This window comes from Phalangium opilio, unplaced genomic scaffold (assembly GCF_054372755.1).
Source record: "Phalangium opilio isolate 3A_F unplaced genomic scaffold, DU_Popi_V2 ptg000043l_1, whole genome shotgun sequence".
NCBI classification, from domain to species: Eukaryota; Metazoa; Arthropoda; class Arachnida; order Opiliones; family Phalangiidae; genus Phalangium; species Phalangium opilio.
This window is the reverse complement of record NW_028324167.1, coordinates 563754-635842: the sequence shown is the minus strand read 5'-3', so window position 1 is coordinate 635842 and position 72089 is coordinate 563754. Positions and strand designations below refer to the sequence as shown.

The 72089-nt window shown below is 38.8% G+C and overlaps 2 protein-coding genes and 2 long non-coding RNA genes across 5 annotated transcripts; 3 read left to right on the top strand and 1 right to left on the bottom strand.

The window, feature by feature from the left end:
• The first annotated feature begins 33374 nt into the window (after positions 1-33374).
• LOC149677261 (uncharacterized) lies at positions 33375-34148 on the top strand. 2 transcript variants are annotated; one of them, XR_016366405.1, is made up of 4 exons: positions 33375-33555; positions 33641-33779; positions 33846-33913; positions 33985-34148. It is a non-coding gene; the product is annotated as an uncharacterized LOC149677261 (long non-coding RNA). The 2 variants fall into 2 exon arrangements; XR_016366404.1 differs by having other exon boundaries at positions 33381-33560.
• Positions 34149-37530: 3382 nt separating this feature from the next.
• On the top strand, positions 37531-38298 carry LOC149677260 (uncharacterized). The gene is made up of 2 exons (XR_016366403.1): positions 37531-37989; positions 38046-38298. It is a non-coding gene; the product is annotated as an uncharacterized LOC149677260 (long non-coding RNA).
• Positions 38299-43778: 5480 nt separating this feature from the next.
• On the top strand, positions 43779-45018 carry LOC149677259 (uncharacterized protein F54H12.2-like). The gene is made up of 2 exons (XM_089837257.1): positions 43779-44236; positions 44304-45018. Exons 1-2 carry the CDS (start codon positions 43779-43781, stop codon positions 45016-45018), a joined length of 1173 nt encoding a protein of 390 aa, XP_089693383.1.
• Positions 45019-45358: 340 nt separating this feature from the next.
• On the bottom strand, positions 45359-48869 carry LOC149677258 (uncharacterized). The gene is made up of 13 exons (XM_089837256.1): positions 48816-48869; positions 48618-48759; positions 48332-48563; positions 48189-48275; positions 47906-48131; positions 47466-47601; positions 47280-47411; positions 46873-47201; positions 46698-46816; positions 46352-46641; positions 46123-46290; positions 45897-46063; positions 45359-45472 (listed from the first exon to the last, which is right to left on the bottom strand). Exons 1-13 carry the CDS (start codon positions 48867-48869, stop codon positions 45359-45361), a joined length of 2196 nt encoding a protein of 731 aa, XP_089693382.1.
• Between the last annotated feature and the right edge of the window lie 23220 nt (positions 48870-72089).

The window sequence follows — 72089 nt, the reverse complement described above, 5'->3', positions numbered from 1 at the left end:
AATGGTAAGCGAAATCTGTGATTAAAGTTTACAATAGACATGAGCAAAAACAGCTTTATTCATATCAACTCGATTACCGGATATCTAAATTTGACTAAAATTAACAAAATATTCTATTCATGGTTAAAAATCTTGATTGAAGCAGCAAGCCATCCAATCCTTATTTACCTTCTTTTGAAAAAAATAATAGGTTGATACCTCTTTCAGTAGATTATTCATTGACGTTGAGTTTAAAAAAAATTAGTTCCACCATTGGTTAATTTTCAATATTGACCAATCGATAATCACAAATTTTAATAACTAAATTATTAAAACCGGTTCAAAACCATATTAGTTTTGAAACGATTAAATTATAATTTTAAACATATATACTAGTTAATTCCTCGTAGTCTTAGGTAATTCGTTTATTTCCTTAGTGAAATTAATGCTGAATATTATATACACAAAGTAAATAATAAATTAACTTCTAAAAGTTAAATGTAAAGTGTGTGCATTATTTCCCAATTAATAAAAGATATCCACCAATTTTCATTCAAATTAATTACTAATTTGTGGATAATGGATAGAAAATGTCGAGCTCTAATTGCGATATAGCTAAAATCAATCCCACAGGCTATTTATAATACAATATAACCTTTGCCCTATGTTTACTGTTTTGAATTTTATTTGTAAAATTTAAAACATAAAATAGTATTACAATTTTTTTAATTAAATAATTTTTAATAAATTTCAATAAAATAAATTCTGGTTAAATACATAACACTACTTTTTATTAATTTTCTAAAATTATAAGAGCTAAATATCAAAGACACATATTTAATTGCTCTCATTTCGACACAACTGCAACCGTATAGATTTATTCATTTAATAACATTTCTCATTTCTAATTATTTAAATTCAAAGGGCTGTATTAACTTTTAAAGGTGAAAACCCAGCTGACTGAGAAGTAAACAAATACCAGGCTGCTAGGCTGTCTCTTACACAACAGTTGGCCATTCTCGCTTATGAGAAATGAATCCTTGTCATATGCATCTCTGGACTTTAGGAGCTCCAGGACTCCCAACTGAATCAGGGTGGGAAATAGGGATTTTTTTAAAACTAGACATTGGGCCAGCGACCCCCTGCCCAGGAATAAATGAACTGGTCCATGACCATTGACCAGGGCGCGGCGTCTGCTAAACTAAAGAAGTGGGTAATTAAAATAGTTGAGATAATGTCTGGACCCTGGTTACCCTAGAATTTCCTTAGTGGTCCTGTGGACCACTGCTCACCCTCCGATTTAATTTTTAAACTGGTCATTTTCCCTGTGCCACCGCCTTATTTGCAACGCTGAACTGAAGATTTATTTTGACCGGACCATAGCCTACTCGATCACGCGCAACACGTCGCAAGCTGCTTGCGCTATAGCGCGAGTCAGGGTGGGAAATAAGGATTTTTTTAAACTGGACATTAGGCCAGAGACCCTCCTGACTTGGAATAAATAAACTGGTCCGTGACCATTGGCCAGAGCACGTCGTCTGCTAAGCTAAGGAAGTGGATAATTAAAATATTAGAATTTTAATGTGTGGACTCTGGTTACCCTTGAATTTTTTAGTAGTCTCGTGGACCACTGACCCCCCTCCGATTTAATTTTTAGAACTGTACCAGGCAATTTTTAAACTCGCCATTTGCCCTGTGTTACCGCCTTATTTCCCACGCTGGCGCGAGTTGCTTTTCGTTGTCGAGTGCGTAATGGAGCGGGCTATGCCTGGAGTCCCAACCCCCGTTACTTACTACCAAAATACCCACTAGCATAGCCCACTCGATCACGCTCTCTTTTCCCCGGCTACATATTTTGAAGAGGGCACTTTTTAGGCGTATTTATTAACAATCTTGGATCACCTTTGTGGACTTTTAGGGTAGCCCTTATAAACTGAGTCGGCATTGCCCTGACTATATTGTGTTTAAGGTTTATAAGCTTAATATCAAACAGACGTTAGTTAATGCTACAAAAAAGTTCGAAATTGATAATTTCGGATCGTCTTTGAGAAGTTTTAAGGATATCCGAATTTCATATTGGGCTTATGAAAAGTTTGAGCTAAAGGTTAAACAGACATAAATCAGCGTTTTAAAAAATTGTGTAAAACTGTCAATTTGGTCCTATTTGTGGAATTTTTAGGGGAGCGCCTCGCGTTTCAATAAAGGGTTGTAAAAAATTGCATTATGTTAATTACAATAAGAATACAAACTTTCAATGAGTTATGTTTTTATTTTTTGGAGTATCATTATAAATAAATGACTGATTGAGCTAAAGTTACGGTCCCCTTTTTATATGTTTCTGCTTAGTGTAGATTTTGAAAATGTAAAACAGTTTCTTAACAATCTTAATTAAAATGAAGACTGAAGGAGCAGATATTAATCAAAAATGTCTTGATTGAAATATATTTATGTGCGACCTGCGGCACTGAATGGTCTCTAACCATTGTTTCAAACTAGAGAGAGAAATAGTGAGCAGCATTAATCATGTCCTGAGCTATGAGAATGAACAGTATGACTGTTGACTGAAGTACACTAGACATTACATCATTTTGCATAACCACGAGTAAAAATCTAACTGTCCCTACTTAATTTTCCGCCATTGTTTTAAAACGTATCCACTGCGAAGCATGCAGGGCACAAATGAGGGAACCTTTTAAAACTCAATGTCATACACGTACTCTCCCAAAAGTAATTAATGTAATGATAAAATGTTTTGGGGGAATGGAATTGTGCCCGAAAACCCGAGATAAGTAAATTTTTGAAATTGATTACCTGTAAAATAAGTTATTTCAACGGAAAACGGTAATGGAACGTTGTTTTTTCTTAAGCATGCATTTAAGTTTCAATTAAAAAGAAAAATTAATATCTGATCCTTCAGACAAGTGATATCCTCAGTCTTATCGATACTTTTTAGGTCTTGATTCTAATCAAGACATTTTTGATTAATATCTGTTCCTTCAGTCTTCATTTTAATTAAGAATGTTAAGAAACTGTTTTACATTTTCAAAATCTGCACTAAGCAGAAACAAATATAAAGGGGACCATAACTTTAGCTCAATCAGACATCTTATCGATACTTTTTAGGACTTGATTCTAATCAAGACATTTTTGATTAATTTTTTAAATTGGACTTAGGGCGTTTTTGTCGTGATTCACGCCGTTAGAGGGATATTAAGCAAGAAAAACATGGCGTTTGAGCTCTTGTAGGTGCTTAGCCCGGGTGCTTGTAGATACTTGTGGGTGCTTGTGGGTGCTTGTGGGTACTTGTGGGTACTTGTAGGTGCTTGTGGGTGCTTTTGGGTGCTTGTGGGTGCTTTTGGGTGCTTGTGGGTACTTGTAGGTGCTTGTGGGTACTTGTAGGTGCTTGTGGGTACTTGTAGGTGCTTGTGGGTACTTGTGGGTTCTTGTTGGTACTAGTAGGTACGTGTGGGTGCTTGTAGGTACTTGTAGGTACTTGTGGGTGCTTGTAAGTACTTGTGGGTGCTTGTAAGTACTTGTGGGTGCTTGTAAGTACTTGTGGGTGCTTGTAGGTACTTGTGGGTGCTTGTAGGTACTTGTGGGTACTTGTGGGTGCTTGCCCCGGGTACTTGTTTGTGCTTGCCCCGGGTACTTGTGGGTGTTTGTAGGTACTTGTGGGTGCTTATAGGTACTTGTGGGTGCTTGCCCCGGGTACTTGTGGGTGTTTGTAGGTACTTGTGGGTGCTTATAGGTACTTGTGGGTGCTTGCCCCGGGTACTTGTGGGTGTTTGTAGGTACTTCTGGGTGCTTATAGGTTCTTGTGGGTGCTTATAGGTACTTGTGGGTGCTTGTAGGTACTTGTGGGTGCTTGTAGGTACTTGTAGGTGCTTGCCCCGGGTACTTGTGGGTGTTTGTGGGTACTTGTGTGTATTTGTAGGTACTTGTAGGTACTTGTAGGTGCTTGTGGGTACTTGTGGGTTCTTGTGGGTGCTTGTGGGTACTTGTGGGTACTTGTGGGTGCTTGTAGGTGCTTGTGGGTACTTGTGGGTACTTGTGGGTGCTTGTAGGTGCTTGTGGGTGTTTGAAGGTACATGTGGGTATTTGTAGGTACTTGTGGGTACTTGTGGGTGCTTGTAGGTACTTATGGGTACTTGTATGTACTTGTGGGTACTATGGGTTCTTGTGGGTACTATGGGTTCTTGTGGGTACTTATGGGTACTTGTGGGTACTTGTAGGTACTTGTTGGTACTAGTAGGTACTTGTGGGTGCTTGTAGGTACTTGTGGGTGCTTGTAGGTACTTGTGGGTGCTTGTAGGTACTTGTGGGTGCTTGCCCTGGGTACTTGTGGGTGTTTTTAGGTACTTGTGGGTGCTTGTAGGTACTTGTGGGTGCTTGTAGGTACTTGTGGGTGCTTTCCCTGGGTACTTGTGGGTGCTTGTAGGTACTTGTGGGTGCTTTCCCTGGGTACTTGTGGGTGCTTGTAGGTACTTGTGGGTGCTTTCCCTGGGTACTTGTGGGTGCTTTCCCCGGGTTTTTGTGGGTGTTTGTAGGTACTTGTGGGTGCTTGTAGGTACTTGTGGGTGTTTGTGGGTACTTGTGGGTGTTTGTGGGTACTTGTGGGTGCTTGTAGGTACTTGTGGGTACTTGTAGGTGCCTTTGGGTACTTGTAGGTACTTCTGGGTACTTGTAGGTACTTCTGGGTACTTGTAGGTACTTCTGGGTACTTGTAGGTACCTTTGGGTACTTGTAGGTACTTCTGGGTACTTGTAGGTACTTCTGGGTACTTGTAGGTACTTCTGGGTACTTGTAGGTACTTCTGGGTACTTGTAGGTACTTGTTGGTACTAGTAGGTACTTGTGGGTGCTTGTAGGTACTTGTGGGTGCTTGTAGGTACTTGTGGGTGCTTGTAGGTACTTGTGGGTGCTTGTAGGTACTTGTGGGTGCTTCTAGGTACCTGTGGGTGCTTGCCCTGGGTACTTGTGGGTGTTTTTAGGTACTTGTGGGTGCTTGTAGGTACTTGTGGGTGCTTGTAGGTACTTGTGGGTGCTTTCCCTGGGTACTTGTGGGTGCTTGTAGGTACTTGTGGGTGCTTTCCCTGGGTACTTGTGGGTGCTTTCCCCGGGTTTTTGTGGGTGTTTGTAGGTACTTGTGGGTGCTTGTAGGTACTTGTGGGTGTTTGTGGGTACTTGTGGGTGTTTGTGGGTACTTGTGGGTGCTTGTAGGTACTTGTGGGTACTTGTAGGTACCTTTGGGTACTTGTAGGTACTTCTGGGTACTTGTAGGTACTTCTGGGTACTTGTAGGTACTTCTGGGTACTTGTAGGTACCTTTGGGTACTTGTAGGTACCTTTGGGTACTTGTAGGTACTTCTGGGTAATTGTAGGTACTTCTGGGTACTTGTAGGTACTTCTGGGTACTTGTAGGTACTTCTGGGTACTTGTAGGTACTTCTGGGTACTTGTAGGTACTTCTGGGTACTTGTAGGTACTTCTGGGTACTTGTAGGTACCTTTGGGTACTTGTAGGTACTTCTGGGTACTTGTAGGTACTTCTGGGTACTTGTAGGTACTTCTGGGTACTTGTAGGTACTTCTGGGTACTTGTAGGTACTTGCGGGTGCTGGAAGGTACTTGCGGGTACTTGTGGGTGCTTGTAGGTACTTTTGGGTACTTAAGGGTACTTGCGGGTACTTGTGGGTGCTTGTAGGTACTTGTGGGTACTTAAGGGTACTTTTGGGTACTTGTGGGTACTTGTAGGTGCTTGTGGGTACTTGTAGGTGCTTTTGGGTGCTTGTAGGTACTTGTGGGTGCTTGTAGGTACTTGTGGGTGCTTGTAGTTACTTGTGGGTGCTTGCCCCGGGTTCTTGTATGTACTTGCCCCGGGTTCTTGTATGTACTTGCCCCGGGTGCTCCTGGATGCTTGCCCCGGGTGCTTGTAGGTACTTGCCCCGGGTGGTTGTATGTACTTGCTCCGGGTGCTTGTTGGCACTTGCTCCGGGTGCTTGTATGTACTTGCTCCGGGTGCTTGTTGGCACTTGCTCCGGGTGCTTGTAGGTACTTGCTCCGGGTGCTTGTAGGTACTTGCTCCGGGTGCTTGTAGGTCCTTGCTCCGGGTGCTTGTAGGTACTTGCTCCGGGTTCTTGTAGGTACTTGCTCCGGGTGCTTGTAGGCACTTGCCCCGGGTACTTGTAGGTGCTTGTGAGTGCTTGTAGGTACATGCTCCGGGTGCTTGTAGGTACTTGCTCCGGGTGCTTGTAGGTACTTGCTCCGGGTGCTTGTAGGTACTTGCTCCGGGTACTTGTAGGTACTTGCTCCGGGTGCTTGTAGGTACTTGCTCCGGGTACTTGTAGGTACTTGCCCCGGGTACTTTTAGGTGCTTGTGAGTGCTTGTAGGTACTTGCCCCGGGTGCTTGTAGGTACTTTGCCTCCTCCATAGGATTAACATTACATGAAATTTTGGAAGCTCTTAACTCTGGTTATATTAGAGATACGGGGATATCCTTTGATTATGTAATAGCCCTATTTTCCCCTTCCCTCCTTCGTTAACATTTGCTCCATAGGATACTCCATATACGGGAAAAACCTTGAAAACTCAAGGAAGTATATGGGGAAAAGCCTGGAAATCTCATGGAAATTTGTTTTCCAAAAGTTGTATGAACCTTGTTATTTAACATATGTTATAAACTCATGGTTTTAGTTATATAAAGTTTTACCAAGAAGCGATATCTAGTTCACTAGGTTAAGATGCCTAAGTAATCGCGCGCCATAGTCCCAGTCCCCCTTTCAAAATGCAAGGGAGGGGGACGTAAAAGGAGGCCGGGCTATTTCGCGTCTCCTCAGTCGGAAAATACGTTGTTTTCGTCATTCGCGTCGCGTTTACGTGAGTTTTCTGGCCCGTGACCAAATAAGCATTTTTTAAACTGGACATTAGGCCAGCGGATTTCCTGACTTGGAATAAAAAAAACTGGTCCGTAACGTCGTCTGCTAAACTAAAGAAGTGGATAATTAAAATATTAGAATTTTAATGTGTGGAGTCTGGTTACCCTTGAACTTTCTTAGTAGTCTCGTGGACCACTGACCCCCCCCCTCCGATTTAATTTTTGAACTGGTCATTTGCCTTGTGTCACCGCCTTATTTCCCACGCTGGTGCGAGTTGTTTGCGTTGTCGAGTGCGTGATGGAGTCGGCTATGCCTGGAGTCCCAACCTTGAAGGAGAGAGGATTGGAGTGGAAACCCCCATACCTATAGCGTTGCCTGTGTACCCCCACCTACGGCACCATAGTCCTCCCAGCATCCTCAGCGGTTAGGTAGGGTCGTACTGGACGAAATTGTAAAAAGCGCTCCCTCTATCTTCAAAATAGAAGCTAGTTCTCATACAAATAAAATGGCGCTACGCGGCAGCACTTACCAATCACCTACCAAAGGGTAGGGGCGTGAGCGAAGTACATTGGGAGAGATACTTTGCCGCAGGTCGCCCATCATCATTTCCAATCCATCTCTACTCCCTTATCCCTGTCCCAACCCACGCGACTTCCAACCACTAGCATAGCCCACTCGATCACGCTCTCTTTTCCCCGGCTACATATTTTGAAGATGGCACTTTTTAGGCGTATTAACAATCTTGGATCATCTTTGTGAACTTTAGGGTAGCCCTGCCTATATTTTGTTTAAGGTTTTAAGCTTAATATCAAACAGACGTTAGTTTATGCTACAAAAAAGTTTGAAATTGACAATCTCGGATCGTCTTTGTGAAGTTTTAAGGATATCCGAATTTCATATTGGGCTTATGACAATTTTGAGCTAAATGTTAAACGGACATAAATCAGCATTTTTATAAATTTTGTAAAATTGTCAATTTGGTCCTATTTCTGGAATTTTTAGGGGAGCACCTCGCGTTTCAATAAATGATTGTAAAAATTGTATTATTTTAATTACAATAGGAATACAAAATTTTATTGATTTACGTTTTTTTAAGTATCATTATAAATAAATGTCTGATTGAGCTAAAGTTATGGTCCCCTTTATATTTGTTTCTGCTTAGTGCAGATTTTGAAAATGTAAAACAGTTTCTTAACATTCTTAATTAAAATGAAGACTGAAGGAACAGATATTAATCAAAAATGTCTTGATTAGAATCAAGACCTAAAAAGTATCGATAAGACTGAGGTTATCACTTGTCTGAAGGATCAGATATTAATTTTTCTTTTTAATTGAAACTTAAATGCATGCTTAAGAAAAAACAACGTTCCATTACCGTTTTCCGTTGAAATAAATTATTTTACTGGTAATCAATTTCAAAAATTTACTTATCTCGGCTTTTCGACCACAATTCCATTCCCCGAAAACATTTTATCATTACATTAATTACTTTTGGGAGATAACGTGTCAAAATAACCTATAAACAATAAAAAACTGTAATAGCGGTCTGTTTAGCCATGACAACAACCTTTTAAAAGTAACAAGGACTATATAACCCTTTCGAGACTAACAGGACCCGAGCAAACTATAGCTTAACCTGCTACTAGCACGACCAGGGAGAATTGATGTAAACTGGAGTTGAAATTTCATCATGTGCGACCAGCGGCCCTGAAATTCCCATAGTCCCAGTGTGTGTAGAACATAGTTTTTTCGCTGTTATCTGCCAAAATCAATCTTTCTAGGTAGTGCCGCCTCCTCACTTGAATTTTTCATGATATATTAAGGTTTGAACGAACAAAATTCTAGATAACTATTTTCACTACCATGTCCCTCTGCTAACTTGAAGCAAACTTTCCTCTCTTTTTGCAGCTCATTACCGGTGCCATTCCCTTGAATTTCTGTTCGTTATAACTACTATCATGAGTTTATTTATTTCAAGCCAAAATATAAATAATGGATTCTTTTTCCATTTGTGCTACTTAGAATTTATAAATGTATATAACGTTGTGCCGTGCCATGTCAAATAGTCTCTAACCATTTTTAGAAACTAGAGAGAGAAATTGAGCAGTAACACTGATCATGCCCTGAACTATGAGAAAGAACAATACGACGGTTGACTAAAGTACACTTGATATTACATCATTTTTCAAAACCGCGAGTAAAAATCTTACTGTCCCTATTGAATTTGGGGCCATCGGGTTTAGAATAATTAAAATGTTCCACTGCGAAGCGTGCCGGTCACGAATGGGGATGTAACGTCTTTAGGAACCTTTTAAAACGCAAAACCATACACGTACTCTCCCAAAACTAATTAATGCAATGATAAAATGTTTTCGGGGAATGGAATTGTGGTCGAAAAGCCGAGATAAGTAAATTTTTGAAATTGATTACCAGTAAAATAATTTATTTCAACGGAAAACGGTAATGGAACGTTGTTTTTTCTTAAGCATGCATTTAAGTTTCAATTAAAAAGAAAAATTAATATCTGATCCTTCAGAAAAGTGATAACCTCAGTCTTATCGATACTTTTTAGGTCTTGATTCTAATCAAGACATTTTTGATTAATATATATGAGTGTTGGTGGTCGCGCCAAACATCAAAAGTGGCGTGAAAGATATGCCGCCAGTAGTTCGAAATGAAAGAAAGCCCTGCTGGACAGGCACTCCCTCAACTACTTAATTTTTATTGCGGGCAAGGGTTCCCTTCGCCCTTGACAATTGGTGCTGTAAATTGTCATCGTTGGCTGACCTTTTCGCGGCATGGCTCTAAGGATGCAATTAAGGATTCTCGGAATTGGTGCGCGGTACTCCTATCTTTTAAAAAACTAAAAAGCCGTGGAGCTAACAACGGTATCATAAAGATGGGATGGACAAAGTGACGCTGCTCTAACGTTCACCAATGGAAATGGATACAAACCACGTGTTTTCGGACTTTCTCGATTTGGATTGGCTCCAGCCTTTAACCCCCAAAAGAAAGATATGGTAAAAACCACGGTGTTACACAGAAGAAGAGAGATCTCTTTTTGACCCGAAGGTAACAAGACCTTAACCTTTCCCGACCGAGGCAACTGGTCGAGCTCTGGGTGCCGGCGAAAAGCACCATGAAATTCCCCGGACTTAAGTACCAAGGCCATGGCCTTATTCAATATTTTCATTTAAATAAACTCTGGTAAATTAATTTAAAAGTTATAAAAATATTACTCTGGTAAACTAAAATTAAACTAAATAAATAATTGATTAAATAATAAAATAAAATATTAAATGTCTAATTTCAAGTACGCGGTTCGCGGTAATTAATTGTGGTTCACTTTATAATATTTCGTTTCTTAAACTGCTCCTAAAGCAAGTTTCGTTAACTTGATGAACAACCGCTTTAATAATAAATTCTTTAAATATAAACCAGTATCGTTTCTTTCCGAGTCTACTTTTATTAAAATCGAAATCCCCTAGACAACTGAGTGACCATTATACAGGGTGTATCTGAAATGGACGTAGGAGCGGAAGTATTTGGGTTCCTGGGGCCAATATAAGGCGAAACTGAGGTAAGATATTTTGTCGTACGCCAACCCATTTGGAAGTTACTTGAACCTCACACTTGCTAGTTTGCATAAATCACAGCATGTTGACTTCGTCTAAAACAGTAGGAATTAAGTTCAAGATAGGATGATTATTGCAAATTAGTGGTTGCCAGCTAAAAGAAAAAAAGCCTCATAGCCATAGAGTTTATCGTAAATTTTTAAGGAGTAGAAAGTTGTACAGTTGGTGACTCATAAAGGAACATCAATGTAAAACAACATGTTACGATATAGTGTGTTGAAACAACTGACCGATACTAACGGTAAACTAACAGCGATAAGTAGCGCAAACTAATAAGGAACAACGACATTTTGCTTCATTCTTCAAACAATCGAAAGGTTGCATTTAGTTTAAAGATTAGGTTAATGTTGCAACTTATCGAAATCGGTATTCGTGAATAAATGTTAGTGGGCGAATGTTTGGGATGGGATGTTGGGCAACGCCTGTTAAAACTAAGCAGTAAAATGCATAATTTGTAAAAATTAATCCGTATAAAAATCAACAAATAATGATGAAACCTAAATGTTGAAAATGAATTAATATGTTTTATGGTTCAAAGTGACCAAAAAAGGGAACATTCCTTTCTCCAAAAAATTACAGTAAGGGAGTAATGGCATTTTTCTTGGTGCCTCACCCGTAACAAATTAGGTACGCTATGTTGAATAGCGTACTTAGGAGTGGGCTTCATGAAACCTAGCATTCCTTCGCAAGGTCACACACAACTAACTTGTTCCAGAAAGGGTTGAAAGGCTCGTGATTGGCCTACACTGATTACGAGGTACCACCAAAAGTAGTAGCAGAGAAAAAATTTTAAGAAGAAATTTTCGTTCTTAACCTCGGAACCGAACGGATGACCGCAAATAAAACTAAAGAAAATTTGAGAAAAAACCAAAAGTGGAGGGTTAACTTAAAACTAAATTAATAAACGATTAAACCTTGGTAAATTTGCAGACCACCCTAAAACTTTAGACTTATGACGTTTACTAACTGGTAGCAATCTGCCAGCGTTGAGAACGACAGGAGACATACGTGCAATGCGAGATGCAATGTAATGTACCCATAAGAAAATGTACATTCTTACTCCTTAGAATTATTCTATGAAAATTGCCATTAAAAACGGTAAAAAAGGTACTTCTTTTAAAGGTTCAAAGTGTTTTAAAGCATGTAAAAAATAATTTACTAATTTAATGAAAACAAGACGTCGCCGGATATGTAGTCTTGTACACAAACCAAAATGAGCGCTTTTACAACCTTTCGATTGCTTGAAGAATGAAGCAAAATGTCGGTGTTCCTTATTAGTTTGCGCTACTTATCGCTGTCAGTTTCCCGTTAGTATCGGTCAGTTGTTTCAACAAAGTAATCGTAACATGGTGTTTTACAATGATGTTCGTTATGAGTCACCATTTGTACAATTTTCTACTCCTTAGAAATTGACTCTATGGCTATGAGTCTTTTTTGTTTTAGCTGGCACCACTAATTTGCAATAATCATCCTATCTTGAACTTAATTCCTACTGTTTTAGACGAAGTCAACATGCTGTGATTTATGCAAACTAGCAAGTATGATGTTCAAGTAACTTCCAAATGGGTTGGCGTACGACAAAATGTCATTCCACAGTTTCGCCTCATATTGGCCCCAGGAACCCAAATACTTCCGCTCCTACGTCCATTTCAGATACACCCTGTATAGTACGGCATCCGTAAAAGCGACTCTACTCTTTCTCGACAGATATTAACTAGTTTTTAAAAATTGAACATAGAGCTGTTTAAAACATGTGTAAGTAACGAAAACGTTTCTGCGGAAGCAGTAAACATGTTACATTATTATTCTGGCTCTTTTCCCTTTACAGTGAAAACCAGTTTCGCTTCTGTCTTGATTAATCTCACAGTTGTTTTCACAATAAGTGCACACAAGGGGCACTAATCGTTTCTGTCTTCGTAATAAAGTAGAGTTATCTATTCTTACATTTAATCTTCTAGGACTATCAGCTTGACTATTCTCGCTATTTTCCTTAGTTAACGCGCAAACAAAGATATTTAACCTCAATCTTCAGTATTTCTAATATTCTGCTTGGCAAGGGTAAAATTAACATTGGTCTACAAATAATACAGCAATTTATCTTACACTAGTTTTAAGAACATATACGCAATTTGTTGTAAACTTGATTATTTTAAGATTAAACACTACTTGGTTAGGTCAGGTAAAATAATTTTGAAACAATAAAGTTCGATAAAATATAAAAATTCGATCATTCTTTTGTTACTTATCATTAATTCTAATATTAATATGTAAATCAAAAATTATTTAAAAAAAGTTTACCTTAGAACAAAGGATTTTTCACTTCAACCGTTTCCCCAAACGGTTGTCATAGCAACAGAAACGGCCATGTCCCCTTTTCGTGTTTCTCTTATTCCAACTTAGTCTCTTTATATCACTTTTAAGAGCCTCAGGGAAGCTCGTAGGTTGGAAACTATTCCACGAAAAGAGAAGTAATATAACTAGAAATTACAGTTACGCATATACTTGGGCGACAACTGTTGTATGAGGCACGTGTCATTTAATCCTTCTTGGGAACGTTTCATTCTCTTGGGCTCATTATCCCTTAAAGTATCCATAAATAGCTTAAAATGGTACCGTTTTTAAATCCTTTAGGAAGGGGACTATATATATTTTGGCAAACATTGATAAACTGACGTGTTTAGATTATTAAATTCTCTAATGTCTAATAACGTCTAGCGGTCGTTTCATTCAGTGTTATATCATTCATCGCTTAAACTTTATTTTTAGTGGTTTCATTTATTAATTCTGCCGTTGAACTCGTTTAAGACACCAATAATCCTTTGAAAAAGCAATGATCGTCTTTGCTAAGAAAAACGCCCCGTAGTAAGATTATTTTCAAGATAGGGCATGTTACTTCATATCTAGACTCGTCTTCAATTTCGATAAATGTCACGAAGAAATTCTGTCCTAAAAATAACATGGTGTTGCCAAAAACAAATTTATGTACTTAGAACGTTGGATCATACCTTTATCCTCTGGTACCATCCTCGCATACTTAACTAAGAAACTTCGTTTGTTTATATTTTGACTCCACCCACAAACTTTGTATATAGCGACTTCTTGTGGTCAAAAATGTCATTATCCTTATTTTCCTGGTTAAATAATTCGTTCGGAAATTGCGGAAGTTTGAAAATCCAAGGGGACAACAATGCGGTATAACTCTCGATTTAGTGGAATTAAGTTTTAGTAATTTAATTTAATTAAGTTAAGAGCATATATAATTGATCTTTATTATATTGGCAATTACCACGTCCAAAGGCCTAAATAGTTTGTTAGTATGCGATAATTCTCCGAGATAAATGTACAGACTGTTAAAAAAGTCTTTGCGCGTTGCAGTTTTCGCACATATTTTACTATATTTCAAAAAATATTCAAGCTAGCGCTCTGGAATAAAGTGCGTTATAAAAGTTTTGCATTCCTCTTTCATATTTTACCCGTTCCAAAGTTGTCCTTTGCATACTTATACCGGAAACCGGAAATGTCAAAATTATCAACTTTGAAAATATTGGATTCTAGAGGATATAAATGCGATTTTCGGATTCCTTGGGGTCGATTCATATTTGAAAAGTGTTCACCAAATTCAATTCGGATGAATAGGTCACGAGCAATCAGCCTTTATTCAAAATCTGGCAACTTTGGTTAGATTGGCGATAATTCATAATCGAGTATCGAATCTTTGTCGTAATAATGCTTGTTAGATGTTATGACACTTTATGCATATATATATGATTGGTCTTTTGGCGCAATACTTTGAAACAAATCAGACGTTCATTAAAGGGATGGTGAAGTGGAAAATAAAGTAATTTTTTATTAATTCTTCTATAAGACCAATCTGCATCGTGAAACATCCAGGAAATAACAACGAACGATTTTTAAACGACAATTAGTTTGAAATTTCATGGATAATTTTAAATAGGGATCTCCGACCAATCGCGTAGCGCCCCGCCTTTTTATCAACAATTTTCTCTTGGCACGCTCCGTGTTGAATAAATTTATCGCGAGACTTGAAAAAGTTTGCACGATGTGACAATTGTGGCGCGAGACATGGAGTGTGCCACGAAAATTTTGTTAACGAAAAGGCACGGCGTTACGGGATTGGTCCGAGTTTCTTTTTTGAAACTATTCTTTAAATCTTAGCCTAATTTGAATATTAAAATAAATGAGAGGTATTTCCTGAATTTTTCATTATGCATACTGGTCTCAGGATTAGTAGAAGAATCAATAAAAAATCACTTTAATTTCCACTTTCCCCTCCCTTTAAGAGAAAACTCGCGTCTTTTGAAGAGGAGAAGCGGTTTGAAAATTTTGTTATTTGGGCCATGATATCATAATATTTAGAACCCATATTAATTACGTCTAGGTCTTCAGCCCGATTCATTGCAGCCTAGAGAAAATCCCATTCGTGATGGCGTATGCGCTTCACGAGATCCCTTCAAATAGACATATTCGACTATTCCAAATAAGAAACAACTTCAGAGGAGAGGGCTTCTATGCTAGGAATGTTCGCTACGCGATTGAGCTTCGCTAAACGGAGCCTGAGGTTGGCTATAGCCTCCTGCGTTTAGCGCAAATGTGAGGCCAGGGATAGATTTAATTTTAGAAGTGGGAATAGAGAATAGAGTAATCTAGGAACGCGTGAAATTCTCGGACCCCCTTCCACGGAAAGGAGGGGTATGAAAGAAGAGGCGTGTCAAAGCGAGAAAGGTAAAAAGGAATAACGTATTTTTTGCCATTCCCGTCAGAAACGTCGTAAAAACCTAGTTTAAGTGAGCTAATCTGAAATTTTAAACTTTTTATTACGGGTTGGAGGGAGGGGCTCTATACTGGGCTATGAGTCGGACTGAATTAAACGCTAACCGTTCTCGAATCCTGCTTCTAAAATTAAATCTATCTCTATTGAGGCTTAATAATAAACCCGACCACAACCAAAGCATGGGCAAAGGCGTATTTCACAACTGACATTCAAAGCTACCGATGGAAAAACCTAAAAATTAAATGAAAAAAAAATTAATGCCGGTAAGAATGATCACAACTGAAAATAACAGCTAACAGCTAAAACGAACCCGAACGGTAAACACTTGAAGTTGGCCTCTCTGCGCTGCTGGTCTGCTACTTCTTTCGTTTATTTTCAATGGCAAAAATACTAACTTTGGGAGGTATTGGGATATTAGGCCATTTGTATTTTAACTTTTTAAGACTTTTATTGTGTAGGAAAGAAAAAACGACCCTGTTTAAAGAAATTTTGGATAACTATTAATATCATTGTTGATAACTAGTTAAAAGTTTAAAAATATTTATAAAATTTGACCGAAAATTTTCAAATAACAAGACTTCCTTCGAGTTTCAAATTGAAGAATGCTCGTGTGCTTTATTGAACTATTTTATACAAACAAGACAGTCACTTTCAGCTTGAATTGTTGCTTGATATTTTATTGGACATCCCCAAGCCCTTAAAGGGAGGATGAAGAGGACAATAAAGTGATTTTTTTATCGATTCTTGTTCTAATTATAAGACCATTTTGCATAGTGAAACATCCAGGAAATACCGTCTGCGTTCTTGAACTATCTATTACAAACAAGACTGTCACTTTCAGTTTCAATTGTAGCTTAATATTTTACTTAACCTCCCATAGCCCTTAAACACATTTTTAATCTTTTATTAAATGACAGACATAAACGCTAAATCGGGTTCAAGTCGGGCCAATCCAAAGCGTTAATTCCTTCGTTCTCCAAAAATATTGCAACGAGTCGGGACGTATGGGTTGGACAATTGTCCTGCTGAGCCTGAAACCATACACTAAAACAAAGTTTTAAGTTAGTCAAGAATAATTATCAGGTTATTAATATTAATACCAGTCACGTCGTGGGCTAGTTACTCATACGGAGAAAAAAATACCAGCGAACAGGGCGGATCTCTATTTTTAATATTACAATGCTTTAACTCCTAATTTCATTAGAGTTTATGTCTGTCTTTTAGAATACGATTAAGAATGTGTTTAATGGGAGGGTGAAATGAAAAATCAAATAATTTTTTATCGATTCTTCTACTAATTATAACACCATTCTGCATAGTGAAACATCCAGAAAATATCTCCGAATGGTTTTGAAACTCCAATTAGGTTCAGATTTTACGGAATATTTGAAATAATGACCTCCGATCCATCGCGTAACGCCCTGACTTCCTATTGACAAAATTCTCGTGGCACGCTCCATGCCGAATGAAATTTATCGCGAGATTTAATAAAAGTTGCTCGCGATGTGACTATCGTGGCGCGAGATATAGAGCGTGCAACGGAAATTTTGTTAACAGGAAGGCAGGGCGTTAAGCAATTAGTCAGTGGTGCTTACTTCAAATTATCTTTAAAATCTGAACCTAATTTGAATTTTAAAATCATTCGGAGACTGTATTTCCTGGATGTTTCACTGTGCATATAATGGTCTCATAATAAGAAAAATCGATCAAAAAATCACTTTATTTTCCCTCTTCATCCTTCCTTTAACGACTAGGGGATGTCCAATAAAAGCAACAATTGAAACTGAAAGTGACTGTCTTTTTTGTAAAAAATAGTTCAATAAAGCACACGAACATTCTTCAGTTTGAAACTCAAAGGAATCTTCTTATTTAAATATTTTCGTCCAAATTTTATAAAAAAATTTCAACTTTTAACTAAATATTAAAATTTATCCAAAGTCTCTTTAAACAGGGTCGTTTTTTCTTTCCTACACAATAAAAGTCTTGAAAAGTTATAACACAAAATGGCCTAATATCCCAATACCTCCCAAAGTTAGTATTTTTGCCATAGAAAATAAACGAAAGGAGTAGCAGGCCAGCAGCGCAGAGAGGCAAACTTCAAGTGTTTACCGTTCGGGTTCGTTTTAGCTGTTAGCTGTTATTTTCAAACTGCTTCTCCTCTTCAAAAGACGCGAGTTTTCTCTTAAAGGGAGTGGGAAGTGGAAAATAAAGTGATTTTTTTATTGATTCTTCTACCAGTATGCATAATGAAAAATTCAGGAAATACCTCCCATTGATTTTAATATTCAAATTAGGTTAAGATTTTAAGAATAATTTCAAAAAAGGAACTCCGACCAATCGCGTAACGCCGTGCCTTTTCGTTAACAAAATTTTCGTGGCACATTCCATGTCTCGCGCCACAATTGTCACATCGTGCAAATTTTTTCAAGTCTCGCGATAAATTTATTCAACACGGAGCGTGCCAAGAGAAAATTGTTGATAAAAAGGCGGGGCGCTACGCGATTGGTCGGAGATCCCTATTTAAAATTATCCATGAAATTTCAAACTAATAGTCGTTTAAAAATCGTTCGGTGTTATTTCCAGGATGTTTCACGATGCAGATTGGCCTTATAGAAGAATTAATAAAAAATTACTTTATTTTCCACTTCACCATCCCTTTAATAAACGTCTGATTTGTTTCAAAGTATTGCGCCAAAAGACCAATCATATATATATGCATAAAGTGTCATAACATCTAATAAGCATTATTACGACAAAGATTCGATACTCGATTATGAATTATCGCCAATCTAACCAAGTTTGCCAGATTTTGAATAAAGGCTGATTACTCGTGACCTATTCATCCGAATTGAATTTGGTGAACACTTTTCAAATTTGAATCGACCCCAAGGATTCCGAAAATCGCATTTATATCCTCGAGAATCCAATATTTTCAAAGTTGATAATTTTGACATTTCCGGTTTCCGGTATAAGTATGCTAAGCAAAACTTTGGAACGGGTAAAATATGAAAGAGAAATTCAAATCTTTTATAACGCACTTTATTCCAGAGCGCTAGCTTGTATAGGTTTTGAAATATAGTAAAATATGTGCGAAAAACGCAACGCGCAAAGACTTTTTTAACAGTCTGTACATGGTCCGTTGGTCTAGGTGTATGGTACTCGTTTAGGGTGCGAGTGGTACCGGGTTCAAATCCCGGACGGTCCCGACATTTTTCCGAAGTAATTAGTGAATATTTGAAAGCAACTTATTACAGGGTAGGTCAATAAGATGAATATTTTCCAGAAACATACATGATCCGTTGGTCTAGGGGTATGGTACTCACTTAGGGTGCGAGTGGTCCCGGGTTCAAATTCTTGACGGACCCGACATTTTGCAGATGTAATTTAGTGAATATTTGAAAGCTACTAATTACAGGGTAGGTCTATAAGATTAGCATTTTCCAAAGAGATACATAGTCCGTTGGTCTAGGGGTATGATACTCAGTTTGGGTGCGAGTGGTCCCGGGTTCAAACCCCGGACGGACCCGACATTTTGCAGAAGTAATAAGTGAATATTTGAAAGCAACTTATTACAGGGTAGGTCCATAAGATGAACATTTTAAAGAAACATACATGGGGTACTAGGGGTACGGTGCTCGCTTAGGGTGCGAGTGGTCCCGGATTCAAATCCCGGACGGACCTGACATTTTGCAGAAGTAATTTAGTGAACATTTGAAAGCAACTAGGTCTATAAGATGAGCATTTTCCAAGGCATACATGGTCCGTTGGTCTAGGGGTATGATACTCTCTTCGGGTGCGAGTAGTGCCGGGTTCAATCCCAAACAGATCTGAGTTTTTGCAGAAATATTTTATTGACTATTTATATGCAACTTTTTAAATTCTAGGCCTATTATTTTAGCACGTGTCGCACATGATCCGTTGGTCTAGGGGTATGATACTCGCTTCGGGTGCGATTGGTCCTGGGGGTCAAATCCCGGATGGACCCGAGTTTTTGCAGAAGGAATTTAGAGACTATTAAATGCAACTAGTTAAATTGTAGGACCATGAGTAATGGTAAAATGATAGTTCGGCATAACGGGGTTTTAAAATCCCATGTTAATCCTTTGGGGTTTTCACCGGATAATCTATGCCGTTGATTGTTCGTCATTCGCCGGAAAGAGCCGTTTATATCTTTCCGTCAAAGTGGTTATGCTTAAGATAGGACGGGATAGGTTTCACTTTATCGCGGCTACACTCGACGGTCGATTTAATTTTTGAGGTTCTATAGATTAACGTGCGAGGTATAGACTTTGATTAGATGGGCCGTGCCGTCGACGGCTCGTTTAGTTTCCCCATGATTAGGCTTAAGATATAGGACAGGGGAGGTTTCTCTTTAACGCGGCTACACTAGACGGTCTATTCAATTTTGAGGTATTCTATAGATTAACATGTGGTGTTCAGGCTTATTTTCCTTTAGATCCAGCTTTCTCATTGCTATTGACGAGAGAAAATTTCTACGGTTATTCATTTCATCTTGATCGCACAGGTTCTCCGAGATTTTCAATACCTCATTTTCATTATGGAAAGTAAAGATTTCATCGTCATGGGTTACAAAACAGGGTATATTATCCCCTTGAAAGATTAAGCTTACTCTTAATTACATAAGGGAACAAAAACGCTGGTATAAAAGGGGTGAGTTTCAAGTCGTATTTATTGTACCAACGATATTGAACAATGCAAGATGTAAGTATAGGCGAGCTATTTAGCGATATTGGGATATGTTTTAATAATATTTATATTAAGGTTCACCGCCGAAGTATTTCCCATTTCAATCGGGAAAGGAATCAGTATAACACCGGACTGTGAAATTCAGATGGGCTCTTTGGATGGGAGTAGGCTAATTACTTTGACTGAGGAGGAATTGAAGGTGCTATACCGAGAGCGTAGAGAAATCACGTCCTTCTTGGACAACGAGTCGGTTGCCCAATCATCCAGTGGCGGCGCTACATTAAGGCTAAGTAGGCTATAGCCTACCTGACAATTAGACAGGGGCCCCAAAAGTTAGGAGAAGGGGCCCAAAAAAACCTCAAAAAATGAAGAATGAAAGGGAAAAGTTGGGTATTAAAATATCTCCAAGGTTAATCTGCTGTGTAATATAGTAAACATTGGTAAAATTCAGTTTCTAGAGGCGATCCATCGCCTCCCTCCCCCACACTGCAAAGGCAGCTCCATCCACAGTCAGTCGATGAGTCGACATTAGAGGGAAGTTTTTATTAGCATTGACCAGCCATAGGGTAAATCGGAGCCTCCGAGATATCTAGGCCCATGCATGTCGATTTTTACGTGGGGAAACATCCAGTTTCATAGAGGAAATATTTTTACCCTTTGTGTGTACGAGGTGGCGCTTTAATGACCGTTGCGACCGGGGTCTTCCATAAATTATCAATGACATTTTAGGGGCCCATTATAAAACTTTTATGAAAGAGAAAGGTTTCATCTTTAAATTAACGTAATTTTTAGGGCTATTCACTTTTTATTGAATCTATTGGTTAGATTGTATAGACAAAAAAAGTAATTTTGAGATTTTAACATCGTTGTTCTTTTAGTAAAACAAAACTTCTTGAAGTTGCTAATTCACAGTTTTGATATATACCATTAGAGGATTTTTTACCCACTGAAAACCTTTCATTTTTTTAACCTTAGCATTTTTATCCTTTACTTCTTTGGAATGATTGTTTAATAAAGGTCTTCGGATATTTTCAAAAACATTTTTTAACTATCCGCGACCTCGGCTTCACCGCTCTACGTCTATACCTTGCCCTAGTATTGTAGCAGTCAACGGGGTCATGAGGCTGAACTTGTTTATTTTACGGTGCTAAAATCGCCACCAAGCGGGAAAACACGGCGAACTATTTTAGTCAAAAAAATATTCTCGCTTCGCTATATGCATGGGCCTAGATATCTCGGAGGCTCCTGGTAAATGTTCAAAGTTGTATATAAGAACAGAATTTTATAGAATTTCAGTCTGAACAAGCATAGTCTCTTACTCTTTGCAACGAAATTCTCTCATAGTCTAAACGCTATGCCTGTCCAGTGAATAGAAGTACCAGAAAATAGTTATTTGGTCTCAAACGAGTAAACAAAAACGGACAAGACAATCAGACATTGAGAAACAAAAAAAACAATGAGCAGTTTCTTTAAAAAAAGCAAAACTGATTTAAAACTATGAGGTAAACATTAAAAATTATATATATATATTTTTTTCAAACAAACTTGTGATAGAAGGGGGTGGAAAACTGAAAAACCCTACTAGGGGCCCTAAAACTACCTTCAGCCTACACTGGAAAAAATTCAGGCACCGCCACTGCCCTCATCTTGGTTTTTCGATGGATCTCAAACAAAATGGGTTGACTTATCCATATCTCAAGGCATTAGGATCGTTAGTGTTCGAGAAATGCGCCTAGGTGGTGGTGTGAATTACGGGAAATACTTCCCTACGAAAGTCGGTTTCACCGTTTCAAAACCTCTCTGGCTATCATTATTGGAGAAATACGAGGACGTTACGTTTCTAGATGAGGCTTAACGGGTTCATGAGAAAATTCAGAAACGTGTGCAGTGTGCTAGACCAGTTAAGGGAAACAATTTCTAAAACTTGTGACGGATGTGAGTGGAATAATCCCTCTCAAATAAAACATGAATGTATAATGTGTGACTGGAATACACGTGTGGAAATGAATTTTACATTAGCTATGAGTAAAATGAGTTATTCCGAGATTACAAAAGACTTTACCGTGAATACATTTCCGGATGAACAATTCTGGGATTATATGCTTTGTAATATTGCTTGTAAATCAAAAAATTTCTATTACAAAAAATGTGAAGATATCACGCCCTAATAAATCATTGTCACACTTCTTAAAATAAGGCTAATACATGTATATGAAGTTTTCCATATACTTCCTCAAAACCGATCGTTTGCGTCGAATTTTTCTACTACGAAACAGTTCGATTAGAAGTTTTTCTGAACGATCGTTTTTATTCGAGTTTTTAAAACCAAAACGATCCATTACAAATGAAGACTTCCTCACAAAATAGGGTTAATCCTACGGGGAATTCATTTCACAAATCATCGATTTCGATAGAGTTTTTCAAAACCAGATGAACGCTTCTATGGATATGAAATTAAACTATCTACTTAAAAACGATGGTCCTAAAATCGAACGTTTAAAAATTCTTGCACCGGAGGTGTTTGTATAAGTGAATATCCGTTTGACTTCGCTCATTTATTCGCTGACGGTAGGAAGATTCGGTCATGTATCCATTCTACCATACATTTAACGCCATCTTGGCTGGTCCATCTCAGTCCGGTAAGACTCAAATGGTTCTCAAACTAATTGAGTATCAGGATGTAATGTTCTCACATAAATTTAATGAGATTCATTGGTAATACGAAGAATGGCAGCCGTTTTTTGATAAATTGAAAGGCGAAGTTATTTTCAAGGAGGAATTACCAAATTTAACTGAATATAACGATAGTAAACCCTGTCTCTTGATAATCGACGATCTAAGGTCCGAAAACAAGGAACAGATCGGTCCCCTATTTACTAAAGGTAGTCATCACAGAAATCTGAGCGTAATTTTCATCACTCAAAACTTATTTCACCAATCTAAAGACTCGAGATATTTCTTTGGATGCGCACTATATCATACTCATGAAGTCGCCTCGTGATAAACAAGAATTGAGTACAATTGCCAGACAGATGTTCCCTGAAAACTGGCGTTTCGTTGTCGACGCCTATCGAGACGTGACGAGTAGCCCGTTCGGTTGTCTACTACTTGATAAGAATCAGCGATGTCCGGAGAACCACCGAGTTAGAACCGGAGTATTTCCTCACGAGTCGGGTGTCGTGTACGTCACCAGGTTAAATTAGAAAGCCTCTCAAACGATGCGGTATTCTACAAGAATGAGTTACGCTGTTCACTCGCAAAGAGATTTGCTCTCTGTCTTAGCTAAATCGAAACGTGGTCAGAGGCGAGTTTTACTAAAAAGTGCCAAGAAATCATTAATCGACTCCATATCAGAGTGTGTACATAATAAATTACAAGGAAAAGAAAACTTAAACGAGTCTTAAAAAACTCGGTTAGCCAAACATTCGGTGAAACTAAGGAAGACTGCCAGTAAAAAACTATCCTGGAAACGTAAACGCGCCATTCTTGTTCAAGACGGTGTGGATTTTTCTCGTTCCTCTTCCCCCTCGTTTCTACGATTATCAGCGCGATAGCCGGAAATAATTCATAATTATGCAATACGCCCAGAAAATGTTACTCATCTCTAGCGAGACGCTCAAAGATGATCCCTTCCCCCACCCTCAAAAGCAGGTGGTAACGGCTTTAGACGGTGATATGAATTCTATTCTAGTTCGAAAGGATTTGGATGATAGTTCAAAATGGCGTCTGTACGAGCAGACTCCACAACGGTACACTAATCTACATACTATAGTCAAGCAACCGAAGCAGATATTGTTAGAGAACAACCCTAGATCGAGTTTAAACGTAGCGTGGATGGATGATATTCCTCTTAAGTATATAGCCCGTGTTCAGAAGTTAGTTGATCATATTGAAAATATCCCTGGTCAGTTTAGGTGGTTAGCTAACGGAGAAATAGTTGTTAATAATTCTATAGTGCCAGGATCGGATATTAGGGATATTGTTTTAGAATTTGTCAGACCTGCAACGCACTCAAACACCAAATCGAGAGGATTTTACGCCGTAACGAACTTGCTAGCTCATTACGCTCCACAGTGGTTCCAACCACATAATCGAACATCATCGGTAAAAAAGACTCGGCTACCTCTGGCAAATAACCCGTTATCTACTATCTCCGAATCCTCCACTAAGAAAAAGACTACGGTGAAAAAGATTAAAAAGGTTGGATCGACGGGAGTCCCATGGCTCCCCTACAAAACGTCTCCGAAATCCTAGAAGGAATTTATTTTCACGAAGCCAGTTATGCAGGGGTGGAAAAGTTCTACTTGGCAGCCAAACCCTCGGAGGTCACAAGACAACAAGTATTAGATTGGTTAAAGGGTAGGGATTCTTATACTTTACACAAAAAGGTTTTTAGAAAGTTTAAACGTAACAAGGTTATGGTTCAATACCAGGCGGATTTAAATGATATGCGAACCTTAGCTAAATATAAAGATGGTTATAATTATATTTTAACAGTGATTGATTTTTTCAGTAGAAAGGCTTGGGCAATACCCATGAAAACAGAAACTGGGGTAGAGATGGTATCCGCATTCAAGTCAATATTTAAGGATACACTAGCATAAAAGTTACTGGCGGATAAAGGGACAGAGTTTAAGAATAAGCTTTTTCAGGCCTATTTAAAGGTGAAAGGGGTGGCATTTTTCACTACCGAGAACGACGATATAAAGGCTTGTCTAGTAGAACACTTTAATCAAACTTTAAAGGGGCGTATGTATAGGTACAGTCCCAGACAAAAGTTTCTGGACATTTTCATTTGGCTGCCATTTTGTTCCTATTTGAGCTAGAGTAACAAAATAGGACTTTCTAGATAGGTAGCCTTCTCACAATTATTTCAAAATTAAAAATGACATGATGGCACTAATAGGGCGTAAACCATAGCGCAAATAGTAAAGCCCCCCGATAATGACGTCACGAAATAATGCTTCAAATGGATCGGCAATGCTATTGTTGCACGCGTCTTGTCATGTAGAATCCAAAACTGTTTTCAAATTTTCAATCGGTTCAGACAATCAAAAGTTATGACAAAAATCGTGACGTTAAAAACATTGGCAAATAAACCTAACGAATATTTATTTCATCTATATCAACTTAGCTCAGTAGTAAAACATTACGATCAGAAAACAGAATGTTCAAGCCATAGCATAGTTTTACTCTGAAATTATAGAAATGAGGTTTTAAGAAATACGTTCAGTAATGTGGCGATTTATTAGTTAATTGCCAGTAGGGTCTCGATTTTAAAAGGACAATAGGGTTCCAAATTAGAAATAAAATTTTTGGAAGGCGCTTTGGAAAGTAGAAATTTTGGATTTGTGTGCAGGGTAGTGTTAAGTCTGTGAATTTGGAATAATAAGCAAGTTGTGATTGCAAAAGTGGAAGGATTTTCGACATTAAAAATATTTAAAATATTCCATAATGCGCGAAGTTTGCGTTTTGGGTTGAATTCTTTCTGAAGTAAATGTTTTAAGGTCTTTAAGAAAAAATATTTTGTGTAGCTTCCGGGTGGGCGCGTTTTCGATGATTAATGTTTTTGTGTCTTTTCGGTAAATAATGTTTGAGTGTCTTTTCGGTATAAAAATGTTTGGTTGGATTTTGTTTGGAAATGTTTTGAGTGCTTGGAGAATAAATATCGTGGCAGAACTCCAGTTTGCAGAATAGATGACGTGTCTACCATGGAAATGTAGCGGAGAATCGGGAATGAAGATTCACGATGACATGAATTAGAGAATAACAAATTCTTGAAGAAGGATGCGAATATTAATTCTCATTGTGAAATGGATGGTAATCTCCCAAGATAATGGATCGAATTATTATATTATTTAAATTAAAAAGACTCATTCGTCCTAATGACATGAAAATATTGATATTAGAATACTTCTCCTTTTGTCTGGAAGTTTAATTTTTCCACCACTTTTGAAATTAGACAACTATCTATTTAAATTTTAGAATGCCATTTATTTTTTGTTAAATCTAAGGTTAATTATAGAACGTTGTAATTAAAAAAGTATTCTTCAAATAATGAATGAAATGGATTTTTAATGTGTATATAAAAACTATATAAGTAGTTCACTGGAATTTACACAGTCATCCACATGATAATAATAATATTAATAATAATAGGGTCTGGGCTTCATGAAACGAGAAAAAAATAGCTTTTGGATTTTATTTCCGAGTAGGTAGGCTGCCTTGTTTTTTAAGCTTGCAGCATGGCAATCACTTAATTCATCAGCCACGCCAAAGTGTATAATCACGGTAAACAAGTGCCTTCCTACGTTGGAGATGATGTTACGATTTACGTTTATTCACTAATGAAAATATTCAGGAATTTTATCATGAATGTTTGCAAAAATTTAATCATGAATATTTTTGAAAATTTGATCATGAACATTTTCAAGAATTTAATCATGAAAATTTAGAAAAATCAATCATGATAACTAAGAAAAAATCTATAATGAATATTTCGAAAAATCCATCTTGAATATTTGAAAAAAAATTTCTTCATGAATATATAGAGAAAAAATACATCATGAATACTTGGAAAAAAATACATTTTGAATATTTTCAAATTATAACGAATGGTTTTATAGATGTTAAGCCTAAAATTGTCTGACCTTTCCTAGACGTCCTTAAGATTTAAATTGAAATTCCCAATGTAAAAAAAACCTCGATGTCTTAGATTAGTGGTGTCTTTGAAATTTGAGTAACAAATGGTATATAGGGCATAGAACATGGGTTTGATTTATTGGTCTTCCAGTACTAATTTCTGTATTGGTATACTTACGACGGTTTATTTACTTATGCAAAAAACGCGATATAGGATTGATTGACGTATAAACAGCTGGTAGTGTGTTCAAAACTTGTTCAATATCTCGATTTACATATTACAACTGAAAAATAGCTTTTAGGTTTTATCGATTCACATGGGTATACGGACTAAACTCTTCCAAGACAAAGAACCCCAGGCATAATCTCTCATTACTGAAATTTACATAATCCCCCATCCCCAGACAAAATCCTCGATTGTTAACCCTATCCGAGAAAAGTTAAAAATCCCCCGATAATTATCCCCAGCATAGAAAAAAATACAATATCAACCTTCTGTTTTGGATAAAGAATGCGCGCGAGGAAATTTGTTTTCACGCTATAGGATAGGCAACTCCCCTATCTCCGACAGCAGCTTATTCTGTATATACTCTATTTTCAGCTTCGGTTGTTAGCACGCGCAAAGCTAGGTCTCTATGTTAAGTAGCTTTGTGCGTGCTGAATAGAGACGAAGAAAAAAAAGGATTATAGATATCCGCGAGATTTTTATCTCATATGAACGGACCTGTAGGCTTTAGTTTTAAATACGTGCATAGTCGTATGTAATCAATTGGTGGGTCCTTCAAACATTATCAAGGAACGTTGTGCTATTAAAAATAGCGAAAATTATTTCTTGAGATTCCCAAAAGATTTAGAAACGTAATAAATATTTATAATACTTACTCTAACATCCTTCTCTAATAGTCTAAATTAGTATTACTTGAAATTTTAAAAGTCACTGGCTCGACTATGAAGTCGACACTCGACAGTCGAGGCTCTTCAACTTTTTACGAAGCCTACTAGAATTTCCGCCCATACATTTGAGATAAAACTCGCGGATATTTTAAATCCAGAGAATCATTATTTTCTTCGTCTCTTGTCAGCACGCACAAAGCTACGTTACATTGAGACCCAGCTTTGCGCGTGCTGACAGCCCAAGCTGAATCAGATTATACAGAATAAGCTGTCGTCAGAAATACGGGAGTTGCCTATCCTATAGCGTGAAAACAAATTTCCTCACGCGGATTTTTTTATCCATGCTCCTATGGTACCCAGTAGGATAAAAACCCTTGGAAGGAAAAACAGACTGAGAATCGCCTTTTTACATAAATAGAAATTGATTTTTAAAATTTTTAGCGGTAGAACTTTTGGTAAACATTATATTATACAATATTATTACAATATACAGATAGAAAACTAACTCAACCACGTTAATTCACACAATAAAAAATTTTTATTTAAAAATTTATAGAAACGTTTATTTAAACGTACAAGCCACTAGTTTCGCCTCTATTCAGAGGCATCTTCAGGTCTGGTCTGGTTTCTCTTTCCGTGCGTTAGTTTTCGACTACGTCGGCCCCCCCTCCCTCGTCCAATTTGTCGTTTCCACCCCCATACCAAAGTTCGGTTAAATAGCTGGCAGGGCCATTGTCTTTATTTAATGATGTTTTTTGTGTTCTTTTTATATTAATATGGAGAGACTCCCTCAGGTTTAATTTTAAGTAATTGTCTACTACGGTGATAGACTTTGCCTTTTCAAAAAGAATTCTGTGGTCGCTGTTTTCATTAATAAAAGGATTTTCTTATTTTTAATATCATTTTTTTGTTCGTTAAATCTAAATCGGAAGTTACGTCTCGATTGTCCCGTGTATGATTTACCGCAAGAGCAAAATATTTCGTAGACACCATGTTTGTCTAGTAGGCTTATTTTATCTTTAAGGGATCCAAATATCGATTGCAGTTTGTTGGTGGGTTTAAATACTGGTTTTACATTATTGTTACTAAAAACGTTTCCAATCTGCTGGCTTAGAGTATTAAACGGAAGTATCACGAATTCGGATTTTTTGTAATCGGATTTGAGTTTTGTATTGCGATTAATATTATTTCTGTTTAGAATTCTATCGAAACCTCTATTGAGAGTAGAGCTAGGGAAACCCCTGTTGTCCGCTATGGCTCTGAACTATATCTTCCGCGTCTTCTCCCTGGTTATATATTTCAACCGGGAACGCATCCGTAATCGGTAAATTTTCCGCTACTATCTTAAAATTAAGATACTTGAAAAAGAAATTTAGGTGAACTTTACTCTAGGAATGAAAAAAAACCTTGTGGCCAAATAATCAAAATTGTCTCTTGCCTTGAATCACTGGTTTCTTTCGGAAACCCAAATAAAACCCACAAACTGTAAGAAATCAGGTGTAGTTACTGGGTGGTCGCTTACTAGTTCAGATTATACTTATAACTCAAAAGAAATGCTAAAGGAAATAGTACATATCCGACCCGTCGTTCGTTCCAACTAGATGGCGAAAACACGTGTGTGCTAACGTAACATGTCAATTTGACGTTTAGACCGAGGTGATAACCAGTCTCTGTTCTGGGTGGTCAAACTCTATATCATATATATACATTCGGAACTCGGGTGAAAACCCGCTCGATGAACATTGTGACCTGATAGTACAGTTCAAGATAGAGTTTGGGTTTTTATCAGATGTGTGTATTTCTTAGACTGAGGGAAACTACACATCAAAGCGTCATGTTGAATCTACAATATCTACAATATAGGCCGAATTCGGATGTCCAATACGATAATATGAAGTGTCGATCCCCTCGAGTCATCCAGAATATTTTCTGAGAGCGGTAGCTCTCTTAGATAAGACTTCATACTGACTTTAATGTATAAGGAAGAGTTTTGATTGGATATAACTTTTTTGTATCGTATTAACTGTTTTGAAACAACTCCACAGAACTAAAATTCGGGCCCTCATTATGTGGTTAAAATTTCAAAGAGATCCAATTAATGGTTTATTTTATAACAAATGAAGTTGCTAAGGGTGGTTTTCTTTTCAATAAAAATAATCATAGATTTTGACGAAAACCTCGAAATTTTTCCATAGAAATAACATGGGAATATATTTTACAAATAACCATTTTGTGGTAGCCGTAATGCAATAACTATTCGTTTGTTTGACTAGAAAACGGTTTTAAACGAAAGCCTGGTATTTAGATTTTCCGCTTTCCAACTTTTATTGATAAAATTTAAGTTTAAGTATGTTTAATTTCAAATTTTCCAAAACATTCCAATCTGCGATATTTTAGCATGGATAAAAGTCAGTTTATGATGTTAGCACGGTTAAGCCTATTTGGTCCCATTTTCGTGGTGGTTAAAAACAAGCAGACCTAAGCTTGTGTTAGCTAACAAGTTAAGTTGGAAAAGAACCCCACACATAAATATAAAAATACCAACTTCCTTACAGACAGTAACAATAAAGGTGATTTAACAAGATTACCTACGACTGGTAATTAAGGTAGATTACCGACGACGGGTAATTAAGCTAGACTACCGACGACTGGTAATTAAGCTAGACTACCGACGATTGGTAATTAAGCTAGACTACCGACGACGGGTAATTGAGCTAGATTACCGACGACGGGTAATTGAGCTAGATTACCGACGACTGGTAATTAAGCTAGATTTCCGACGACTGGTAATTAAGCTAGATTACCGACGACTGGTAATTAAGCTAGATTACCGACGACTGGTAATTAAGCTAGATTACCGACGACTGGTAATTAAGCTAGATTACCGACGACTGGTAATTAAGCTAGATTACCGACGACTGGTAATTAAGCTAGATTACCGAATACTGGTAATTGAGCTAGATTACCGACGACGGGTAATTGAGCTAGGTTACCGACGACTGGTAATTGAGCTAGGTTACCGACGACTGGTAATTAAGCTAGATTACCGACTACTGGTAATTGAGCTAGATTACCGACGACGGGTAATTGAGCTAGGTTACCGACGACTGGTAATTGAGCTATATTACCGACGACAGGTAATTAAGCTAGATTACCGACGACAGGTAATTAAGCTAGATTACCGACGACAGGTAATTGAGTTAGATTACCGACGACTGGTAATTGAGCTAGATTACCGACGACAGGTAATTGAGCTATATTACCGACGACAGGTAATTAAGCTAGATTACCGACGACAGGTAATTAAGCTAGATTACCGACGACTGGAAATTAAGCTAGATTACCGACGACGGGTAATTAAGCTAGATTACCGACGACTGGAAATTAAGCTAGATTACCGACGACGGGTAATTAAGCTAGATTACCGACGACTAAAAAAATTAAGCTAGATTACCGACGACTGGTAATTAAGCTAGATTACCGACGACTGGTAATTAAGCTAGATTACCGACGACTGGTAATTAAGCTAGACTACCGACGACTGGTAATTAAGCTGGATTACCGACTACTGGTAATTGAGCTAGATTACCGACGACTGGTAATTGAGCTAGATTACCGACGACAGGTAATTGAGTTAGATAACAGACGACTGGTAATTGAGCTAGATTACCGACGACAGGTAATTGAGCTAGATTACCGACGACTGGTAATTGAGCTAGATTACCGACGACTGGTAATTGAGCTAGATTACCGACGACTGGTAATTGAGCTAGATTACCGACGACTGGTAATTGAGCTAGATTACCGACGACTGGTAATTGAGCTAGATTACCGACGACAGGTAATTGAGCTAGATTACCGACGACTGGTAATTGAGCTAGATTACCGACGACAGGTAGTTGAGCTAGATTACCGACGACAGGTAATTGAGCTAGATTACCGACGACAGGTAATTGAGCTAGATTACCGACGACTGGTAATATTAAGCTAGATTACCGACGACTGGTAATATTAAGCTAGATTACCGACGACTGGTATTTAAGCTAGAATACCGACGACTGGTATTTGAGCTAGAATACCGACGACTGGTATTTAAGCTAGATTACTGACGACTGATAATTAAGCTGGATTACCGACGACTGGAATTTAAGCTAGAATACCGACGACTGGTATTTAAGCTAGAATACCGACGACTGGTATTTAAGCTAGAATACCGACGACTGGTATTTAAGCTAGAATACTTGCCGACTGGTAACTAAGGCAGATTACAAATGACTTTTAATTGAACTTGATAAGTTTATGACATATGTTGGTGCTCAGGTGTACGGAATCTTTTTGTGGTATAACTATTTACAGCTCTCTCTGTATTTGCATGTGAAAATTACGGGAAAGCAATTTGAGTTCATTGTCAAGTCAAGCATCCAGGAATGACAGTTTTATAATATATGGTTGTTTAGATCAAACGCGTTAACTAATGTATGCACAATGCCCCAATACTTTTACTCTCCTAAGGTTTCTGAACAATTTTAATTAATATTAAGACTGAAGTACAGATATTAATAAAAACTGCCACTGTAGATAAAGACGGGAAAGTGTAAAAGATAAGTGTAGAAAATGAATTGCCTGAAGTAACAGATATTAAAATTGTCACTTTTGAAGACATGATCATAAAACATCGATTATTTGAAAAAGTTCTTATCTTAGTTTTTTCCACCAAAATTACTTAAGTCGAAATATTTTGTCATGAAACATGTGCATCATTTTAAAAGTAGTACGCGTGCACATTTTATTTTATATTTAAAATTTTCAATTAGTTTTGAGGAGAATAAAATAGTCAGAAAATGGTTGAAAAAACTGTGTGAAAACTTAACCCATTGTAGTCGTTATTTTGAAAGTTTTAAAAGTATCAAAATTAACGTGATGTATAGCTCCCAAAATATCTTTTGGACATTAATAACTACATCACATTCAAACGGCCTTTGTAATTTTCTGCTTGGCAATATTTCCAATTTTAAAATATAAAAATTGGAGTATTTGAACCTTAATGTTAGTCAAAAGTAAAACCTAGTATCAAGCCAGTATCCCTTAAAAAAACCCCAGTAGCACAAGCCTTCCGCATAACAGTCGGTTAAAGGTCGAATAGTCGGTTTACGGTCCAGTCGGCTGTACCATGCTTATTCCGACACTTTTCCGACTCATGAAGCCGACTACTTCTTTTAGTTGGCGATGCCGTCATCTATCTGACAGTTGGAATTGAGATGGTTTAAAGTAGGCTTGCCTAACGTCTAGAAAATTCCAACAGGTTTTTTGCCAATTGATTACCGACTCTCTCGCGCTAGTCGGTATGGTGACGTTTAAGAAGAGTAAATTTAAAAGCAAAGTTATTCTTAGGCCGTTTAGTTACCGACATTTATCCGACAGTTGGAACTGAGATGGTTTAAAGTAGGCTTGCCTACCGTCTAGAAATTTCCAACACATTTTTTGCCAATTGATTACCAACTCCTTCCCTCTAGTCGGTATTGTCATGTTTAAAAAGAGTAAAATGAAAAACGAAGTTGTTGGTGGGCCTTCTTTTTCCGTGGGACGGTTTTTTTGACTTTTACTATTCCGCATATGCCTCCAAAATTTTTTTGTTATATATTTAACTTATACTATATTTCGACCCACAAGCAGAAGTTGATAATACTATATTTTTGGCAACACTGGAAACATAACGTTACAAAAAACTGCAAAGCAAGAAAACACATCAAATTTTCTAGTTTGAATTTTCCCTACTGTAATTTCTCGGGTCAGGTGACACGCCTCTGTTCTATTGGCGTAACTAAGGTAACGCCATGCACGTCATAATCGAAGAGGGCGCTGCTAGTGCGAAAGCAAGTCAGCCTTTCCAGTATCTCTGACGCGGCTGGGTCGTTAGAATGTTTAAGCGAGATTTTTGTGGTTGAAAATGATTAGTTCTAGGCTCGCTAACTTTTAATTTCATCGCTAAGGTTCTTTGTCACACTATATAAACTAGAAACGTCTTCGTTTGTCACGTAAGGTTTGAATTTTGTTATTGAATTATCAATTTATCTACCTCTTAGATTCAGTTTAATGCATAAGCCTTTGCTTTTTACCTAGATTCTCATCTGCTGGGAACCACACCCCTACAAAGTGAAACCAAAACTTAAACGTTTTCGTATACCTTCAGTTTCTTTGTTTTTATATGAAAGAAACAAGTGTTTTGGGGCGCTTGGAGTTCAAAAACCTTATATATTAAGTATTTTAAAGATTTTTGGTTGTGAAAATAATACTGAATTCCAAAATAGATCTCAATTTGTTTTAGTTACAGAATTTTTATTCGGTTTCAAACATTTTAAGAGAAAAATGTGTCAAGTAATACCCTTTAGAATTGTATGTTTTTCTATTTTCTTAAAAAAATCTGTAAGTGTATATTTTTCATTAAGATTTTTGTAATTTAATAGATAGCAACTGGCCACATCGAAGATATTAACAATGAATAATAATAAATGCTTTAATTGATGTAAATATTATACTCGCCCTGAAAAATTTTACTTTTTGTTAAAACCAATTAGCAAGGCAGCTAATATTTCCATTGAAAATGTAATAAAGAAATTTAAATACTAGGTATCAGTATCCTTTACTATAAGCGAATGAAGCCTCGAGTTAAGGCTTGATCGTCGCAAAACCGTCGGACCTCTTGCTGACAGGCGGTTAAGTCGACTCTCAAACGTGTTGGATGAGAGTCGTATTTCATTCGTGTCGTGTAAACCAGTGGGCCGTCGTCCCACCGGGCGGACATTTCGACTCTCAAACCCTTACTCTACCAGCCCTTTTCCCGACGATTTACCGTTCCTATAATAAAAAGCCGCGAAATCGTCGGATTGAGCGCGGCTTTTGGTAGGCATAATGACGCCGACATATTGTCGGCCAACAGTCGTTTTATAGTCGCCTCATAACAGTCGGAAAACCGGCGGGCCGTCGTCCCGCCGGGCGGACATTTCGACTCTCAAACCCTTACTCTACCAGCCCTTTACCGACGATTTACCGTTCCTATACTAAAAAGCCGTGCAATCGTCGGATTGTGCGCGGCTTTAAGGTAGGCATAATGACGCCGAGATATAGTCGGCCAACAGTCGTTTTATAGTAGCCTCAAAACAGTAGGAAAACCGGCGGGCCGTCGTCCCTCCAGGCGGACATTTCGACTTTCAAACCATTACTCTCCCGACTTATTAGTGACTTTTTACCAACTCGTCGGTAACACACAAAGCCGACCATGTAGGCCCTACGTCGGCAGTGCTACTGGGGAAGATACCATTTTTTATCTGGAACTACTATATAGAGCAAAATACTTGTGTAAATAATGTAGAAAAATATTTTGAGTTTAATGAAAATTTGGTGGAAAAAAGTAAGATAAGAACTTTTTCAAATAATCGATGTTTTATGATCATGTCTTCAAAAGTGACAATTTTAATATCTGTACTTCAGGCAATTTATTTTCTAAACTGATCTTTTACACTTTCCCGTCTTTGTCTACAGTGACAGTTTTTATTAATTCTTTTTACCTCTCCGTGTGACGTAGTCCAGGAGAGGTTCTGTAACGGCCGTGTCTGTCTGTCTGTCTGTATGTGTGTGTGTGTGTGTGTCACTCTGTCCGTTGTTACACCCACGTGACTGCGTTCGCAGTTTGCGTATCGGAGCAAACGTGTTCGCCATTTCCGAACTGCTTTCACAGTCACGGAAATGGCTCCTCTACTTGAGTTTTCACACCACCATCTTCTGATCTTTGTCCATCCCACATGAACACCAGTCTGGTACTTATCTGGCTTCCAACACCATCATCTTCTGTTCTTTGTCAATCGCACATTGACACCTGTCTGCACTTACACTGGCTTCTAACACCACCATCCACTGGTCTGCCGTCTATTCCACATAGACACCAATCTGTATCATTGGCTTCTACTCCATTATCATCGTTTGGTTTTAGGATATACGCGGCGATCAGCTAGGGTTACGAGAAACGTCTAGCCTCCCTAAGGTGGGATCGCCACCAAAGGTTTTCGCAATTGCGCTTTTTCCTTACTATTATAATGGAATCGAATCGTATATATACCCCAAAATTTGAAGAAAGCGGGCAAGAGGGGTACCCTTCACATTAAACGTCAATATTAGCAAAGTTTTAGATGATAATAGGTATAACTTTATTTTAAACGATTTAACTATTATTAATGTTAATTACTGAAGATTAAAATAATTAAAAATAATTATATTTATTTAAATATTAAAGATAAACCTCTCGTACAAAGAGAGATTATCACTGCCTCCTGTATCAACCAAGGCCCGTGCATGCGATATATTTCCTTCATTGCCTCCTATATCTACCAAGGCCCGTGCATGCGATATATTTCCTTCATTGCCTCCTGTATCTATCAAGGCCCGTGCATTGTGATATATTTCATTCATTGCCTCCTATATATATAAAGTATGAGGGCAAAAGTGTTTTCATTGGATAATTTTGTTTATATAATCTTCTCGACACGGAGAGGTATTATTTTGGTTTTCCCAACTTGTTTGTTTCTAGAAAGTTCTTTTTGGGTCTTCCATTTTACACCATCTTAAAACCTGGTGCAATTGGATTTATGTACGTTGATGGGGAAAATTTGAAACCCCAGAAAATGCTCGTAAAAAGACACGGTTTAAGGCTGACAATATTTTTATCCAATGGAAATCACGGAAAAGGGTGAAACAATATATACGTGAACCTAAAAATTGTATAAAAGGGAGGGGAAATGGGTGTTATGGTCACATTCGATTTCAAGATGTTCTCCTGCTCTACTTGTGCCGATGTCTTCACCAACCAGCCGAACCTTAGTCGTCATATGCGGACCAAACATGGTAATAATTCTTTTCCATGTCCAGTTTGAGATAGGTCATTTTTGCGTAAAGATAGTTTATCTCACCATCAACGGCAAATACATCGCGGTAACCCCGCGGAAAGCTTCACCCCTCCCAATTCTCCCGTAAATAGAAAAGCGGCACCGATTCCGATAAACGGAGGAAAGAAAAGAGAAGTTGAAGTTGGTAAATATTTAGTTTATTGATTTCCCTTGTATAGTGTCTTACCCGCAGCACATTGATGCATAGGGTGTAGCTAACAACCAGGGGTTTAAGACAATCTTGGTTTTCTAAATTGGTATAAGAATTAAAATCTAAGGTATTTATGAAGGTGATGTGAACAATGACGTTTTACTATCCCAAGATGAAGATGGTCTTAGGGGGTTTATGGACGGGTGGGAAGGTGGACAAAATGGGGATGATGCTTTGCTCTCCCAAGATAACGATGGTCTTGAGGAGTTTATGGACAATTGTGAAGTTAAACAAAATGATGATGATGATGATGTCATGCTCTCCCAAGATGATCTCGGTTTGAGTGAGTTTATGGAGAATTGTGAGGCCGAACGAAACCAGGTCAATCCACCCGAGAATCCTCCACCGAACATTGAGGAAGTGAACGCGCTCGATAACGCGATTTTCTCGGCCAGAATTACCGCCCGAGAAGGTGTGACAGACCCCGTTTTTTTCATAAACAAACACCGGGAAAAACTAGAAACTTACCTCAGAAACAAACTAAGCGTGAAAAAGGGTGTTAAATGGTACATGGTGGTACAAGCGCGGTACACTCGGGAGTTGGCTAATACTGCCACTGAGGCAGAAACTTTACCATTCTTCCGAGAATTTATGCATGTAACTATGACACCGGAAGTTATTCTGGGGAAAATTAACTCGAGTCGAGATAAGATCACCGAAAGTATGAGCACTTTCGAAGCTATGGGGAGCGGCTGGGTGTTGGATCGAATTATATATTTACAAATTAATATCATCCAATATTGGAGGTAAATACTTCGAATTGCCACGTGTGATTGCGAATAAACGGGCTACAGTGAGCCTTAACCTAGAAGATCCAAGAAAATAAGGGCTTTCTGTGGTCTGTTTTATCAAAACTACACCCGGCTTTAGTCAACCCAAGTCGTATAACGCATTATAAACAATACGAGCATGAACTCGATTTATGTGGCATTAAATTCCCCTTCGAACTAGATGCATTTAAATTGATACGATTCGAGGAGAAAAACAATTTATATATTGATATTTTCCCATATGAAAAAGGATATTTTCCGCGTTATGTAAGCGGAAATAAAGTGCAACAGTCTAGGGAAGTTGACTTGCTATTGGTGTCCAATGGTCAGTCAAAACATTTCGTATTAATTCGTCACCTAAGTCGACTGTTTAGTGGTTTCACCAAGCACGGTCATGAATCGTATTACTGTCGGTATTGTTTAAAAAGAAGCTCATCCGAAGCGGTATATAATGACCATATTCGCGAGTGTAACATGCACGACCCGCAGCGAGTTATAATGCCACACGATGAGCCTATTCTTAAATTCAAAAATTACGGGTGGAATCAAATGGTAATTTATTAATAAAATGATAGTTTGACAAAACTTTATAACAGTTTCTCTTAAAGGTGCCATACATCATTGTCGCGGATTTCGAATCGTTGTTGACAAAGGTGGCTACGTGTCTTCCCGAAACCTCGCTATCATCAACCACAACGTTGGCGCTTCATGTAGCTTGTGGGTTCTCCTACACCATTATTGGTCCAACTGGTAATTTCAAATCTGTGAAACAGTACGATAGTCATCTAACTAAATACTCTATTCAGGGAAACTAGTTAGACATGAAACGTATAGAGGGCGTGACGGTGGGATGAAGTTTTTAAAAATGCTCATGGATGAGTCAAAAACAATAGCCGAAAATTTGAATGAAAATATCCCAATGGAGTTAACAGTGGAAGAGGAGGACTCGTTCCAATCCTCGAGTCGCTGCTACGTGTGTGAAGCGGTATTCCTGGAAACATCAATCAAAACACGCGACCATGATCATTACACCGGAGCGTATAGGGGAAGCACGTGTCAGAGCTGTAATCTGAAACTAAAAGCGCCGAAATTCATCCCAGTCGTGATGCACAATTTAAGCAGGTTATATATTGTAACGCATATCGAAGCTACGTTTCCGCGTACAAGGGCTTCTCATTTCATTAACGTAAATTAGAAGACATAACGATCAGTTAATCAAAACTTTTGATTTTTATTACATAACTAAAATAAAAATTAACATAACTAAGGAGACTGAACCATGAGGTTCAGTAAAATGATAACGACTACATTTCACCCGGGTGTGAATGCGAATGTCCTTATACAAGATAAAATTTCTCTTTATATATGATTCCATGTGGATGCTATCTCCTATCCGCGAAAGGGGGAAGGGTGGCAACCGGAAAGGTCTAGGATGTTTGGGGTTGAGGTAGTTACGCGACGGCAGTGGACTGAGCATAAACCGGCGGTTTTAAAGTGTGAGGCTTCCGTCCACTGTCGTCTGCAACGGGTCGTCTGCAACGCGTTCTGCAGACCGTTGCATCCTACCCCTCAAAGAAAAATTATACATTGTTATAATTTAAGTGAAAATAAAGGATTTTTAAGTGAGTCTGCATGGTACGTCTTCGTCTGTTGAGGATTGATGTTTCCGGGGAAGATGGCGGTGCGATTGTCCGACGGCGTCATGGTTGTCCGAGGGCGTTGTTGTTGTCCGATGGCGTTGGATATGCTCGAGAATTTGTGGGTCTTCGGAGGTGGCTTACTTCTTGATGAAGGTTCTGTAGGGGATGTCAGTGATTGGTTGTGGATTTTCCATTCCGGGATCGTTTGATCAGAGGCGGTGTTGTCCTGTCCTGGATCGTTTGATCTGCGGCGGGGATTTCCATTGGGGGTCTCTGGTTCAGTTGTTGTATGTCGTAGCCGGGGATTGTCAGATCCGCAGGCACGATTTTGGGCGGTAACGAACATGTCTGTACGACGCGCAGTACTATTATGCCGGAAGTCAATACTTGTGGCCTTTCTTGTTATAGGACGTTGTCTGGGTAGTGGAATACTCCGTTTATTACGCAAGACGTGGTTATTAACAAGTTATGGAGGTGCACATTCATTAAGTTCGACATGTTGTGTCGGCGCGTGTTAGTAAAAGGTCGTTTTCCGCGTTTAAGGTTGTAGAAATTATCATGTTTTAAGGCGAGGGAAAAGTTCGATGACAATTAAGTTAAATCCGAATAGTAAATCTGAAGACTATCATAATTAACGGCGACATTGACTTGTCTAAGCTAGAAGCAGGGCGTATCGCGCCATGCGCCACGAGGTAATAAGGCTTAGAAATGTCATACTTGCGTACACAATTTGTTCGAATTCCGTCTCGGACAAAATACGCCGAGATGTTACACGCGGGCACGATCGAAAAATTCGGAGCGGGTCCGACCACCCCGTCGAAAAGAGACGAGACGGCGGCGAGGCACGGCAGAAGACGGCGCGGCAAGGCAGAAAGCGCGGCACGAACGAAGCAATACCCGAGGGTTCGAATCGCGTGGGCACGGGCACCATTTGTAACACGGGGTTCGTTTCACTGGGTACACGGCACCAATTGTAACGCATATCGAAGCTACGTTTCCGCGTACAAGGGCTTCTCATTTCATTAACGTAAATTAGAAGACATAACGATCAGTTAATCAAAACTTTTGATTTTTATTACATAACTAAAATAAAAATTAACATAACTAAGGAGACTGAACCATGAGGTTCAGTAAAATAATAACGACTACATTTCACCCGGGTGTGAATGCGAATGTCCTTATACAAGATAAAATTTCTCTTTATATATGATTCCATGTGGATGCTATCTCCTATCCGCGAAAGGGGGAAGGGTGGCAACCGGAAAGGTCTAGGATGTTTGGGGTTGAGGTAGTTACGCGACGGCAGTGGACTGAGCATAAACCGGCGGTTTTAAAGTGTGAGGCTTCCGTCCACTGTCGTCTGCAACGGGTCGTCTGCAACGCGTTCTGCAGACCGTTGCAATATATTATTATTATATATTAGTGTTGTAAATTTTCCGGAAAAATAAAACGCGGAAAATTTTCCCGAAAATTTTCCGCGAAGAGGAAAATTTTCCGCTAATCGGAAAAATATAAAACTAGCAATTAAGTGAGCTTTGAGTCAATTTATCAACCTTTTGAAGATATTTCGATAGCTTCTTCAGTTTTGTTGTCCTGAGTTCGAAATTAATATAATAGATACATTTTAAAATAGAAACTGCAGCCTTTTTATATAATTGAATTACGAATTTAACTAATTACACCTCGCTGACTTACCAAATGTAGTTGCATATCATGAGATGACTCATTTTTCGTGCAGTTAATTTTAAAACTTTTCAATACAAGATGGGAAACACTTTTTGCACATACCAGATGAAAAGTGGCGTTTCATCCACGTTGCGTTATTTGCATAACATTTTTTACAATATATACATTCTCTAGTTATTTTGCCATCTTTAGTAGATTTATTAAAGTACCGCCAAATATTAGTGGTTGATTTTCCCATAATTTGTGACTTTAAACAGGGTTAACAAACAATTCTTCTCCCTCCGAATTCACCGAAAACAAAATAATGAATGTTTTGAAAAGAAAAGCAATTGAAAAGTTTTAAAGTTTCAACTTTTTAATTTAGAAACCGGTAGCGGAAAAATACGGAAAATTTTCCGGAAAAATATAGCTCGGTCATTTTCCGGAAAATTTTCCGACTTACAACCCTATTATATATTATATATTATGTTTTATTATTATTATTTTACTCAACCATTTGATTTTTTTTAATTCGCAGATATGATGCTCATCTCATTATGCAACATATAGCAACAATAAAAAATACAAGAATTGATTGTATTGCGTCTAATAGCGAGTCATATATTTCTTTCTCGCTGGGAAATCTACGCTTCATTGATAGCATCCGTTTTTTTCCGGCGTCACTTGAAACATTGGTTTCAAAGTTAGCTAAAGGGGGACCCCAAAAATTCCCTCTATTGAATTCAGTTTTAGAACCCGAAGAAGTAAAACTACTTCTACGAAAGGGTGTATACCCCTATTCACACGGATTCGGAGGAGCGGTTTAGAGAGGTGCAGTTACCTCTAATCAACTGCTTCCACAATGATTTAACAGATGAGCCGCTAAGCCCGGAAGATTGTACGCATGCGCAGAATGTGTGTAAATCATTCAACATCCAAAATTTAGGTATGTATATAATAGGTATAACGATGGTTATAATTATATTTTAACAGTGATTGATTGTTTCAGTAGAAAGGCGTGGGGAATACCCATGAAAACAAAAACTGGGGTAGAGATGGTATCCGCATTCGAGTCAATATTTAAGGATACACTAGCATCAAAGTTACAGACGGATAAAGGGACAGAGTTTAAGAATAAGCTTTTTCAGACCTATTTAAAGGAGAAAGGTGTGGCATTTTTCACTACCGAGAACGACGATATAAAGGCTTGTATAGTAGAACGCTTTAATGAAACTTTAAAGGGACGTATGTATAGGTACTTTACGCACAACCATACCAAGAGATATGTGGATGTATTGTCGGCTTTTGTTCAGGCATATAATAATTCCTTCCACTCAACCATAAAAATTGCTCCCTCAGAGGTTACGGGAACTAACGCACATCAAGTTTTTGACACTATCTACGCAAAATACTTTAAACAAAAAGTCGCGAGTATTAATACGATAGATTTAAAAGTCGGGGACTACGTTAGAATTTCTCATAACAAGATGGTTTTCGAGAAAGGGTATGAACATAACTTTACCATGGAAGTTTTTAAGATTACGGAAAAGATAGATAGATTCCCTCCTGTATTCAAATTGGAAGATTTGGATGAACATCATATAAAAGGCGTGTTTTATGCTAGGGACCTCCAGTCGATAGATAAACCCGTAATGTACAGGATCGAGAAGGTTTTTCGTAGACGTACTCGAAACAAACAAAAGGAGATTTTTGTAAAGTGGTTGGGATACCCGGAGTCCATGTCTAGTTGGATTTATGCTCAAGATGCAGTCTCCCTTCTACCTAACGCTTCCTAGCAACGCTAGTATGCGAATTTACGAAAATACCACAGCCTGCTACTCTACCAAACTATCAAAATGTATACAATTGGAGGGGGGACATTGGGAGGTTGCTCTAGTTGAGATAATATATCCAGTATCCTTTCATAATGTTAAGGAAGGCGAAGGTTACATGGAGTTAGCGGTTACTGAAATATCTCCTTAAGAACCGACGGTTCATCCTCAAGCTACCGATCCTAGTTCCAGAGCTGTTTTTAAGAATCGTGGTGTAGTGAATTATGTTGATACCGTAGAAAAATCAACCCCCATAGGGGATATATTCACCATACCCGGCGGTTATTATATCAGTTTACCCGTGCTATTGAAACAGCTGTACCGCAGCCTCGAGTCGTGGGAATACGCATCTCGGTTTTCTTTTATCAGCGACCCCCTCACCAATCACGTGGTTGTATTTGTAAGACGAAACACGTGGATAGCCTTTTCCCCGGTCCTATCAAAACTCCTCGGTTATAACGAGGATGTTCTGCCCTTTAGTTGCCCTCCCCATCAATCTGAGATAAATTTAAGAAGCGACGTACCCGCCAGATTAAATTTCTTCATACCGGATCAGCTATTTGTCTATTCCGATATAGTAAGCAATGAACTGGTAGGCGATACGATAGCGCCATTACTTCGTACTGTCGGTGTTGAAGATAAACCCTATGGCTCTATAGTCACTAAAACGTTCGATTCACCTCACTATGTTAAAGTTGCTAAACGTTATTTCGAGACGTTAGAAATAGATATAAGAACGAGTTTAGGTCAACCGACGGCATTCGAGTTCGGACAGACAACCTGTAAACTACATTTTAGACCATGCCCAAACCAGACGTCTTAGGTCATCGTTGCGAGTACCGGCCGTATTACCTTGACCAGGTGAGTGGCCAAGTTTCGAGCGTTTTTTCTGGTAGACCACATCAAAAGGGCCACGGGGTAGGGGGCTTGCTCAAGGGCTTGTTTAGATGGGCCAGACCGTTATTAGTTAAAGGCGCTAAATACCTAGGTGTTAAAGCCGCTACGACGGGGTATAAAATATTAGGCGATGTAGCCGAAGGACAGAATATAAAATCGGCTACCAAACGTCGATTTAACGAAACTATGGACAATATCATCAACCCTCAGAAAGGGTCAGGCGTTATAAAGAGGCTCAAGTTGAAAAGACTATCAGTTACTCTCAAGGGAGCAAAGAAGAAACCACGCGACATTTTCTCACGATAAAATGCTCTCCGTTCAATCCCTGAAGAGTGAACTCGATATTTTTGCTTCAACACCTACCCAGACAAGTATAGAACATGGACAATGGACCTGGTATAAACCTCTATCAGCGCTCAATGACAGCTCTACCGTCGAATACCACATCCCCGGAAACGGGGATTATTACATGGATTTAGCCCAAACAATGCATTACACCCGGTTAAGTGTGACCAAAGATGACGGCGGGATTCTACCGGACGACGTTGTGGTGGCTCTCGTAAATAACGCGGCTCACTCCTTATGGCGAAATTGTGAAATCTATTTTGGTTCCACTCTCGTAACGCCGGCGGCAAACAACTACTTATTTCGCGCTTACATCGAATCCCTTCTAAACTATGGACTAGCCGCTAAAAACACGCATTTGTCTTGCGCTGGTTGGGCTAAAGACGAGGCGGGTAAGATGGATGATCTAAACCGGCAGCGGTTTCCTTGTCAGAAAGAAAGCCGTCGAAAAATCTGTGGATATTGAATTTTACTGCCCCGTATTTAGCGATGTGTTTAATATACCCGAATATCTGGTGAATGCTGTGGATGATAAAATGAGCTTCTCGAGAAACAAAGACGAATTTGTGCTGATGTTTAAAGAGACCGCGACCCTCAAGGGTTGCAAAATATTGCTTAAAGAAGATGGGATAAATGTACGCAAGGTTAAACTGGCCCCTAAAATATTATTGGCGCATGAAGCTGCTCTCGCTAGAGGTGCTGCCCAGTATAACTTTACGCGTACCGAGATAAAAACGAAAACTTTGTCAGCGTACACGCAGAGTCAGAGTTTCGACAATATATATCTAGGTGCCCTCCCTACTCGCGTCATAATCGGTCTAGTTTCCAACAAGGCGTTCAAGGGTAGCTACACCCATAACCCCTTTAACTTTAAAAATTACAATTTGAATCATTTAGCTTTGTATGTGGATAACGATCAGATACCTTCTAAAGCCTTAACACCGAATTTTACTAAAAAATTGTTTATGAGAGAGTACCACACCTTGTTTTCAGGGTGTAATATTCACTATAAGGACGACGGTAACGATATATCCCCTTTCGAGTACGCTAACGGGTACACCTTATATGCCTTCGATTTGACCCCTGATATTTCGGCTAGTTATTCCAACTTCTGGAATATTGTTAAACAAGGTCAATTACGATCGGATTTAGGTTTTGCGACCGCCTTACCCGAAGCTGTTGTTTGCATCGTTTACGCTTGATTCAAGTTGATAAAAATAGAAACGTGATTGTCGATTATTAATGTCAGCAAAAAACACAGTAGATTTAAATTACGCCCTATCAAAAACCCAGAGTTTTTTGGGTGTTTTTGCTTCGGATAGGCTACCTCATAAGGTTTTCCAATATCCCATGTCTCTCATCATAAACTTTGACCAGCACAATAGAAGGGGGTCGCACTGGGTTTCCATCTATATAGACGCCCTAAGTGTCGGTTACTATTTCGATAGCTACGGCTTCCCACCATATTTTATACCTAGTGTAAGATTATTTTTATTGGAACATTGTAAGAAATGGTCATATGGAGGGAGACAGCTACAAAGTCTAGATAGTAAAGTTTGCGGTCAATACAGTGCCTTGTATATTATACATAGAAGTACGAAGAAAAGTACGAAAAGCTTTTTGGATGGGTTTTCCCGGAGGCAGCGACAAAATGATCTAAAGATCGCGAAGCGCTTCAATAATCATATAATAAGACTGAAAAGGAGTATGAATCATATTTAAAGAGTAACATATTTAAGCATTTTTTTCAAAATAAAGTTTATTTTCAAATTTCGTGGTCATCTTCTGACTCTAGAGCACGCCTTTATTACATTCACTATATCTAGGTTTTCTACGGATAAAACGCCAGCGATAATATGATAAAATAATTTATGTATAAAAAATTTTCAATAAAATTATAATTTCAAGTTTATCACGGCTTAATATTTAGTTCTTTACATTTTTGGTTAAATTTTTCGATAAAAAAATGCCCATATGCCAGGGTGCGCACTCCTCCTGGGAGGATATATTTTTTGTTATCACAAGCGGATAACGCCTTTTTGGTTTGTTGAACTGTATGTAGATTGTGTTTAGTGCTCACAATCCTTTTCATACTGCACGTCGTTTCTTCTTCACCAAATAAACATTTCCGATAATCAGCATGATGAATTGATCGTTTGACGACGCGGCGACAGATTCCTTTTGCAGTTTTCTTTTCACCGTTTTCGGATAGAATAGAATAAAGCATAGGTCTTAGCCCTACAAATTCTAATAAGGGCAGAGGTGTTAACATGATTAAGAAAATAGTTTTTTTTCGGAAATATTACCCTTTATTATCACTCCATCCATCTCATCTTTCATCTTGCCTAGGACCTTCTTATTCACATCGCTGAAAAGAGGGTGTGATTTCGGATAGCCGGAGAAATCAAACCGATCTGCGTGCTCCTTAAAGTCAGCGTACACTTCTAAAGTCTTTATGTCGTACATTAAGCTATCTATGGATTGAAGATAAAGTTAGTGGGGGTAGAAGGGTAGGTTTAAGATAAATAAACAAACCAGTATCAGTAAATTGAAGAATGGCCTTATCGCCGTATTTCTCTCTTATAAAATCGTAGTGAAATCGATATGGAAATAATTTGGAAAGATCTAACATTGAGAAGCCAGTGTAGATGGGTCGATTCAGGGTTAAATTTTTCTTAACCATCTGGATTCCGACCAATTCATTATGATACATAATGAATTTTTGGAAGGCCGGTGATGATGCCTTTTTAACCGCTCTTTCCTCGGTTTGTACGAGGTGGAAATCTATTCGATTCCGAAGATTTTCCATGGTCTTACCGAAAACGCTGTTAGAAGTAAAATTAATACCAAGATAATGAATATTGATTAGTCTATAGGTTACCTATTGTTCATCAGTTTAAAATAGTCGCGCTGGAATGATTTAGTAGCGTTTTTCCGTTTCTCCGTATTGAAATCTATGTAAGGGCTTAACCAAGGACCTTGGTTAAACCATAATGTACCCTGGTTAATTTTAGACCCTTCGAAAGGTAATATTTTAGATTCCTATAGTGTATGACGTAGATGGATTTGTTATCCAAACTAGGCACGAGTTTAGGTAGAGTGTCTTTCAAGGGGAGTCGGTTCTTTTCCATCAATGATTTATAGTATGGGGAAAACTCATCGGTGGTTATTTTCCTCGTCTCTGGTGCTAGCGGATAGCAATTATGGGAACGGTGTAATTCCTTCGGGTATTCCAAATCCACCTCGAGAATGAATCCGTGGGGTGAATCGTGTGGCGTGTTCAGAATGGTCTTCTTGGTATAAGACAGAAGATCGGGCGTCTTGCTATGAGCTAAAATATCACTGTCCTCATCAATCCAATTGAAGTTATTGAGGGTAAATAGTCCTACATAACGGTACCTAATGTAAACAATGAAAATAAGATTATAAGAACATTTTAGCTTATTAATAATCCATAAATTACCGTATAAATTATTTAGGTCGAGATATACGATGTAGTTACTAGGCTTGGATGGATCGTAGTTCGGCAAATCCTTGTTATTAGCCTCAGCAAAACGGTTGGAAATTAGACTCACACCGCCACGTATACCCCTTTCTTAACGTGGAAATTTGTAAATATCATAAATGAAAACATATTCAAATAAATTACCAACGAATAGATGCATATCCGGGTCTAAGAGCAAATCCAACTTTACATCCGTCATCAGCAGCGCAGCCTGCCAAGCCAAGCCAGGTCCGGTATACGAGTGAGCGGGGTTAATCGATAGAAATCGAGACACATTGTCCTGAATTCTTCAAACACACATGCTAATTGTAATGCGTCAATTTGGACATATGTGTCATGTAGATCACCTGAAAATTATAAATATTAAAAATATCATCCCCCCTTAACAAGCAAAAATTACCTAAAGTCTTAATTCCAAATTTCTCCCAGACTTCACGCGCATGCTGGTAGCTTGCCTCAGAGATAGGCTAATCAGTTAATGTATTATAGAAGGCCCCCCTCGACGGTAGTTCAGTTTCCTCAAATCGTTCCATAGAATCCATATAATCATATGGGAAAGGCAACTTCTTGAGAGCTAAATTTACTTGATCGGGGTTATATGACGCGCTAAGGATCTTGAATTTATCAATTCCACCAGAAGCTAAATTTTGAACTAGAGTGTCCAGCGAAGCCCCCATAAATCGCATCGAATCCAGGAATTGTAATCTCCCAAACCCAAAACTGATATAGGTCTCGGTATTGTTAGGGATGACCGTTATTTTCTCCTCCTTGAAAAGATCAATCTTTTGGAGGATAAGATGGGAATCGTACCTTTAAAACGAAATAACAGTTAAAATGATCGCTGTTAAGAATGGGTAATTAACTTACCGAGATAAGTTGTGTAGAATCACGGGGATTTTCTTCCCTAGTCGCATTTTGAGGTTGCAGCTATTGTGCGCCCGACCTCGGAAGCGGCTTAAAATCAGGGGAAGTTAAATACGGAATATAGAAATTAAGTAATAAATAAAAACTTATCGGTCAGATGACAATGATCATTCACACCGTAGTCCTCAACAGTGAGAATTTTACTGCAAATGTAGCAGTGAGTGGCCCTCTTACTAACTACCAACTCGCTAGGAGTTAGATTCATTGGAATATTATGTTCTAGGACCTCGGTTATGGTTTCCACCTCCATCATCAGACTCTCGATAAAAATTTGGACGGCGTCTAAACCTCGATACGTTACGGGTGCACTAGGCTCTCCTAAATATTATTGTTAGAAAGAGAAGTTTTTAAGATAAGAATTTAGTGACACACCATCCGGGGCTATCACAACGTAGCTGAATCCACAGGCAACGTGTTCCGAAAGTTTCGTGGTAGAAGAGATAGTCTCGTTGTTTGCAAAAGTTTGATAACGATTTAAAATGCTCTCAAAATCTGCGTAAATTATGAATGGACACTATAAATGATATCTACTAAGATAAGGGAAATATTTTAAAATTAGAAAATATTTACCTTTTGCATCCATTCAAACTTGTCGAAAGATAGAATGGGGTTTTTGTACGGCATTTTAATTCGTTGTGGATCATGGATTGAGCAATTTTTAACGTGTTCGGTATGATTTCGTTTCGCGTTTATCCCCGAAAATCTGTGAAGACATCGTCTGCACACGTAAGTGCAACCGTTGTGAGATGTGAGGTGGGACAAAAGTCTACTGAGATTTCGGATCAGGCAATAATGTTTTTTTTCACCGTCAGATAAAAGTAGAAGGTCGATTTCCGTTCTTCGATCACCCTCTCATAGCTAATATAGCGAGGAAAAACTTCCGTCTCCCAGGCAAACACGTTAATCGAGAGATTGTTTTTCACCTCAAATTTCTTTAAGTTGTGAGAGTTGAGTGTGAAGGGAAAACTAATGTCTGAGCAGTTTAGTTCATTCTCGTACTGTGTATACTTTGAAACTTGATTCGCGTTTTGATCGACAGGATGAAGGTGGGCTAAGCATGCCCACTTAAAACACATTACATCGTCAGACTTTATATTGAGCACGCTATTTTTATCACGAATTCTATCGGGGGTTCTTATATAGGATCCACCAACTAGGGGTAAATACTTTATAACATCCACTTGGAGATACAAAATACGGTCGACAACCCAATTACTTCCCAATTCCTGGAATTCATGCATTTGATGCGTGATTTGTTGTACACATACGTCCATCTGATTCTGAAACTGGTCTGCTGATAGAGTCGTTTGCGTTTTACTTCGGATGTACGGAATGTGTTCAACTTCGTCACCGTTGTTCAGAACTTTAGTATAGCGAACTCGAATTAAAATATTCTACTTTATCCCTTTTCTTTTTAGTAACTGTCCACTCAAATACTTAATCAAACTAAGGATAAGTGGCGTGATAAAAAGTTCGAAGTCACATTGATAATCTTTAGGAGTATATCGAGCACTAAGAACCGCATCGCCTAGGGCTAACATCTCCTCGGCACCGTCGGAAAAAGCATCCTCGGCGGAGGTAGGGGTTTCGCTCGATGATTCCTTCAGTTCTGCATAGTGCATACGAGAATGACGCCTCAGATTTCCTACACGCGCGAAACTTACCCCGCACGTATCACAGGTATATTTCACCCCATCATGCTGTTCGCGAGTATGCCTCGTTAACGTATATTTTCCTTTAAACTGTTTAGCACATACGCCACACGAAAACATAGTTTTAAATTATTATTTGTCTTACTAGATTGAAGCACAGAATAAACAATTACTTAGCTCACTAGATTGAACCTCAGAATGAAATAATTATGGTTCTTCAGGGTTTATATACCAGCCACGTTTTTCTTAAAACTTGAATTCACCCCATCAAAAGAACACTCCATTTCCTACAATCTACTCCGTGGGTAAAAATGTAAACTTTAGAAATTTTTTATGGAAGTGTAATTGAAATTGGCGTAGAAACTGAATTCCTACAATCTAATCTCGGAGCTAAAAATGTAGGTCTAAAAATTGAAGTACAAATTGAAATAGAAGATGAAGATTTTTCATTTTATGTTTTTAAATTTACATGTATTTGTAAAAATCAATTGATGGGAGCACCAATAATCGATTGGAAGATCTCATCTAGATCTATCTGCCACTGAAGTTCAGGTGTCTCGACAATGGGTTTGGTTTTTCTTTTTTTAGGTTCAGCCAACCCTGTCACCTTGGTCCTTTTTCGAGGGTTTACATCAAAAGATGATGGGGGCGACTCGAAGGTTGTGGTGGTGCTTGGTAAGATGGGTGGATCTAGATCTTCCACCGTTAGGTAAGGTACGATTGACGGTTCAAGCGATGACGGCGGATTGACCGGCGATGGATTAGACGATGCGTCTGTTAACGGGGCAGCAACTTCAATACCGAGGAAGTCTAGAATATCGACGACCTCAGCTTCACCCTCCACTGGCAAGGGAATTTTTTGGACCTAAAAGAAGATATTCCAGTTACATAAGATCGAATTATAGTCATTTCTGAAAATATTGTGCAGCGGCCTCACCTCTGAAGCCGCTGCAGACGATGATGGAGGGCTGAGCACCCTAGTCCACTTTTGGGACTATGTTCAGCCCGCCATCATCTAAGCTTCCCCTCCTTCTTTCTTATCCCATCTGAAAAACCCCTGTCCCCAAAACTCAACCGAGACGAGAAGAAACGCCGGTTTGTGTTAGTCAAGTTAGTTCAAGTTTGGTTCTCGAACCATAAGTTCGTTTTTTTTGTTTACTGCGGGTCAGATCCGCTTCGTCTCGAACGAGTTAGTTCGCGTTTTCCGCGGGACCAGGCACGGGTCCGTTTTTTTGATTTACACGAATTTCGAGAAAAAAACCACATTTGTATTCCGCGTGACATCGCGTTTCCAAAATTGGATCTTCGCTTAAATATTTGCAAAGTAAATATCGTTTCAACCAAATAAAGAATTGTTCAAAAGATCAACTTCAAGGTATGTTTATTTTCCTCTGGTTTACATTCCCTTATGGGACGATAGTGGCGAATTGAGCTAGGCCTACATAACTCCCCTCGCTATCGGACATTAGGGACTTGTAACGCGAATCCCCCTCCACGACCGGCCACATAGTTTTTCCCGGGGCGATCCGTTACAAATGGTGCCGTGCCCGTAGTTTTTGGGCCTCGGTCTCTTTTTCGGCGGGGTGCTCGGGCCCGATTCGTGAGCTTAGCTACAGGTTGAAACGTGTTTAGACAGAAAGCCGCCATATTGGATCCCTATCTTCGCGAACATTCGAGAAGGCTTTCCCGATTTTTATTTTTGTTTCAAATTAAGTTATAGATTATTACTGCTATCATGGATTTAAATTAAATTAATTCTTTTGGAATTTACGGCGTGTTAAATCGTATTCTTTTCGGGATAAATATTTTTGAATAAATTATTTTATGAATTAAATGAACACTCCCGAATCGTTCCCAAATTTAAATTTATACCGTGAAAGACGCGATACTGAGTCTACTTCAACTCAAGATAATAATTCGGACTCCTCAGAATCAACATTACCGTTAGCTAAGCCTAACATCGTGGCTGCTGATATAATACGCCCCCCTAAATTGCGTGATTTAAATATGGCATATTCCAAAAACCCAAATAACGATCCCCTATGGGACGATAATCTGGATTTAACCCCATACCTTCATACCGGGGAAGAAAGACCTAGACATGAGGACAATTTAGCCCTATTTGAGAACATAAGACAAAGTTATTACCCCCAGGGGAGTAGTCTCACTAGAAACAGACACGCGGGGAGTATCCCCGATTTAGTCGAGTTAAGTGACATAACTAGCCCAACCAAACAAAAGGTAGAAGTTCAATTAAGTGCATATGAAAAGGCAAAACAGTCTCTGAATAATTGGGTTTCCTCAAGGAAACGTATAGCAAAGGCCACGCCAAATGCAAATATTTCACAAGTCCCAGTACAAGGTACTTCCCCCATCGGGGCAAATCCCCGTAGAAGCTCGGTCGGGTATACATCTGCTCCTAGTAGACCAATTAGACCCAGTCCCATAAATCCTGGACAACCACAGAATCCTACAGGGCAGAACCCACAGGGAAATTCTCAGACCCCACCTAGAGGTAGCTCACAAAGTACCCAGGGTGCTAGTCAAACCCAGGGAACAGCAAATCCGCAACCCCAAACTAATCCAAATACGGGAGGTGCCCAACAGGCTGCATTTCTAACATCAGTCTTACAGTCCTTTACAAACCTGGCAACATCAAATCAGGGACATGTGAAAGGTTTAGAACCCCCTGAGAAATTAGCGTTTTATGGTAGAAAGGATGAAAGCGTTCCTGAATTCATAAGAAAATTCGAGGAATATGTTAGCTTCCATAAAATCAGTGAGAATGATAAGATGCTTTTCATGCCCATTATATTAAGAGACAATGCCCTACATTGGTACCGTTCCCTTCCCCCAGGAGTAGATTGGGCAGAATTTAAGGGACGTATCAAACGGCGTTTTGGGCTTAAGGATGAGGGAGCTAAGGCCCGAATAGCATTACATAATAGAAAACAAAACCAAAATGAGTCCATCGAGGATTTTTTTGGCTATTTCGTGAAAGTAAATCAGAATTTAAACCCTCCAATACCTGAAGATGAATTACTCCTTATAATTAAACAAAATTTAAGGATGGAGTTTAAGGGATTACTTATGGTTTTGCCAGCGCAAACGTTGTCCGATTTACAAGATGTTTGTTTACAAATAGAGCAAACTTTTGAGTTAGACCAACCTTCCTCGTCACAAGACAACCCAAATCCAGTTTCACAACACAATAGGGATGTTAGAGAGCAATCCATCCAACAGATCCCACCCTATCTAGCCCCCAGAAAAAGAGTAAATCAAGGGAATATCCCGAGCATGGGAACTCATACTAACAGGGACATCCCGCATGGGAACACTAACAACCCCCATCGGGACGAATATTACAATCCTCCCCCAGTCCGAAATGATTCCCAAAGCTATCCGAATCAAGATTATAGAGCTCCCTTCCCGAGGCCAAATTTCCAACCAAGGCAATCCCACCTTGCGTCCAGACCTTCTCGAAGAAGAAGCCTACCCAGGGATTTTCCTCAACAAACTCGAGTCTTTGAGAGGAGCAATCCTGAAGTTGAGCCTCGAGAAAACCAGCCTCAACAAAATGAAATGCAACTCGTCCCAAGACGTCCACAGAACCAAAGCCAGGATAACCAAGATCCTCCGAGAGTCACTCAGGATGATCGACCGATCACATGCTTCAACTGCGGTGGCTTACGTCATTATGCCAGTGAATGTCCATCACCAAGGGTGGAAAGACAAAGAGGTTCGTTTCCGGGAAACGCCAACCCGGGAGGGAATTCCAGAGGACGTCTCCCTCCCGCCAACCAATAGTCCCGCAAGATGAAAACCAAATTGTGACAACACCACCGTTACAATTGGCCACAATTCGAAGAAGAAGAAGACCCCGAAAAAGAAATCCACATCTAATAAACATTAAATTTGAACATGAAACCCTACAGAGTAGAATAGACAATGGTGCAGAAGTTTCCATGATTAGTTTAGATCAATGGCGAACCATACAAAGATTTAGAGGGGATAACAGATTAGAACCGAACTCAGAAAAATCAGAGTGTATCATAATGGGAAATGGGCAATACTCCTTCACTAAGGGCTCAACCGTACTAGATTTTGAAATAACATTTGAACAAGATGTAACGAGGAAATTTAGCCAAGAGTTCCACATCGTCCCTTCACTTCTGTGTGATGCCATTCTAGGCCAAGATTTTCTTGAAGACTGGAAAACTATTATCGATTTTGGAAACTTAACCTGTAACATAGATGGACTAGAATTGAAATTCGTAGAAGTAACCGAAGATAAATTTCCTCCCTCACCCCAAATGGTTTCGAACGTTAATGAAGCAGTTGAATCAACCTCTCTCTCATATAAGCAGAAGAGAGAGTTGAAAGAACTCCTTCTCCGATTCCCAGAACTTTTTAGTGATAAATTAGGAAGAACCAGCTTAGTGGTCCACGAAATCCATACCGGAAATGCTAAGCCGATACATAAAAGACCATATCGAGTGAGCGATGCTAAGAAGAAAATCATAGAACAAAGCTTTTATGACATGCTCAAGGATGGTATAATCAAACCTTCGACGTCACCATGGGCTTCGCCAGTGGTGATTCTAGAACAAGATGACGGATCCGGTACAGGCAAGAAGAAATACCGTTTCTGCATCGACGTCAGAGAATTGAATTCCATCACTGAAAAAGATCCCTATCCGATTCCAAGAATCGATGAAACTCTCAGTAAATTGGGAAAGCCAAAGTACATCACCGCATTGGATTTGAAATCAGGGTACTGGCAGGCTGAAATGGAACCAGGAAGTGCGCCAAAGACAGCTTTCATCACGCACGCTGGAAAATACGAATTTAACGTATTACCATTCGGACTTTGCAATGCGCCAAGCACTTTCCAACGACTAATGGACGAAGTCTTCCGAGATGGAGAAAAATTTGCTATCGTCGTATACCTCGACGACATACTAATTGCCTCCGAGACATGGAAAGAGCAGAAAAATGCTCTACAGTATGTGATGACTAAACTGAAGAACGCTGGTTTAACCCTTCAATTGAAGAAATGCCGCTTCGCCCAATCGGAAGCAGTCGTCCTGGGACACGTAATTAACGAAACGGGAATTTACATAGATCCTTCCAAGGTTGATGCCATCAAGAAATATCCTCAGCCAAAGACGCTGAAACAAGTCCAAAGATTCCTTGGAATGGCAGGATGGCATCATAGATTCATACCTCACTATTCCAAACTAGCCACTCCCCTCAATAAATTGAAGAAGAAAGGCGTAAAGTTCACATGGGGTCCTGATCAAGAGGAATCTTTTCAGAAGATAAAAGATGCCATCTGTAGTTCACCACCATTGGCCGCGTACAAACCAGATGCGCCGAGCATATTGACAACAGATGCATCAGACGCCGGCTTGGGCGCGATGTTATCTCAAGTCCAAGATGGAAGAGAAGTTTCAATCGCGTATGCGAGCCGAAATCTTCGAAATGCGGAATCCAAATACAGTACTTCAGAAAAGGAATGTCTAGCAATTTATTGGGCCATCGGACACTTCCGGCCTTATTTGGAAAGTAAACCCTTTACCGTCGTCACCGACCACAAGGCTTTACAATGGCTGTTTGGACTCAAAGAACCAAACTCGAAACTTGTCAGGTGGGCCATGTATCTACAAACATTCGATTTCAAAGTGCAACATAAGAAGGGAGTCGAAAACGTCCTAGCCGACGCCCTCTCACGAGCTCCAATAGGACTGTTCGCCATGTCAATAGCCTCCACCATGGAAGAAGACAATCAGATCACGTCACCGGAAGAACCGACCGCTCCATCGGATCATTCACACGTCGCGTACATTTTACCACCTTACCCTCACGCGAATTTTCATATCTTCGATCGCGATGACATCATCACCGCTCAAGGAGAAGATCCGGTTATTCGCGGAATCATTGAACAACTCCGACAAGAAAATCCTCCAGACAATACAGAGTACGAGATGGTAAACAATCTCATTTACCGGAAATCATCGGGAGTTCGTCCAGCACGGATTTATTTACCCCAATCTCTCAGAAGAGAAGCCTTGAGACTCTTACATGATCATCCTCTGTCTGCCCATAGAGGAAAGTACAAGACACGAGAAAAAGTAGGACATCGGTACTGGTGGCCCGATCTTGACAAAGACGTTACACGATACGTCAGAGAATGTGTTCTTTGCCAACAGTACAAGATCAGTAACCGTAGGACACCTGGCCTTATGATATCTACAGTTCCGACTGGGCCATTCGATAAAATCGGAGTCGATATCATGGGACCCTTTCCAGTCAGCAGGAGAGGATACCGATTTCTTCTTGTCTTTACGGATTATATGACCAAATTCGTGGAACTAGTCCCATTAAAAAGAATAACAGCCGACGCATGCGCCCTCGCATTGAAGAACTTTGTATGTCGATGGGGAGCTCCGAAACAAATCCTTAGCGACAGAGGAACACAGTTCGTGTCCTCACTATGGCGCAACACGTGCAATTTATTCAACATTGGACCTATTCATACATCGCCATACCACCCTCAGTCGAACATCACTGAGCGGGTGAACCGAGTCCTAGGAGAAACCATCTCCATATACGTTGAAAATAATCACCGAACGTGGGATGAAACTCTGAACGCCCTTGCGTTCGCGATAAACTCAGCGCCCCACGAAACGACTAAAAGATCTCCCTTTTATTTAAACATGGGACGAGAACCGAGACTCCCATGGGACATCGACATAGGGATGCCCATCGAGGAATTTGAAGATCGTTCGGAGACCTTGAAGACCTTAAAGGATCAATGGAAATTAACCAAGACTTTCTCTAAATTGGCTCAAGCCAAACAGAAAAAATACTATGACCTCAGACGAGAAGATCTCGAATTCGACATTGGGACCATCGTTTGGAAATTGACTCATCCCCTGTCTAACGCTAACTTGGGACGAATGGCCAAACTATGTCCGAAGTGGACAGGTCCCTACAAGATCATATAGAAGAGGAGTCCACTAGTCTATGTCCTAGAAGACATGATCTCGGGACAAAGGACCGGCCCAATTAATATGTCTCAACTCAAATTGTACCAAACTCCTGAAGTACCGTTAGAGGGAATCGAAGGGACGCCTACTCCAGGAGAAGAGTCGGGACAACCAGCCGAAATTGACACAACCACTGAAGACCCTATCCAGAGAAATGAAAACCCACAACCCGAAGCAGTTACCTCCCCACAGAGACCCAGAGCGCCAGCTCCAGAAAGAGTACCACCTCCAATTGTAACGCAAGAAGACCAAAACGCGGAACTCATTCAGGAAAATGAAAATACTGTCCCGAAGGAACCTTGTCCTCCAGTAAAAGAAACCAACACGCCGCCTCCGGAAGGAACACTTCCCCAAGAAGTACCCCAGGGAAGATCCCAACCTTCCTCAGAGTCCTTCGAGGAAGTTGTTGAAATGATCGGACCTTTCCGATTTGTGGATAAGATACCGAAAACGAGATCGAAAGAAGTCCAACCAACGGCAGAAACCCGACCCACGGACGAAGTCCGCCCAACGGAAGAAGTCCGACCCACAGAGGAAGGTCGAGAGAATATAGTCAGTCCAGAAGTGACACAACCGACAGACGCCTCAGTGACTCCAGAACCACAAATACAATTGGACCCTACAAAACCGGAACGAGAAAAAAGGGAACACCCGACTACGTCAACAACCGAAGACATTAAACCTAAGAAAAAGACCCTCCGAAAATTGAGTACTTCGACGGATGTCGACCGAATAACGGAACCGGAACAGGAAAAGAGAGGTTTTACAACCCCTTTGTCCATCGCTCCGGAGCCAACTCCAAGACCTACACGGAAAATGTTGAGTAGCAGTCTCTCAAGTGACGAGCCAGAGATCCACGATCCCCGCAAAAGAAGTCACCCCCTACCTCATCTTCAGTCATTGGAAGGAGAAAGAAACCACTGCGAAAAGTATCGAGCAGTAAAAGCACGTCGTCCAAAGAACCGTCCCTCTCGCGTCCCCAAGCTGAAAGGCGAAGAGAATTACGTCTGCCAGACCAACTCAGTTCGTCTTCAGAAGATATAGACCGAAAGGAAGACAGACAACAACGAAGAAAGCGCATGAGAGCTACGACGACGACTAGTTCATCGACAAAGCCAGTGAAAAAGACGCCGAAGTTCCATACCATATCTCCTAGTCCGGAAGGGGAAGCCCCTCTTCCGTCAAATGAACCAAGTTCGAATAAGTCAGAAGCCACGAAACCTAACCCTTTAGTTCCTATGGATGAACTGTCCGAAGCCACGAGTACTGGAGAAGATATGCACTCTCCCGACTCTCCAGCGATTGCAGAACAGTTTCCGACAAATTATGAGAAGCCATTCAAGAAAGGATGGGTTCGCGAGCTGTGTTATAGACACACCGTACAACCAGGCAAGGTCGATCTGGATATATACTATTATCCACCGGGAGGAAAGAGGCGCATGAAACGCTCAACAAATGAAGTCGCTCAGTACCTACGCATAAACAACATTACGGACCTAGACCCGATAGACTTCTGTTTTAAGCGAAAACCAATTGCAAAACCACCTTGGGAAAGGGTTCGACTAGCTCACCCGAGACGGTTGGCGCCCACAGCTGTTTAATCAGAACAACGTGTTCCTGCCATTGCGATTCGTCACTCTCGATCCCAATGGGAACCCTTATTATATCCTTATGGGACTCTTTTCTAAATCTTTTCTTTTTAGATGGCTACCCCTCCTCCTCTATATTGGAGAGTGGCTCCTCGGAGACAACGAGGCCGGATGTCCACAGTCACACCTGAGGATTTCTTATTGCGTCCAATCCCCAGAGAGCATCCAATTATTTCATTCCCCGTTGCCCACTCGTTCGGCCCACTTTCCCGTGAAGAAGAACCAACGCCCTCCGAACAAGTCCGTCCTCCTCGGATCGCATCTCTGGTCCCGGAACCAGATATACTGCTCTTACACGAAGAAAACTAGGATCTGGGACATGACCTTCAACAAGACCCCGTTCGCGCTGACCCAACGGGCTCGGACAGGTATCCCGCACGCCCTCGTCAAAATTTTCTGCCGGACGCACGCATCATCCAAGACGGGCCCGTACAAGCTCAGGCGGCCGCTACCGGAGGAATCCCAAGGCGTACACTGGAAGAAGTAATGTTGGAGGCTGCACTCCTATATCCGGCCCCATGGCCTATAGCTCCAGGAATGGCTCTTTCGCTCCCCCAGGGGGCCGAACCACGTTTAACTGATCACGCCAACACCATCCCCAAAGGTTGAAGCCCAAGAGCACGACAGTATCCCCCCCCTGGCTGACGTTCCACCACAGGACCCGCCTATATCGGACGCACCACGACCCCTCACGCCTGAACCGGTGCCAGAACCTGAGCCCGAGCCGGAACCAATACTAGACCTCGAGGACGCAGCTATCCCGAGACCGAAAAATCCATTTCCGCTCCGCTCTCAGGCCTACCGAGATTTCGAAGTATATGGCCCACTTCCCATCCCGCAGGACAGGCTGTACCAATTCGGCGAATATGATAAACTCTTCCTTGAAGAACTCCCCTATCTCCAGGAACCCCCGAAGAATCGAGACCTGTTCCCCGTTGCCTGGGAGGGAATTCCAAATGGCCAAGCCGTCCGCCTTTATCCTATTTATCCGGACGGATATCCAATGTTGCACCGCCCAAGTCACACGTACGTATACCAAGCATGCGCAGCCGTCGGACGTCATTTTTCTTCACTCTGCCCCCGTAAATTCCTCTTGAGGGATCGCCATCACGGAAATATGAAAACTCGCATACACACCGATTGAATGTTCATGAAAAAAAAAATAACACCCAACTTTTATGACGTGCCTTTTTGTTATTTCTCCACTACCCTCTTCTCTTCTCTCTTCCTATACCCTTGCTTTCTTCTCCATCTTCTACTTCTTTTCCGAGGGGGTGCATGCAGCGGCCTCACCTCTGAAGCCGCTGCAGACGATGATGGAGGGCTGAGCACCCTAGTCCACTTTTGGGACTATGTTCAGCCCGCCATCATCTAAGCTTCCCCTCCTTCTTTCTTATCCCATCTGAAAAACCCCTGTCCCCAAAACTCAACCGAGACGAGAAGAAACGCCGGTTTGTGTTAGTCAAGTTAGTTCAAGTTTGGTTCTCGAACCATAAGTTCGTTTTTTTTGTTTACTGCGGGTCAGATCCGCTTCGTTTCGAACGAGTTAGTTCGCGTTTTCCGCGGGACCAGGCACGGGTCCGTTTTTTTTTATTTACACGAATTTCGAGAAAAAAACAAGATTTGTATTCCGCGTGACATCGCGTTTCCAAAACTGGATCTTCGCTTAAATATTTGCAAAGTAAATATCGTTTCAACCAAATAAAGAATTGTTCAAAAGATCAACTTCAAGGTATGTTTATTTTCCTCTGGTTTACATTCCCTTATGGGACGATAGTGGCGAATTGAGTTAGGCCTACATAACTCCCCTCGCTATCGGACATTAGGGACTTGTAACGCGAATCCCCCACCACGACCGGCCACATAGTTTTTCCCGGGGCGATCCGTTACAATTGTCTTACCATGATGTACTGTTGACTTCTTTTTAGTCCATTTTTTCTAATGTTGTCCAGATTGGCGTAGTAAGGTAGATCCACCCTGATCTGACCGGTGGGTTCGTCAGGGAAAATCCCGTTGTGCCAGGATCCGTGGTATTTTTTTATTATAATTTCAAATACATTGAATGTTTATAACAAATTGGGTGCTATTAACCCTAATGTCGCGCTGTAGATAATTCTACAGATGGTGGGCTTGTTAGACTCCATGGTTTAATTCCGTATTTACTTTTATAATGATACTTCCCGACGGGTCGAGTTAGAATGATACTTTCCGTAAATCTGAAACGCTATTCATACCAATTCTATCAACACCACGTAATAAAACACACAAGTTTGAATTTAATTTTTATTTTCAAAATAAATGTCCGCACTAAATTTTTTCAACCATAAATTTAATCTGTAAGCTTTTGAAAGACAACAGTAATCTGTATTTCTATGGAAAATACAGTTCGATGGCGGAGGTTGTTTTGAAGGACCACTTAATTTAGGGCAGCCGAGAGTCTCGGCATTTCCCACGGTGCCATCGATGGATTTCGAGAGAAAGATCGACTTCTCTAACCCTTTCGTCCAAAAGATATCAGCTTTCCCAGATACCTCACTTAAAATGTTGGCAAAGTCCTCGAATACGTATTCCCCGTCGTTCCAACTGAGAGCACAAATATTCCGCGAAACCCAACCATTTAATCGTCGGTCCGGAGCCTCCGGGATATCTAGGCCCATGCATGTAGCGAAGCAAGAATATTTTTTTGACTAATTTAGTTCGCCGTGTTTTCCCGCTTGGGGCGCTTTCAGCACCGTAAAATAAACAAGTTCAGCCTCATGATCCCGTCGACTGCTACAATATTAGGGCAAGGTATAGACGTAGAGCGGTGAAGCCGAGGTCGCGGATAGTTAAAAAATGATTTTGAAAATTTCCGAAGACCTTTATTAAACAATCATTCCAAAGAAGTAAAGGATAAAAATGTTAAGGTTAAAAAAATGAAAGGTTTTGAAGGAGTAAAAAGTCCTCTAATGGTATGTGAAATCTTAGCAACTTCAAGAAGTTTTGCTTTACTAAAAAAACAACGATGTTAAAATCTCATAATTACTTTTTTGTCCATACAATCTAACCAATAGATTCAATTAAAAGTGAATAGCCCCTAAAAAATTACGTTAATTTAAAGGTGAAACTTTTCTCTTTCATAAAAGTTTTATAATTGGCCCCTAAAATGTCATCGATAATTTATGGAAGACCCCGGTCGCAACGGCCATTAAAGCGCCACCTCGTACACACAAAGGGTAAAAATATTTCCTCTATGAAACTGGATATTTCCCCACGTAAAATTCGACATGCATGGGCCTAGATATCCCGGAGGCTCCGGTCGGTCCTTCAAGCTTAGTTCGCCGAATGGGAACGGCGGCTTGAAAACGAACGTACCGTTTTCACCCGTTTCAACTATATAGTACGCTAATTCTTTTATTACATACTCGTTATTAGCTCGAAAAAAACTAGCCTCTAGGACACATCTCTTCCCAGGCGAAATCTCCATCTTGAATCGTTCAATATCGTTGGTACAATGAATACGACTTGAAACTCACCCCTTTTATACCAGCGTTTTTGTTCACTTAAGTAATAAAGAGTAAGCTTAATCTTTCGAGGGGATAATATACTAGTGTTGTAAATTTTCCGGAAAAATAAAACGCGGAAAATTTTCCGGAAAATTTTCCCGAAAATTTTCCGCGAAGAGGAAAATTTTCCGCTAATCGGAAAAATATAAAACTAGCAATTAAGTGAGCTTTGAGTCAATTTATCAACCTTTTGAAGATATTTCGATAGCTTCTTCAGTTTTGTTGTCCTGAGTTCGAAATTAATATAATAGATACATTTTAAAATAGAAACTGCAGCCTTTTTATATAATTGAATTACGAATTTAACTAATTACACCTCGCTGACTTACCAAATGTAGTTGCATATCATGAGATGACTCATTTTTCGTGCAGTTAATTTTAAAACTTTTCAATACAAGATGGGAAACACTTTTTGCACATACCAGATGAAAAGTGGCGTTTCATCCACGTTGCGTTATTTGCATAACATTTTTTACAATATATACATTCTCTAGTTATTTTGCCATCTTTAGTAGATTTATTAAAGTACCGCCAAATATTAGTGGTTGATTTTCCCATAATTTGTGACTTTAAACAGGGTTAACAAACAATTCTTCTCCCTCCGAATTCACCGAAAACAAAATAATGAATGTTTTGAAAAGAAAAGCAATTGAAAAGTTTTAAAGTTTCAACTTTTTAATTTAGAAACCGGTAGCGGAAAAATACGGAAAATTTTCCGGAAAAATATAGCTCGGTCATTTTCCGGAAAATTTTCCGACTTACAACCCTATAATATACCCTGTTTGTAACCCATGACGATGAAATCTTTACTTTCCATAATGAAAATGAGGTATTGAAAATCTCGGAGAAATTGTGCGATCGAGATGAACTGAATAACCGTATTCTCTCTCGTCAATAGCAATGTGAAAGCTGAGTCTAAAGGAAAATAAGCCTGAACATCACATCTATAGTACACCTCAAAATTGAATCGACCGTCGAGTGTACCCGCTTTTAAGAGAAACCTCTCCCGTCCTATATCTTAAGCCTAATCATGGGGAAACTAAACGAGCCTTCGACGGCACGGCCCATCTAATGAAAGCCTATACCTCACACGTTAATCTATAGAACCTCAAAAATTGAATCGACCGTCGCGTGTAGCCGCGATAAAGTGAAACCTCTCCCGTCCTATCTTAAGCATAACCACTTTGACGGGAAGATATAAACGGCTTCTTCCGGCGAATGACGAACAATCAACGGCATAGATTATCCGGTAAAAACCGTCGAGGTAAAACCCCATAGGATTAACATGGGATTTTTGCACCCCGTTATGGCTAACTCTCATTTTACCATTACTGTCGTGACGTATAATAAATTATCAGCTGTTAAGCAAAGTGGTTGAAGAATATTTCGGTGAAGACGGCGACCACTGTTCCTGACAACAGCGTGAAAAGCAAGTAGAAAGGAACGCTGACGCTACTCAGGTCCAAATCAGTCGTGCTTTTCAACGGTCTCTTCCACTTGAACTGTTCAACCAAGTAACGCATATCAAAATGCAGATACTTGAAAACTTGAGTTTCAAAAACTGGTTCTAGGCTGGCATAAAAGTATTCGTCAAGAGCTTTAATCTGTTAACTGTCAGAAATTCGTACCGACCTTAGTTTAAGGTTTTCGCGCAATTGAGGACTGCTTCTCAACGAAGAGGTGTTGAAAATGATTTGTAAGTAGTCGAAGCTAATTTCGTCCTGCGAAAAGTAAAGGCCTCCGTTTTAGGCCAAGAGCTCTTTGCTCTCAGAATCAGATTTAAGGAATTCTGCCATTAACCAAGTCAGATTAGAACCTTTTCCCCCAAAAGAATCGGAAGATATCCGTCAAGTGTCAAAAAATCCGGACCATCACCGAAAATTTCTCCTTATCGAATTCGTCTAGCCATTTTTTAACTACTGGATCCTGCGTTGCCTATAGAATCGCAACTAAGATGTCAGAGGAATGGTTAAGGATTTGACAAGGAAAAACCATTCTACCAAATATTTCATACTTGTAACATGTCTATAAATGTAGTCAAATTACAGTTTTAAACTAGCATGTGGTATTTCTACTTTTCCATAAGTTTTGCAGACCTGTAACATGTCTATAAATATGGTTAAATTACAGTTTTAAATTGGCAGCTGGATTTCTACTTTTCCATCACTTTTGCAGACCTGTTACCTGTCTGTAAATACGGTCAAATTACAGTTTTAAATTGGCAGCTCGATTTCTACTTTTCCATCACATTTGCAGACCTGTAACATGTCTATAAATGTTGTCAAGTTGCAGTTTTAAACTAGCAGCAGGTATTTCTACTTTTTCATCACTTTGCAGACCTGTAACAAGTCTATAACTGTGGTCAAATTACAGTTTTAAACTAGCAGCTGTTATTTCTACTTTTGCATCGCGTTTGCAGAATCACGCTGCATATTTCTGCCAGTACAGACAATTAACAGTTAATGAACAGAAAATGTAGAAACGGCAGACAATTTTCAGTTCTGGAATTGCTGTAAAATTTTCGCGTTTTTCGACCTGCAGAAAATGTAGCCTTAATGTATACATATTGCAGCGTGGTAGCGATAAAAAAGCGCGTATGCAGATGAATTACAGCTTAAAATTTTTGTACGGGAAGGATATAAAAGGCTTGTTTTACGTTCCCCACCTCATTAAGTGTTCCGTACCTCACACGTTCAAGATAGAATACATCATTAGAAAGAGAAACCGGCGAGGGAACTTAGAATATTTCCACAAATTTTTGGGTCTACCTAAAAGTCAAAGTTATTACTACCGAAACGTTTCTTATTACTACCGAAACGTTTCTTATTACCACCGAAACGTTTCTTATTACCACCGAAACGTTTCTTATTACCACCGAAACGTTTCTTATTACCACCGAAACGTTTCTTATTACTACCGAAACGTTTCTTATTACTACCGAAACGTTTCTTATTACTACCGAAACGTTTCTTATTACTACCGAAACGTTTCTTATTACTACCGAAACGTTTCTTATTACTACCGAAACGTTTCTTATTACTACCGAAACGTTTCTTATTACTACCGAAACGTTTCTTATTACTACCGAAACGTTTCTTATTACTACCGAAACGTTTCTTATTACTACCGAAACGTTTCTTATTACTACCGAAACGTTTCTTATTACTACCGAAACGTTTCTTATTACTACCGAAACGTTTCTTATTACTACCGAAACGTTTCTTATTACTACCGAAACGTTTCTTATTACCAGAGCTGTGCTAATTAGCTGGCAACTAATTGAATTAGAATTAGCAATTAGGGAAATATTTATGAACTAATTAATTAGCCAATTAGCAATTAGACATAGAAACTAATTCAATTCAATTAGAAATTAGGCATTTATTTATCAAACTAATTAATTAGAATTACTAATTTCTAATTTATTACTTGTCTAATTAAGGTAAAAAAGAGACCATAAGTAAACATAAAAGTTTAAAAGTGCCCATGGATATAGTACTTTGGTAATGCAAAGTTTAATGTTTTAATGTCATTGAAAAACGGGTACGGAAGCCATGAATTACTCTCGAAAAATGAGACAAGCCTCGAGCCTTCCGTCATGTTAAAATTTGTCTCATTTCTTCATTTTCTTCCCACAGTTCCTATAATGGACTCTGAGTAGTAAATCCATGGGCACTGCTATTAATTCGAGTAGATAAAACAGTCGAAATTTCGAAATGGGGCAGTTGCGAACTACGAAATTTTCTACTAGTACTAGTATTCTCTCATGTTTGAGGAGCTGAAAAATTTAGAGTAGCACTAAGGTTTCCTCATCGATATAATAAGGTCTTTATCATATTCAAATAGATGAATCAAGAGTAAATTCCTCGATTTTTAGTTTTTACTACAAATTGGCGTAAAAAATTAATTTAAATTCCAATTAGCTAATTAGTTAATCCTAAATCTAATTAAATTTTAATTAGATAATTACCTTTCCGATTCATACTAATTAATTAGAATTACTTCTCAATTAGCACAAAGGTAATTAAAATACAATTACCATTTTCAATTAGTAAATTTTGCTAATTAATTAGAAATTCAATTAGCTAACTAATTAATTAGCACAGCTCTGCTTATTACTACCGAAACGTTTTATATTACTACCGAAACGTTTCATATTACTACCGAAACGTTTTATTTTACTACCGAAACGTTTCTTATTACTACCGAAACGGTTCTTACTACTACCGAAACGTTTCTTATTACTACCGAAACGTTTCTTATTACTACCGAAAAGTTTCTTATTACTACCGAAACGTTTCTTATTACTACCGAAACGTTTCTTATTACTACCGAAACGTTTCTTATTACTACCGAAACGTTTCTTATTACTACCGAAACGTTTCTTATTACTACCGAAACGTTTCTTATTACTACCGAAACGTTTTATATTACTACCGAAACGTTTCTTATTACTACCGAAACGTTTTATATTACTACCGAAACGTTTCATATTACTACCGAAACGTTTCTTATTACTACCGGAACGTTTCATATTACTACCGAAACGTTTTATTTTACTACCGAAACGTTTCTTATTACTACCGAAACGGTTCTTACTACTACCGAAACGTTTCTTATTACTACCGAAACGTTTCTTATTACTACCGAAACGTTTCTTATTACTACCGAAACGTTTCTTATTACTACCGAAACGTTTCTTATTACTACCGAAACGTATCTTATTACTACCGAAACGTTTCTTATTACTACCGAAACGTTTCTTATTACTACCGAAACGTTTCTTATTACTACCGAAACGTTTCTTATTACTACCGAAACGTTTCTTATTACTACCGAAACGCTTCATATTACTACCGAAACGGTTCTTATTACCACCGAAACGTTTCTTATTACCACCGAAACGCTTCATATTACTACCGAAACGTTTCCTATTACTACCGAAACGTTTTATTTTACTACCGAAACGTTTTATTTTACTACCGAAACGTTTTATTTTACTACCGAAACGTTTTATTTTACTACCGAAACGTTTCTTATTACTACCGAAACGTTTCTTATTACTACCGAAACGTTTCTTATTACTACCGAAACGTTTCTTATTACTACCGAAACGTTTCTTATTACTACCGAAACGTTTTATTTTACTACCGAAACGTTTTATATTACTACCGAAACGCTTCATATTACTACCGAAACGTTTCTTATTACTACCGAAACGTTTCATATTACTACCGAAACGTTTCCTATTACTACCGAAACGTTTTATTTTACTACCGAAACGTTTTATTTTACTACCGAAACGTTTTATTTTACTACCGAATTGTTTCTTATTACTACCGAAACGTTTCTTATTACTACCGAAACGTTTCTTATTACTACCGAAACGTTTTATTTTACTACCGAAACGTTTCTTATTACTACCAAAACGTTTTATTTTACTACCGAAACGTTTCTTATTACTACCAAAACGTTTCTTATTTCTACCGAAACGTTTCTTATTACTACCGAAACGTTTTATTTTACTACCGAAACGTTTCTTATTACTACCAAAACGTTTCTTATTACTACCGAAAAGTTTCTTATTACTACCGAAACGTTTCTTATTACTACCGAAACGTTTTATATTACTACCGAAACGTTTTATTTTACTACCGAAACGTTTCTTATTACTACCGAAACGTTTCTTATTACTACCGAAACGTTTCTTATTAATACCGAAACGTTTCATATTACTACCGAAACGTGACTTATTACTACCGAAACGTTTCATATTACTACCGAAACGTTTCTTATTACTACCGAAACGTTTTATATTACTACCGAAACGTTTTATTTTACTACCGAAACGTTTTATTTTACTACCGAAACGTTTCTTATTACTACCGAAACGTTTCTTATTACTACCGAAACGTTTCTTATTACTACCGAAACGTTTTATTTTACTACCGAAACGTTTCTTATTACTACCGAAACGTTTTATTTTACTACCGAAACGTTTCTTATTACTACCGAAACGTTTCTTATTACTACCGAAACGTTTCTTATTACTACCGAAACGTTTCTTATTACTACCGAAACGTTTTATATTACTACCGAAACGTTTCATATTACTACCGAAACGTTTCATATTACTACCGAAACGTTTCTTATTACTACCGAAACGTTTCATATTACTACCGAAACGTTTTATTTTACTACCGAAACGTTTTATTTTACTACCGAAACGTTTCTTATTACTACCGAAACGGTTCTTACTACTACCGAAACGTTTCATATTACTACCGAAACGTTTCTTATTACTACCGAAACGTTTCTTATTACTACCAAAACGTTTCTTATTACTACCGAAACGTTTCTTATTACTACCGAAACGTTTTATATTACTACCGAAACCTTTTATATTACTCCCGAAACGTTTCATATTACTCCCGAAACGTTTCTTATTACTACCGAAACGTTTCTTTTTACTACCGAAACGTTTCTTTTTACTACCGAAACGTTTCATATTACTACCGAAACGTTTCTTATTACTACCGAAACGTTTCTTATTACTTCCGAAACGTTTTATTTTACTACCGAAACGTTTCTTATTACTACCGAAACGTTTCTTATTACTACCGAAACGTTTCTTATTACTACCGAAACGTTTCTTATTACTACCGAAACGTTTCTTATTACTACCGAAACGTTTTATTTTACTACCGAAACGTTTTATATTACTACCGAAACGTTTCTTATTACTACCGAAACGTTTCTTATTACTACCGAAACGTTTCTTATTACTACCGAAACGTTTCTTATTACTACCGAAACGTTTTATTTTACTACCGAAACGTTTTATATTACTACCGAAACGTTTCTTATTACTACCGAAACGTTTCTTATTACTACCGAAACGTTTCTTATTAATACCGAAACGCTTCATATTACTACCGAAACGTTTCTTATTACTACCGAAACGTTTCATATTACTACCGAAACGTTTCTTATTACTACCGAAACGTTTTATATTACTACCGAAACGTATTATTTTACTACCGAAACGTTTCTTATTACTAGCGAAACGTTTCTTATTACTACCGAAACGTTTCTTATTACTACCGAAACGTTTCTTATTACTACCGAAACGTTTCTTATTACTACCGAAACGTTTCTTATTACTACCGAAACGTTTCTTATTACTACCGAAACGTTTTATTTTACTACCGAAACGTTTTATGTTACTACCGAAACGTTTCTTATTACTACCGAAACGTTTCTTATTACTACCGAAACGTTTCTTATTAATACCGAAACGCTTCATATTACTACCGAAACGTTTCTTATTACTACCGAAACGTTTCATATTACTACCGAAACGTTTCTTATTACTACCGAAACGTTTTATATTACTACCGAAACGTATTATTTTACTACCGAAACGTTTCTTATTACTAGCGAAACGTTTCTTATTACTACCGAAACGTTTCTTATTAATACCGAAACGCTTCATATTACTACCGAAACGTTTCTTATTACTACCGAAACGTTTCATATTACTACCGAGACGTTTCTTATTACTACCGAAACGTTTCATATTACTACCGAAACGTTTCTTATTACTACCGAAACGTTTTATTTTACTACCGAAACGTTTCTTATTACTACCGAAACGTTTCTTATTACTACCGAAACGTTTCTTATTACTACCGAAACGTTTCATATTACTACCGAAACGTTTCTTATTACTACCGAAACGTTTTATTTTACTACCGAAACGTTTTATTTTACTACCGAAACGTTTTATTTTACTACCGAAACGTTTCTGATTACTACCGAAACGTTTCTTATTACTACCGAAACGTTTCTTATTACTACCGAAACGTTTCTTATTACTACCGAAACGTTTCTTATTGCTACCGAAACGTTTTATTTTACTACCGAAACGTTTCTTATTACTACCGAAACGTTTCTTATTACTACCGAAACGTTTTATTTTACTACCGAAACGTTTTATATTACTACCGAAACGCTTCATATTACTACCGAAACGTTTCTTATTACTACCGAAACGTTTCATATTACTACCGAAACGTTTCTTATTACTACCGAAACGTTTTATTTTACTACCGAAACGTTTTATTTTACTACCGAAACGTTTCTGATTACTACCGAAACGTTTCTTATTACTACCGAAACGTTTCTTATTACTACCGAAACGTTTCATATTACTACCGAGACGTTTCTTATTACTACCGAAACGTTTCATATTACTACCGAAACGTTTCTTATTACTACCGAAACGTTTTATTTTACTACCGAAACGTTTCTTATTACTACCGAAACGTTTCTTATTACTACCGAAACGTTTCTTATTACTACCGAAACGTTTCTTATTACTACCGAAACGTTTTATATTACTACCGAAACGTTTTATTTTACTACCGAAACGTTTTATATTACTACCGAAACGCTTCATATTACTACCGAAACGTTTCTTATTACTACCGAAACGTTTCATATTACTACCGAAACGTTTCTTATTACTACCGAAACGTTTTATTTTACTACCGAAACGTTTTATTTTACTACCGAAACGTTTCTGATTACTACCGAAACGTTTCTTATTACTACCGAAACGTTTCTTATTACTACCGAAACGTTTCTTATTACTACCGAAACGTTTTATTTTATTACCGAAACGTTTCTTATTACTACCGAAACGTTTCTTATTACTACCGAAAAGTTTCTTATTTCTACCGAAACGTTTCTTATTACTACCGAAACGTTTTATTTTACTACCGAAACGTTTTATTTTTCTACCGAAACGTTTCTTATTACTACCGAAACGTTTCTTATTACTACCGAAACGTTTCTTATTAATACCGAAACGCTTCATATTACTACCGAAACGTTTCTTATTAATAGCGAAACGTTTCATATTACTACCGAAACGTTTCTTATTACTACCGAAACGTTTTATATTACTACCGAAACGTATTATTTTACTACCGAAACGTTTCTTATTACTAGCGAAACGTTTCTTATTACTACCGAAACGTTTCTTATTAATACCGAAACGCTTCATATTACTACCGAAACGTTTCTTATTACTACCGAAACGTTTCATATTACTACCGAGACGTTTCTTATTACTACCGAAACGTTTCATATTACTACCGAAACGTTTCTTATTACTACCGAAACGTTTTATTTTACTACCGAAACGTTTCTTATTACTACCGAAACGTTTCTTATTACTACCGAAACGTTTCTTATTACTACCGAAACGTTTTATTTTACTACCGAAACGTTTCTTATTACTACCGAAACGTTTCTTATTACTACCGAAACGTTTCTTATTACTACCGAAACGTTTCTTATTACTACCGAAACGTTTCTTATTACTACCGAAACGTTTCTTATTAATACCGAAACGCTTCATATTACTACCGAAACGTTTCTTATTACTACCGAAACGTTTCATATTACTACCGAAACGTTTCTTATTACTACCGAAACGTTTTATATTACTACCGAAACGTTTTATTTTACTACCGAAACGTTTCTTATTACTACCGAAACGTTTCTTATTACTACCGAAACGTTTCTTATTACTACCGAAACGTTTTATTTTACTACCGAAACGTTTCTTATTACTACCGAAACGTTTCTTATTACTACAGAAACGTTTCTTATTACTACCGAAACGTTTCTTATTACTACCGAAACGTTTTATATTACTACCGAAACGTTTCATATTACTACCGAAACGTTTCATATTACTACCGAAACGTTTCTTATTACTACCGAAACGTTTCGTATTACTACCGAAACATTTTATTTTACTACCGAAACGTTTTATTTTAGTACCGAAACGTTTCTTATTACTACCGAAACGGTTCTTACTACTACCGAAACGTTTCTTATTACTACCGAAACGTTTCTTATTACTACCGAAACG

What these genes read in the sequence shown, in the direction of transcription:
- LOC149677259 (XM_089837257.1), top strand. Translation starts at nt 43,779, where the DNA reads ATGCTCTCCGTTCAATCCCTGAAGAGTGAACTCGATATTTTTGCTTCA. An exon ending in GATGATCTAAACCGGCAGCG is followed by an intron (nt 44,237 to 44,303) that starts GTTTCCTTGTCA and finishes CCCCGTATTTAG; the next exon opens with CGATGTGTTTAATATACCCG.
- LOC149677258 (XM_089837256.1), bottom strand. Translation starts at nt 48,869, where the DNA reads ATGCCGTACAAAAACCCCATTCTATCTTTCGACAAGTTTGAATGGATG. An exon ending in CGTTGTGATAGCCCCGGATG is followed by an intron (nt 48,564 to 48,617) that starts GTGTGTCACTAA and finishes AATAATATTTAG; the next exon opens with GAGAGCCTAGTGCACCCGTA. An exon ending in ATTCTACACAACTTATCTCG is followed by an intron (nt 48,132 to 48,188) that starts GTAAGTTAATTA and finishes TTCGTTTTAAAG; the next exon opens with GTACGATTCCCATCTTATCC.